Source organism: Pinus tabuliformis, chromosome 2_2, assembly GCF_031772625.1.
Source record: "Pinus tabuliformis cultivar Carrire ecotype Pingquan chromosome 2_2, CPIR1, whole genome shotgun sequence".
Lineage (NCBI taxonomy): Eukaryota > Viridiplantae > Streptophyta > Pinopsida > Pinales > Pinaceae > Pinus > Pinus tabuliformis.
The window spans coordinates 659,496,340-659,568,428 of NC_142300.1; positions in this window are offsets into that span (position 1 = coordinate 659,496,340).

The following is a 72,089-nucleotide window of genomic DNA, read 5'->3' on the forward strand; positions in this document are numbered from 1 at the left end:
TCTGGGAATCACCCCACCACCCCCGCAGGCCATTCAGCCATTGGGGTGGGACGGAGGGCGGGGTGATTCCCAGAATCACCCCGCCACCCCTGCGAGGCATTGGGCCGCCGGGTGGGGTTGAGGGAGAGGTGATTCATGGAATCACCCTGTCACCCCCACGAGCTGTTGCGCTGCTGAGGTGGGGCAGAGGGCGGGGTGATTCCCAGAATCACACTGACACCCCGTGGGCTGTTGGGACGCTGAGGTGGGGCAGTGGGTTGTGGAAATCACCTCGCCACCCCCGCGGGCCGTTGGGCCACTGGGGTGGTTCTGAGGGCGGGGTGATTCCCAGAATCACCTCGCCACCCCTACGGGTCGTTGGGCTGTCAGGGTTGGGCAGACGGTGGGGTGATTCTCGAAATCACCCCGCCACCTTCGTGGGCCATTAAGCTGCCGAGGTGGGGCGGAGGGCAGGGTGATTCTTGGAATCACCCCGCCACCCCCATAGGCCGTTGGGGTGGGGCGGAGGACGGGGTGATTCCTGGAATCACCCTGCCACCCCTGTGGGCCGTTGGTCCGCCAGGGTGGGGTGAAGGGCAGTATGATTCCCGAAATCACCCCGCCACCCCCGCGAGCCATTGGGTCGCCAGGGTGGGGCAGAGGGCGGGGTGATTCCCAGAATCATCCTGCCACTCCCATGGCCTGTTAGGCCGCAGGGGTGGGGCAGAGGGATGGGTGATTCCTGGAATCACCCCGCCACCCTTGCGAGCTGTTGGGCCTCCGGGGTGGGCACCCTCTAGCGGAGGGTGGTGTGATTCTCGAAATCACCTTACCACCCCCACAAGCCGTTGGGCCACCAAGGTGGGGCGAAGGGATGGGTGATTCACAGAATCACCCCGCCACCCTTGCGGGGCATTGGGCCGCTGGGCTGGGCAGCCTCTGCCCCACCCCGATGGCCCAATGGCTCGCGAGGGTGGTGGGGTGATTTCGGGAATCACCCCGCCACCCCTAGCCTCTGCCCCACCTTGGCGGCCCAACAGCCCGCGGGGGTGGCAGGGTGATTCCTGGAATCAACCCGCCACCCCCACAAGCCGTTGGGCTACCAGGGTGGGGCGAAGGGTTGCAGACAGTCTCTACCCCACCCTCGGCAGCTCAATGGCCCACGGGGGTGGCGTGGTGATTCCGGGAATCACCCCACCACCTCCTGGGCTGTTGGGCCACTAGGGTGGGGCGGAGGGTTGCAGACAGCCTCCGCCCCATCCCGACGCCCCAACAGCCTGTGGGGGTGGTGGGGGCACCCCGCCACCCATGCTGGCTATTGGGTCACGGGGGTGGGGTGGAGGGCTGGATGATTCCCGTAATCACTCCACCACCCCGGCAAGCCGTTGGGTTGCTGGGGTGGGGCAGAGGCTGTCCGCAGCCCTCTGCCACACCCCGGTGACCCAAAGGCCCGCGGGGTTGGCAGGGTGATTTTGGAAATCACCCCACCACCCCCACGAGCCATTGGGTCATCGGGGTGGGGCAGAGGGTTACAGACAGTCTCTACCCCACCCTGGAAGCTCAACAGCTTGCGGGGGGTGCGTGACGATTTTGGGAATCACCCCGCCACCCCACAGGCCGTTGGGCCACCGAGGTGGGGCAGAGGGCTGGTGATAGCCTCGGGCCCACCCAAACGGCCCAACAGCTAGTGGGGGTGGCGGGGTCACCCCGCTACCCCCGCTGGCCGTTGGGCTGCCAGGGTGGGGCGGAGGGCGAGATGATTCCTGAATCACTCCATCATCTCCGCGGGTCGTTGGGCCGCTGGTCGTTGTGCATGATTTTACAAGCGGTGCTATGAGCATGTGGTGCCATGTACATGCTGTACATGTGGTGTTGTGTAAATTTTGTGCATGTGTTTTTGTGTACATTTGATATTGTGCACATGTCATCCACGTGGTACTATGTACATGTGGTATTGTGTACACATTGTATATATGGTGTAGTGTACATGTCACATTGTATACACGTTGTGCAGGTGGTGTCGTGTACATGTGATGTGCTGCACATGTTGCGTAGGTGGTTTTGTGTATAGATGGTACTGGTATATGTGTGGTATTTTGTGCATGTTATACATGCTATGTTGAGGGCATGTGTTACTATGTATGCACATTGTGTAGCTAGGGTATCATGACATGCGTATTCATTATGTTGTAATCTGTGTGGGTACATGTATTTTGTGGCATTGTACATTGGGTGTAGATGTATGTATTGTGTTGTACATCGGGTGTAGGTGTATGTATTGTGTGGTGGTGTACACCAGACATAGGAGTATGTATTGTGTTGTATTATACATTGGGTTCAAGTGTATGTGTTGTGTGTGTCAGGTGTAGATTCATGTATTAAATAGTGTTTTATGTCATGTGTGGTTGTATGTGCGTGATACACACTATGGATATGTGCACATGGTTGAGGAGAAGGCATTGGTTATTTGTCGGGTGTGGCAACCAATCCAGAGTGCGTACGAAATAAGGACAAAGGTAGAATCTAAGGATTGATTAAAGGATAAGTATTGGTATTTTATTTTAGATTTATTATGCATGTGATTTAAACAATGTAAACTTTGAAACGGGAACTATAAACTCAAAACAGGAACTATGGCAAAAAAACCCCAAAAAACATCAAAAATAGTGCTAAAAATGAAAAGTGTGTGTATTGGAACAAAGGTTTTTTTTTAGGGCCAATTTTGAACATGTTTTAAAAATGGCAGTGACAACGAAATTTTTGTGCAAAAAACACCATGAAAACAAAAAGTGTTGATACTGGAACGATTGTTTTTTTTAGGGTCAATTTTAAACATTTTTAAAAAATGTTAGTAAAACTGAATTTTATGTGCAAAAAACAGTTGTTTTTGAGGAAAAAAACAAACTAATGTTTTTGGTAGAATAATGTTTTTCTTTCCTACGTATAAATTCAACATGTTTTAGTAATAACCATAAAGATAAAACAATGGGATCTGAAATACATTAAAATTATATTACCTCGGAATCACTCCGCCACCCCTGCAGGCTATTGAGCCGCTAGAGTTGGGTGGATGGTTGTCCGGAATCGCCCCGCCACACGTGTGGGCCATTGGGACACCGGGGTGGGGCGAAGAGCTACGGATAGCCTCCGCCCCACCCTAGTGGCCAACATCCTGCGAGGGTGGGTCGGAGGGCAGCGGACAGCCTTCGCCCCACCCCGGCAGCCCAACGACCTACGGGGGTGGTAGCGTGATTCTGGGAATCAACCTGCCCTCTGCCACACCCCGGCGGCCCAACAACCCGCCGGGGTGGCGAGGTGATTCCAGGAATCACCTCGCCAACCATGCGAGCCATTGGGCCGCCGGGTGGGGCAGAGGGCTATGGACAGCCTTCACCCCACCTCGGCGGCCCAAGGGCCCAAGGGGGTGGCAAGGTGATTCCGAGAATCACCCCGCCCTTCGCCTCACACCAGCGGCCCAATGGCCCATGGGGGTGGCAGGGCGATTCCAGGAATCACCCCGACACCCCGCTGGCTTTTGGGTCGTTGGGGTGGAGCAGAGGGTTGGGGATAGCCTCTGCCCCACCCCGGCAGTGCAACGACCCGCAAGGGTAGTGGGGTGATTCCGGGAATCACCCTACCACCCCCGTCAGCCATTCGACCGCCTGGGTGGGGAGGAGGGCTGCAGATAGCCTCTGCCCCACTCGGGTGGCCCAACGACCCACGGAGGTGGCGGGGAGATTCTAGGAATTACCTCACCCTCCGCCCCACCCCGGTGGCCTAAAGGCTTGCGGGGGTGGCCGAGTGATTACGGGAATCACCCCATCACTCCTGCGAGTAGTTGTGTCGCTGAGGTGCGCGGAGGGCTGCGGATAGCCTTTGCCCCATCCCGGCGGCCAAACGGCCCGTGCGGGTGGCGGGGCGATTCCTGGAATCGCCCCGCCACCCTTAAGGTCCATTGGGTCGCCGGGGTGGGGCAGAGGGCTGTCGACAGTCTCCACCCCACCCCGACGGCCCAACGACCCGCGGAGATGGTGGAGTGATTCAGGAATCATCTCACCCTCCGCCCACCCCGGCAGCCCAACGGCCAGCGGGGGTAGCGAGGTGACCCCGCCACCCCCACTAGCTGTTGGTCCGTTGGGGTGGGCCCGAGGCTATCAGCAGCCCTCTGCCCCACCTCAATGGCCCAACGACCTTCGGGTGGCAGGGTGATTCCCGAAATCGTCACGCAACCCCTGCAAGCTGTTGAGCTGCCAGGGTGGGGTAGATACTGTCCGCAACCCTCCGTCCCACCCCGATGACCCAACGACTCATGGGGGTGGTGGGGTGATTTCCAGAATCACCTCGCCACCCCCACGGGCCTTTGGGTCACCGGGGTGTGGCAGAGGGCTGCGGACAGCCTCCACCCCACCCCGACGGCCCAACGGCCTGCGGGGGTGGTGGAGTGATTATGGGAATCATCCTGCCCTCCACCCCACCCCCGCGACCCAACAGCCAGCGTGGGTGGTGGGTGACCCCACCACCCCCACTGACCCCACCACTCCACTGGCTGTTGGGCCGCCGGGGTGGGGCGGAGGCTGTCCGCAGCCCTCTGCCACATCCTGGCGACCCAAAGGCCCGCGGGGGTGGCGGGGTGATTCTGGAAATCACCCCACCACCCCCACGAGCCGTTGGGTCGTCGGGGTGGGGCAGAGGGTTGCGGACAGTCTCTACCCCACCCTGGCAGCTCAACAACTTGCGGGGGTGGCGTGATGATTCCGGGAATCACCCCACCACTCCGTGGGCCGTTGGGCCACCGAGGTGGGGCGGAGGGTTGTTGATAGCCTCGGGCCCACCCCAACGGCCCAACAGCTAGTGGGGGTGGCGGGGTCACCCCACTACCCCCGCTGGTCGTTGGGCTACTGGGGTGGGGCGGAGGGCGAGATGATTCCTGAATCACTCCACCATCTCCGCGGGTTGTTGGGCCGCCATGGTGGGGCAGAGACTATCGACAGCCCTCTATCCCACCCCTGCGGCCCAACGGCCCTTGAGGGTGGCGGGGTGATTCCTGGAATCGCCTCGCCACTCGCACAGGCTGTTTGGACACCGGGGTGGGGCGGAGGCTATCCGAAGCCCTCCGCCCACCTCGGCGGCACAACTACTTTCAGGAGTGGCGGGGTGATTCCCGGAATCACTCGGCCACCACTGCAGGCCTTTGGGCCACTAGGGTGGGGCGGAGGGTGAGGTAATTCCTGGAATCTCCCCACCACCCCCGCGGGTCGTTGGGCCGCCTGGGTGGGGCGGAGGCTGTCTGTAGCCCTCCTCCCCACCCAGGCGGCCCAATGGTTCACGGGGGTGGTAGGGTGATTCCCGGAATCACCCCGCTACCCCCATGGGTTGTTGCACAGTTGGGGTGGGGCGGAGGCTATCCCCAACCCTCCGCTCCACCCCAATAACCAAAAAGCCAGCGGGGGTGTCGGGGTGATTCCAAGAATCACCCCGCCACCCCCATGGGCCATTGGGCCGCTGGTGTTTGGCGGAGGGTGGGGTGATTCTCGGAATCACCTTGCCACCCCCTTGGGCCCTTGGGCCGCCGAGGTGGGGTGGAGGTTGTCCGCAGCCCTCCACCCCACCCGACGGCCCAACGACTCGCAGGGTTGGTGAGGTGATTCCTGGAATCACCTCGCCACCCACGCGGGCCATTGGACCACCGGCGTGTGGCAGAGGGCAGGTTGATTCCTGGAATCACCCTGCCACCCCCACAGGCCATTGAGCCGCCGGGGTGGGGCAGAGGCTGTCTGCAGCCCTCTGACCTACCCTCACAGGATGTTGGCCACTAGGGTGGGGCAGAGGCTGTCTGTAGCTCTTCGCCCCACCCCGGCATCCCATCAGCCCATGCGTGTGGCGGGGCGATTCCGGACAGCCATCCGCCCCACTCTAGCGGCTCAACAACCTGCAGGGGTGGCGCGGTGATTCTGGGGTAATAGAATTTTAATGTATTTCAGATCCCATTGTTTTATCTTTATGGTTATTACTAAAACATGTTGAATTTATACGTAGGAAAGAAAAACGTTATTCTACCAAAAACATTAGTTTGTTTTTTTCCTCAAAAACAACTGTTTTTTGCACATAAAATTCAGTTTTACTAACATTTTTTAAAAATGTTTAAAATTGACCCTTAAAAAAAAATCGTTCCAGTATCAACACTTTTTGTTTTCAGGGTGTTTTTTGCACAAAAAATTCATTTTCACTGCCATTTTTAAAACATGTTCAAAATTGACCCTAAAAAAAAACCATCGTTCCAGTATACACACTTTTCATTTTTAGCACTGTTTTTGATGTTTTTTGGGGTTTTTTTGCCATAGTTCCTATTTTGAGTTTATAGTTCCCGTTTCAAAGTTTACATTGTTTAAATCACATGCATAATAAATCTGAAATAATATACCAATACTTATCCTTTAATCAATCCTTAGATTCTACCTTTGTCCTTATTTCGTACGCACTCTGGATTGGTTGCCACACCCGACAAATAACCAATGCCTTCTCCTCAACCATGTGCACATATCCATAGTGTGTATCACGCACATACAACCACACATGACATACAACACTATGTAATACATGAATCTACACCTGACACACACAACACATACACCTGAACCTAATGTATAATACAACACAATACATACTCCTACATCTGGTGTACACCACCACACAATACATACACCTACACTCGATGTACAACACAATACATACATCTACACCCAATGTACAATGCCACAAAATACATGTACCCACACAGAGTACAACATAATGAATACGCATGTCATGATACCCTAGCGACACAATGTGCATACATAGTAACACATGCCTCAACATAGCATGTATAACATACACACAATACCACACGTATACCAGTACCATCTATACACATCACCACCTACGCAACATGTGCAGCACATCACATGTACACGACACCACCTGCACAACGTGTATACAATGTGACATGTACACTACACCATATATACAATGTGTACACAATACTACACGTACATAGTACCACGTGGATGACATGTGCACAATATCAAATGTACACAACATCACATGCACAAAATTTACACAACACCACATGCACACAACACCACATGTACAACATGTACATGGCACCACATGCTCACAACACCACTTGTACAATCATGCACACAACATCATATTAGCACCATATGTACAACATGCACATAGCACCATATGCCTGTAGCACTGCATATACAACATGTACATAGCACCCTATGTACACAACATTGCATATCCAACATGTGCACAACACTATAATATATCTGATCTGAAAATATATTAATAAACCTAGAAATAACAAGATCTGAATATAGAAATGCTTCACTTTATTAATCAAACCCTTAAGGTAGGGCAACACCATACAACTACTCCCTAAGGAAGGAGAACACTCTACAAGCCATATGCTTGTTCATACAATATTCCTTGACCTCTCTCAATGGGGAGTTTCTAGCCTCTATATAGGCCTCATACGTACAATCCCATGGGTCATTACCATGGTTCGCTCAATACCATCTATCTAATACAATGGGCTTATTACATTATTGCTAACTACTTATGGTCCCTTACATGATATGGGTTAACCACTTTATTTATTACTATGGCCCATACCATTATTACATTATTCCCTTGAGTACCTCCCTCTGTACCCCATACTATCCCCCCAGGTATACTACATTCCACCCACCTTAAACATGTTTCACCCTCAAAACATAAGAAGAACACAAATAATAAGATCTACTCAAAAGTGTAGTCCACTGGTACCATGCACATGCATCTAGCCATCCCAGAGAAAGGTGAACCCTTGATATTGTTGGTGCCTCACTCGCTTGAGATGGAAGTTGACCCTGGTGGCTCTTCTGTGTTGATGTGTAGTAGGTGAACCCTTGATATAGTTGGTACCTCGCTCGCTTGAGATAGAAGTTGACCCTCATGGCTCTTCTGTGTTGATGTGTAGTAGGTGGATCGTCGCCCCTCTCTATCTATCATGCAGGGGTTTTTGTCTATGTGGTTAATTCGTTGCCATCTTGTAGGTTGTTTTCTTGCGGGGTGATGTGGGTGGTGATATGTTGAAGTTTTAACCAACAATGTATTTTTCTTTAATTCACTACCTAATGGAGCCTGATTGGTATTTGTTACATGTTGTGGCGTCTATTGTTGTTGCTTATCTTCTAATATTACTTCAACCACGGATTCCGTACCTGTAACATTTTCTACTTCAGCCTCCTTGGACTCTAGCTATTTTTCTCGTACCCGGTTTGATGTTTGTGTTTGGTTGTCGACCATCAAGGGCTCATCATATGATGTGTCAGTCCCTAGAACATCTTTTGCTTCAGCCTCCTTGGACTCTACCTGTTTATTGATGGAAATAGCTTGTAATGTAATTTTCTTCTTTTTATACCAGAGCTTCAGGAATTTCTTTTGCACATTAATATTGATAGTACCCACAGATTCCATCCAAGGGTATCTCAAACAACATCCACATTAGCCATATATAAAGCATAAAAATTAGGATGCAATACATACTTGTCCATAAAAATATTCAAATATTTATAAACTTGCACCTCCTCATTATTAACCTGTGTGTTCCATTTGTTTTGCTGGAACTTGCAATTTTTTGCCAAATTGACATTTGTAAGGCTTTGCTTGGAACTCGAATTTATAGACACAATGATCTTCTCCTTTTGAATACATCCATGAACCTGCAATAAGGAGATACCAGTAGAAAATAACCCCTTACATGTCTCATTCCCCTGTTTTCTAGCATGAGACCATTTGTCTAAAAGGACTTTTTCAAATTCTTCATCTAAAAGTTTGTACAACTTCTTTCCGTCAAGGGAGCTCCACCATATGGCAGCTTCATTTTTCAAACCAGGCCATACAAAAAAATTTCACTATTTTTCCCATAATGACTTTCGCTTTTCTATGAATTCTTCAAGAGTAGGACCATTATCTTTTCCTGTAAAATATAGAACCGCCATGAAGAGGATTTTGAAAAAAAATCACTTACTTGGAGAAAATTTGAAATGGTCACAATTTAGTCAATATTGCTCAGAATCCCTATTATGACCTGTTTTCATAAATGGAAGAACCATTGTACATCTTCCCATCTGATAGAAATTCTGATCTAGGCACTGGATTTTCAGATTCGTGCTGTAGTTGTCTCGCCGTCACAACAATTTCTGAAAAAGAAGTTGATTTTAAATCAGCGCTATCTCCCTCATTCAGACTTCGATTCAACCGATTTTTTTTTTTGAAATTGAGTATTTTTTCACAAACAACCCAAATCTGCAATTAGATTCTTCAAATATTTCCCAATAACTTACATATATGTTCTACAAACTCACCGCCTTGAAAAATGTCTGCAACATAGCTGATTTTTAAATCAACAATATCTCCCTCATCCGGACTCCGATTCAGATGATTTTATTTTTCAAATTTTAACAAAAAACCCATATCTACAATTATATTATACAAATATTTCCCCAAAATATATAGATCTAATTTGCAAACTCATCGCCCTGAAAAATGTCTGCAACACAACTGATTTATAAATCAGCGATATCTTCCTCATCCGGACTCCGATTCGGCCGATTTTTTTTTCAAATAGGGTATTTTTTTTTGCAAAAAACCCAAATTTGCAATTAGATTCTACAAATTTTTCACCACAAAGTACAAATCTGATATGCAAACTCGCCGCCAAAAATATCCTGCAAAAAATAAAAAATTTCTCCGCTTTGCCCAAGAAAGTGCTCTGATACCAGTTGTTATAGATCTGACCTGCAAATATATGAAATGATACCAATATACCCAATAACCGTAAATAATCACCAAAAATAACAAGATCTGAATATAGAAATACTTCAGTTTATTAATCAAACCTTAAGGTAAGGCAACACCATACATTCACTCCTTAAGGAAGGAGAACACTCCACAAGCCATATGCATGTTCATACAATATTCCTTCACCTCTCTCAATGGGGATTTTCTAGCCTCTATATAGGTCTCATACATACAATACCATGGGTCATTACCATGGTCCCCTCAATACCATCTATCTAATACAATGGGCTTATTACATTATTTCTAACTACTTGTGGTCCCTTACATCATATGGATTAACCACTTTATTTATTACTATGGCCCATACCATTATTACATTATTCCCTTGGGTACCTCCCTCTGTACCCCATACTATCCCCCCTAGGTATACATACATCTACACCCGATGTACAATGCCACAAAATACATGTACCCACACAAAGTACAACATAATGAATACACATGTCACGATACCACGACTACACAATGTGCAAACATAGTACTGCATGCCCACAACACAACATGTATAACATGCACACAATACCACATGTACACCAGTACCATATGTACATAAAACAACCTACGCAACATGTGCACCACATCACATATACACAACACCACCTACACAATGTGTATACAATGTGACATGTACACTACACCATCTATACAACATGTACACAATACCACATGTACATAATACCACATGGATGACATGTGCACAATATGACATGTACACAACATCACATGCACAAAATTTACATAGCACCACATGCACACAACACCACATGTACAACATGTATATGGCACCACATGCTCACAACACCACCTGTACAATCATGCGCACAACATCATATATACATAGCACCATATGTACAACATGCACATAGCACCATATGTATGTAGCGCTGCATATACAACATGTACATAGCACCTTATGTACACAACACTTCATATCCAACATGTGCACAACACCATATGCACATGACACTGCATGTCCATCATGCACAAAGTACAATCTGTGCACAACACCGCATATTGATGAGCCTCATCATTGGGTAACTATATGGGCCTTAATTCACCTCCTAGCTTAGTCAAACCAACTTTTCTCACAACTTATTACATGTTTTTTTTTTTTTTTTTTATGAGATGAGTTAGAGTTGGATATTATTCCTAGTGGACTAATATGCATTGAATTCGGGATTGAAGGAGAAAATCAAGGAATTTTGGCAAAGACTAAGGTTAAAACTTGAATGAGACAAGGGAGAGGGATTGTAGGAGGTAAATCCTCCTCATTTACTTCTCCCCCATTTGAATATTCCTCCATTTATCACACCAGCTCGGAGTGCAAGCAACCAAGTCATGAGGATTAGAAGGCAGCCGAGCAAGTGAGAGACAAAGAGCTAGTTTATCTCGAGTTTGGGAGCTGAGCCTCCCTAATTTTAAGGAAGTCGTTGGGGACTTCAGTTGTATAAGTAGAGAGGCCTAGAGCCTCATTAGGATTCACATTTTTGTTGCAAAACTAAATTATTTTCAAGATCCAAACTTGTGGAAGTTTTATTGATGTAATTTTATGTTTTGGTAATAAGAATGAGTTTTGTTTTGAGCCAGCGCTGAGTTAACTCAAAGGGCTGAAACTTTTGGGTTAGGGCCCAACCCTAGCAGCCAAGGCTCCTCTTTCGTCTATCTATATGTTTAGATTAGTCTCATAGCTTCATTGTTAATTTTCCTTTAGATGTATTTTCATTGCAAGTAGTGTAGATTGGATTGGTTGTTTATTAGTTTGCTTCCATTTATGCCCTACTTTAGTAGCAAGTTGGCAGGGATAAAAGGAGCACCACAAGGTTGTCAATAGGTGTCTTGGCCTCATTTCCTCCCTTTGGGATCATGATTTGAGGAAGGGACCCTTATGCAGCCCCAAAAACATAGATTTCTATTTCTTGTATGAGATTTAGAGTTTATTGTATTTAAGTTAGCATTTGTTCAATTTTGCAAAGTAGGATTTCATTGCAATCTCTTCTATCTTCACTCTTGCAGTAGATCTCATCCATGCTTTGATTCCTTTCAACAACTTTGCTCATGCATAATGTAGGCAGCTAGTTCATTAATTATGCTTTTCTAGCTTATGAGAATGCTTCTCGTTAACATAGCTTTTTGGAAACTATACATGTTTTATGCAGAGTAGGTGCTTCAAGAGTAGAAAAAGACTTCATAGCCAGCAACCACCTTCCACTTCATCCACCATAGTCATTCCTTGTTTTCACCATTGCCTTCACTAGTTTTCATCATTTTACATAGAAGTTATTCCAATCACATTGAGCGAATCCAACCATATTCTATCCTTGTTGTTGACTTCTGAGCGATCATAAACCTTTTCTCACTCCATTCCACCCATCAACTACCTTCCCTAAGCCTTCCATCACCTCCAACACCTCCCATTTTTCTCTCGGCAGTATCCTGTAGGTTTACAAGGAATCCTATAGGTTTCTAGTACATCTTGTATGTTTTCCTGAAATGGCCTGTTTTGAGGTCGAATTGAGGGAAAACCTCTAGGAAGCCACCAAAGGTCACCCAAGGGTATCCCACACCATCCAAACATCTCCTAACCCTTCCATCCATCCTCCAACATCCTTAATTCCCCTGCCACATCACCAAAAGAAATTAGTTTGCATACTTGATTTTGCATGAAAAGACAAAAACAGATTTATTTCAGTCCCTTTATTTGCACATTAGTGATGTTTGATGTTGTTTACTTCCATGCTTAGATAGTAGCATTTGGTTCATGTTCATTTAGCTTTATTGAAAAGCATAGTTTCTTGGCAATTAATTAGGAAATGGTGTGATTTAGCATTGAATTTCAGTCTTTTTCATTATTGCAGTAGAGTAGCTCTCCCTTAGAGAAGACTTCCCTTTCTTCCATAAAAAAAACCAAGCTTCTTCCATAGAATTTCGTCTTGAAAACCCTAGTGATCTCTCGTCAGATGAACAATGACAAAAGACAGAACCATCACTTTTACTTGTGTATACAACACTGTCACCTCCAAGTTTGTACGAACCCCGGGTTGATAAAGTAAAGTTGGTAGCCCAGGAGTTGCAGTATTATTGCTGCAATATTAGTGCTCATCACTTTTTGGCACCGTTTCCAGGGAGGTGTCTAAGTAATATGTGATTGCTTATTCTTTCTTCTATTTCTTGTCTCTAATATTTTACCATTAGTTTATTTCTGCAAAAGTAATTTAGTTGCTTCCTTTCTTATTTTACCTTTTTTTTCTTTCCTTTCCATTTTGCAAGCAAGATTTCAATTTAGCAGGTAGTTTTTTCATTCAGTCAGTAGTTTTCATTTAGTCAGGAATTTCAATTTTGCAAAGTACTTTCAAAGTTTGAAAAAAACACAAAACCAAACCAAAAACATTTCCTTTCATGCCTCATAGGAATAGGGATAACTTAGGGAATTTTTTGCCAAATACCCCCACTGCATTAAACAACCAACGTTCCCTCTTCTTCGGCGACTATGAATTGGAGGAACCCTTAGGTGAGAAACTTGGCATATTTGAAGGACCTACAGGGGAAGAAGAAGAAGAAGAACCCATTCCTATTGAACCAATGGCTGAAAACAGAAATGACAAAGGGAATAGAGAGAGAGAGTCGAGGGTGCCTTCCCTATCTGGGAAACCAATGGGGACACTAAGATGAAAAATGTAAGCCCCTCTGCCCTACCTCATTTCCATGGCTTGACCACAGAAGATCCCGACACTTTCATATTTGAGTTTGTTGTTATATGCCAAACTTGTGACTATACAAATGATGAGAAGAAGTTAAAACTATTTACATCTACCCTCAAGGATGCAACATTGTGCTGGTTCATGGGTTTACCTGGAGATAGCATCACAACTTGGGCTCAGATGCATCAAGCCCTTAACAACAAGTATCGAGACTACTGTAGTTAAAAGGATACTAAAGAGGAAATTTTTAGGATGACCATAGGTAATGATGAATCCCTAGAGGATTATGAAGAAAGATTCCATCTTAGTTACAAAAGGGCTAGGTGCACACTTGACCCTGAGTCATTAAAGTTGGTCCTGCTTAGGGGATTAAGGGAAGATTTTCTAGATACCCTACACTTGTTAGCAAGAGGAGATATCTACCAATTACCCTATGAGGATATCAAGACTGTCTTTAGAAACCATTCTAGGGCAGCTAGGAAAAAGGGTAGGGGTAGTCAACCTATGGTCAGTACATCCTCTTCCAACTCATCCATCAAGGGTGAAATTTGAAACATGCTGGAAGATTTCAAGAGTAAGATGTTGCAAACCATTGCCTTACAAATGGACATTATACACATTAAGAGAAAGTAGGAGGAAGAAGAGAGAGCCTTGGCCATTTTTTGTCCTAGATGCACCAAGAGGAACCCTAGGAATGAATTTCCATTGAATTCTATTGAAATTTGCTCAGTATGTGAAGAACACCACTCAACAAACAAGTGCCCTTCTTTGCCTGGACTCAAAGTTGTATATCAAGGAGCTGAAGGGGTCAATGAACAACTCTGCTACATAAACCGAAGGAGACCTCATGGGCCTAGACCATACCAGCATGGCATGCAAGGGTCATCCCATGCATATTACAACCCCAATTAGACCATATCCATACCTTCTTGGGGACCTCGTGCTCATCCTTCCTAGTCTACACCTCCTCCTTGGTCCTTTGCATCTTAGTATCACTCCCAGCTATCCAGCCAATCATTTCAACCATATGCTCCACCACAACCTCAGTGGAATGCACCACCCCAAGGGTGGAGGCCCCAATACAACAATGTTCCAGCTTTATTACCTCCACCACCTACCCAACCATAGTTGTTACACTCTGCTCCACCCAAGAAACCTCATATGCCTGCCCAACCAAATCCGAACCTGAACAACAGACATGTTCAACAAGTATACAATGGAGAGACATCATATCTAGCTTATGCTGTGGAAATCCAGGAGATTAACCTGAGATCTAGGAGAGTTCTCCTGGATAACCAACCTCCACCTCCACCTAGGGAGGTTGAGGAAGAAAGAGAGGAAATAATTCTTAAAGTAAATCCACCCTTTCCTGAAATATTAACCCAACCAATCCAGCCTACCCCAGAAGAGACTGAACTTCTGGGAGAATTGAAAAATTTAAGTGTAAATATTCCACTTCTCCAAGCAATAAAAGATGTGCTTATTTACAATAATATGATTAAGGAGAAGTGCTTCAAGAATCCAGGGAGGCAAAGAAGAGATGCCCCTATCATTAATGTCATTGGATAGTTGTCCGACTTAATGATGGGGCAGGTAATCTATCCAAAGTATTTGGACCCTAGAAGCCCTGTAGTAGATATGCACATCAATGGTATCATTGTCACACACACTTTGATCGATCTTGGGGCTGCCATTAATGTGATGACCAAGGACACCATGCTCAAGCTCAACCTCTAAGGTTCATTGAGGAAGACCACAATAATTCTGCAACTTTCAGATCACTCCACAATGACCCCTGAGGGGATTGTGGAGGATGTGATGGTCTCCATTTACTCTTGGGAGTACCTTGTAGATTTCCTAGTTCTCCAGCCTAAGGATAAGCTTACTAGTTACCCTCTCATCCTTGGGAGACCCTGGTTGGCCACCGACGATGCTTACATCAAGTGCAGAGCTGGGAATATGACCATCAAGAATGGGCATATGTCCAAGTAGTTAGTCTTATACCCTCATGCTCAGCCATCTGTAGAGCATGATTTACCTTTATGGCTGGAGGAGGAACAAGATGAAGTTTATTCCACCCAACTTTATACTTTAGGAATAACCATGGGAGGAGGACAGTAGGATGAAGATGATTTGATTGAACACCTACTCTAAATTCCAAGTCTCAGTACATTGTACTTAGAATATGTAGTAAAGGAAACCCAGAAAAATCATCCAATTGACCTATGCTTGACCAATTCGAACCCTCTCTGTGTCAAAACCATAGAATTCGGCCCTGAGAGAACCTTGAAAATTAATCCATATCTTTTTGATCTCCAAGAAGAGAAGTTATGCAACATGCTAAAGGAACATCCAGATGCCTTCGCTTGGAGTTACAAAGAAATGAAGGGAGTGCACCCCTTAGTGTGTACTCACCACATATACATCAAAGAAGGTTGCAAGCCAGTTTGGCAACCGCAAAGGAGGATGAATCCAACTCTTAAAGATATAGTCAAAGAAGAACTGCAAAAACTGTTAGATGCAAGATTCATTTACCCTATCTCTGATAGTGAGTGGGTCTCTCCTTTTGTGTTAGTTCCAAAGAAAAATGGTAAGTGGAGGATTTGTGTCGATTACAGGGAGTTGAACAAAGCCACAAAGAAGGACCATTTTCCTCTACCTTTCATTAACCAAGTGCTAGATGGCCTGGTAGGGAAATTTTTTTTCCCTTTCCTAGATGGATTCAGCGGGTACAAACAAATCCAGATCAGCCCAGAAGACTAGGATAAAACCACCTTCACGTGTCCTTTGGGTAATTTTTCCTATAGGGTCCTTCCTTTTGGCCTATGCAATGCTCCTGCCACCTTCCAGAGAGCAGTCCTGAGTATTTTTCCCGAGTTAGTCCATGATGCGGTAGAAATTTAGATTGATGATTTTACACCTTATGGCTATGATTTTCAAGAGGCTCTGTCCAGCCTAGGCAAAGTACTGCACAAATGAATTGAAATGAACCTATCTCTTAGTCCCGAAAAATGTGAATTCTTGATGACTGCAGGGACTATGCTAGGTCAATCAATATCTTAGTAAGGACTACCAATGGACCTAAACAAAGTAACTATCATCCAAAGGGTCCCACCTCCTCAAAAGAAGAGAGATGTTAGAAGTTTCCTAGGGTTAGCTGGATACTATTGAAGGTTCATAAAGGACTTCAACAAGTTTGCCTCTCCTTTATTTGGTTTGTTGGCTAAGGACTCTGAGTTTATATGGTCAAAACGCTGTCAAGAGGCCTTAGATACCCTAAAGAACAAGTTAAGCACTGCACTGATTTCCGACATTGGGCCCTTCCTTTTCATATTCATGTTGATGCCTCACACAAAGCCATAAGAGCAGACCTAGGTCAGATAGATGAAAAATTGCCTTATGCTATCTACTTTATCAGTAAGAATTTGTCAATGGCTGAACTGAACAACACAGTGACCAAACAGGAACTCCTCGTTGTTGTGCATTCATTAAACAAATTTAGGCATTATCTTACAGGCTATCAAACATTTGTACATACTGACCATGATTCAATCAAATATTTAATGAATAAACCAAATGTGAATGCTCAGATTATAAGATGGTTACTTTTATTACAACAGTTTGATCTAACTATTGTTGATAAGCTTGGTAAGGAAAATGTTGTTGCAGACTTTTTGTCTAGATTAAATTTGCCTGCAGGTGAAGAAGGAATGGTTGATGACCAGTTATTGGATGAGCACTTATTTGCTATTTCAGTTCTCTCACCATGGTTTGATGATACATCAAACTATTTGGTATCTTCATAGTTCCCACTGAACTTGTCCTCCAAAGAGAAAATCAAGATAGTAAGGAAGAGCGCCCCCTTCACTTGGATTGGGGGCAATCTCTTCAAAATTGGCCTAGATAAAATCTTGAGAAGGTGTATCATGGAGGAGGAAGTCTTTGACATCCTTCTGACCTGTCATAATGGGCCTTGTGGAGGTCACTTTGCAACAAAGAGGACAACATTCAAAGTGTTACAAGTAGGCTAATATTGGCCCACTCTTCATCAGGATGTGAAAAGATATACTAGTCAGTGTGATTAGTGCCAAAGGATGGGAAGGTATACTCCAAGAGATGAAATGCCTTTATAGCCTCAAGTGACTTTCGAGCCATTTGACAAGTGGGGCATGGACCTCATTGGACCTATTGACCCTCCTTCCAAACAAAAACAGTATATCATTGTGTGCACTCACTATCTGAATAAGTGGGCTGAAACCGAGGAAATTAAAGCACCAACAGAGGAGAAGGTAGCTGAGTTCCTAACGGAGAATGTATTCTACAAATTTGGGTACCCTAGAGAGCTGGTCATAGACCAAGGCAACCAGTTTACCTCCAACATGATTGAATACTTGCTCAACTAGCACAAGATCAAGCATAGAACCTCCACTCCATATCATCCACAAGCTAATGGACAAGTGGAGGTGACCAATAGAGCATTGGAGGGAAGCTTGACCAAAGTGGTAAGCAGAAATAAGAAGGATTGAGCAGATAGACTAGCTGAGGCCACCTGGGCCTATAATACCACCTGGAAGACCACCACTGGATTCAAATCCTATGAGTTGGTCTATGGGAAAAAGGCTCTATTGTCCAGTGAATTTGAGTATAACACATTAAGGATGGAAGCCCAACTAAATCTAGATCTCAGCAGTGCATAAGAAGAGATATTGCCCCAGTTGAATCATTTAGATGAGTTCAGAATGCAAGACCTTCTACATACAAAGATAATTCAACTTTGGAGGAAGATAAAGAAATTTCAAGAAGGTGATTGGGATTTTTTATATGATTCCAGGTATAAGGACTTCAAGGGAAAGTTAAGGACAAGATGGCTAGGACCTTATGTTGTAGAAAGATGGCATGATAATGGTTCAGTACAGATCAAAACCATAGATGAAGAGGTCATTCCTTTACTTTTTAATCGACACCGATTGAAAATTTATAAGAGACCATTGTCAAAACAAGAGTTCATTGATGGTATCAATAAAATAGTGATGGTAGTGGAGCAAGTTTCAGCTCCTACCTCATCAAATCGCTGAAAGAAAAAATAATAATAAGGACTCAGGTGAAAACCTCCATGTGGTGCCTGAGACCCACTATTGGGTTGAAAACCTCTTGGGGTGGCCCAATGGTGTCAATAAAAAATTTTAAAAAAAAAGAAAAAGAAAAAATGAGAATAAAAAGATCCCTTTGTGAAAACCTCTCTTGAGGCGCCTAGGGAAAACAAATAGGATGAAAACCTCTCAAAGGCAACCTAGTTGTTTTCAAAAAAAGAAAAAGGGAAAAAAGGAGAAAAATCATGAAAATTTCTATTTTGTAGGTCAACAAGAAGGACGATCAGAGAGAAAAGGTGGATCACAAAGCGACTTATTTCACTCACATTTTTATTTTTCCACTCATTGTCATTCATCACTCTACAATTTCTTTCATTTTTCCACTCCTTTTCTTCAGTTTACAAGGGGACTATGCTTTCTACAGGATCCCCTAAAAACCTACAGGATGATCCTGTAGGAATCACAGTGACCCAGAAATCCTACTGGAAGTGACCCTAGGGAAAAAAATGACCTGCTATGTCAATAAAATAGCTTCCCTGCATTCACCCTTAAAAAAAAAAAATCAGTTTCAAATTTTTTTTCATAGTCTTCAAAAAAAGAAGGAAACAAAGAGCATAAGGGAGCATCACCTGAGAATTCTTTACACTCCTAGTCTCCCTCTCCATCCATGTCACCATCCTCAAAATCCCAGAAAAGTGTATGATTAAGAGTTCTGAAGGAGAAGCAGCTACAAGACATCCTATAGGAAATCCTGTAGCAGCCTATCCCACATAATACAAATCATAAGAATATTAAGCTTCCGACATGATGATCCAAGAGCAAAAGGAACTCCAAAGCAGCAACAACACCATCATATTCAACACCATGTACCTACACAATACAATAATCATCAGAGAACAACAAAGAAAATAAAGAAGAATAGCATACAACCAATACATGGAGCAAGCATCTCTGGTCTTCAACAATTGCAGCAAGGTATTAGCACCACAAGTAAGTATCCTACTCACTCTCTCATGTGCATAATGTAGTCAAAAGATGTAAAGGTTATGAGTAAGTTGGTTTATAAGCGAAAGGTGGCCAGTTAACTTGGTCACCTTCAATCATTCAACCAAGACAAAACAATTTGTCCTCTCACACGTGGTAGCAGTCAAGTCAAAAATAGAAAGGAGAAGGGAAAAAGAAGTTAAGGCTATAAAATCATGAAGTGGGAGTTGATTACAAGGAGTGGGGAATGATGAGGTGGTAGTGGGGACCAACGGTCCAAAAATGGAAACCGTACCTCGGTTGCTAGCACACCACCTCACCCCAAATGACCATAAGAGGAAATAATCGTCATCCCATGCATTCATGCATTCATTTCCTCAAGGCTCACTCTCACAAGTCACTCTCATAACTAGGCAACCTACAGAAAGAAAAACTCCATCGTTTTTCTTCACAGGATTTCACAGGAAATCCTAGAGGATTGCACATAGGATTCCTACAGGATACACAGAGATAGTCTATAAGATAGGCCAAGTGGAATTTCAGAGGGGAAAACATGGGGGTTGGCCACAAAAAATATTTTGAATAGGTAGGCTCTATAATTAAATCCCTATTTATAAGTAAATCAAACAAAAAATCCTCTAGTTTGAGTGAATTTGGCAGCTGTGCAAGAGAATTGTCAACATAGTCATTTGAGTTTTTTACTTTTGCATTTGAAAATTGTATCAACCATCTCATATCCTCAAACTTAACCAACCAAGATGACAGGAGGGTTTAATATAAGGGAGCCCATTAACATTGTGAGAATCCAACAACACCCTCAGGTGCTAGAAATATTCACAAGGCATAATTGGATGGGGTATTTAGAAAACTTAAGGGGGTATGATGATGATGTGGCTCGATATTTTTATCTCTCCCTCGTTCCACTTACCAGATTCCATGCCATTGTTGTGGTAAGAGGCCTCTCCATAGAGCTCACCCCTGAACTCATCAACAGAGTTACCACACTTCCCCTAGGAGTACCATGGAGGAAAGAAGACAAAGGAGATAACTAGATTGCCAAAAGGAAATTCTTTTTAAAAGGTGAGGAACCCATCGAGGAAAAGAATGGAGTAAGGAGAGCATGTCTATCATATCCTTGGAATGAGGTGAGATACCAACTTATCAAATACATATCATGTGAGGGTAGGTATAGTGTGTCCTATGGCTATCATTTTAGGCTTCTTGAAGAGTTGAGATTTGGAGCAGAAACACCCCCTCGCCACAGGTTCAACATACCATATTTCCTACTGTAATCATTGATAGACACAAGCATCAAGGTGCAAGGGAAATTCCCAACAGTTATCTCACCATGGGTTAATTAGAATCCTTATAGAAGATGCCCTCCAAAACCTCAAAATTCCTATACAATGGTCTGATTTCGGAGACATGCAGGCAGAGGAGGACATCAAATCTCTCACATATGATGTTAGTCCTACTGTCAGTGGAAAGGATGAGGAAGAGACTGAAGTAGAGGAAGAAGAAGTAGAGCAGGAAGAAGAACAAGCAGAAGGAGATGAAGATGAGATGGATGAAGAAGAAGATGAAACAAATGAAGGTGAGATGGATGAAGAAGAAGATGCAACAGAAGAAAATGAGGAAGATGAAGAAGAAGAGGAGAAAGAGAAGGAGGATGGTGAAGAAACATAGGAGGATGCTAAGGAGGAAAATGATAAAGAAGATGAGGATCTACACGAGGAAGAAGAAAGTAAAGACATAGGTGAAGAAAGCAATGGGAAAGAGGGGGAAGAAGACAAGGAGGAGTCACGTAGGGTGTCTCTAGAACCCACTGAGAGATAGGTAGTAGTTGTCCTCACTTCTCTTAGCACCCCCATCAATAAAAAAGGCAAAAGACAGAGGCAGGCCTCCTTATATTTCAGGACAAGGAAAAGCACAAGAATAAGGCAAGGGAAACCCCAAACACCAACCAAAATTCCCATTGTGATTGAGGAATCACCTAAACAAAAGGATAAAATGGCTTCTCCTAAGTATCCTATCACCAATGTGAGAAGGCCTATGACTAGATCCACCTCCTCCAAGGGAAAATAAATCCTACAAGATACGCAGCAGAATCTACAGGAAGTTGAAGCAGTCCTGTAGGATACTTTGTTGAACGTACATGAGACACAAAAATTGGAAAATGAGGGAGGCCAACAACAAGAAACTAAATAAGAGGACCCAAAGTTAAAAGAACCTAGCCCCCAACCTAACCTTGACTCCTACTACAGGTTTATTGAAGGAGGCAGGGTCATTCCTCAAAAATTTTCTATTCCACTATTCTTCGAGCTTGAGAAGGAGAGAGCCAGAACTCATCGATGGATGCAGATTGCCAAATCCAAGGGGGTGGAAGACATTGGGCACATGGAGGAGAAGCTCAAGGAGATGGGAAGAGAGCTAAGTAGCTTGAGAGACAGAGAGGCCATAATGAAAAATAAACTAGAAACAGAAAATGCATGGTTGAGAGGACAACTGCAAGAAAGAGAGAATCAATTGGCATGTATGGCCAGTCTCTCTTTGGAAGTAAGGATGCAAGCTAAATATATGCCATATACCTCAAGGGGTAGTGGCTGCAGTTCTAGATCAATACCCTAGCACAGAGAGGCACCATGCCATTTCAAGACTACACGCAGTTCATTGATCTTTGTGATCAGAGCACACTAGAAGATAGGGCCAAGATGTCTGAAGTTTTATTTGCATAACATGGCCTTAACATACATGAATGTATGGGACCCTAATGCCAAGCTGGGAGATTTACAGTTGTTGGCTTTGGCATCATGGATGAACCGTGAGGAATCAAGCGCTACAGAGATGAAGAAGGTATTGGAAAGAGAACAAACTAAACCTCTTATGATCAGAGATGAACCATTAGATCCCATGGCCCTCATCAGTACCCATAATTTGATTTCAAATGATCCTCGTCTTGCACCCAGGTATCTTGGTACCCAAGAGCAAGCAATTTCACATTTTGAGGACATGTTCATGTTGTTAGGGGATGATATCATACATACTTGCCTGAGGAGATGGGACACATTTCCATACAGATTAAAGACAAGAGAGTACCACTCTCCTCAAATATTGAGAGAAGAACTGAACAGGACACCCATGTACAAGCAATATATGCAAAGGATGAAATTCAATTGGATTGGCCTGAATCTCAGTCCACCACTACTCATAGGAATTCTAGAAGGAAGGAAGGAAGAAGAAGAAAAGAGGTAGTGGGAGGAGGTAGAAAAGAAAGCAGGCTTCTATGAAAAATAAGAAGAAACCACAATAGAGGCATGGGATGTCAGGGAGGACACAAGAGCTATGAAGGATATGGATATTGATTGAGTTGCTCAGAGGATGAGCAACAATTTCAGTAAGGGGTGATGATGAGCCTCATCATTGGGTAATTATATGGGCCTTAATTCACCTCCTAGCTTAGTCAAACCAAATTTTCTCACAACTTATTACATGTTTTTTATTATATTTTGTTTATGAGATGAGTTAGAGTTGGATATTATGCCTAGTGGACTAATATGCATTGAATGTAGGATTGAAGGAGAAAATCAAGGAATTTTGGAAAAGACTAAGGTTAAAACTTGAATGGGACAAGGGAGAGGGATTGTAGGAGGTAAATCCTCCTCATTTACTTCTCCCCCATTCGAATATTCCTCCATTTATCACACCAGCTCGGAGTGCAAGCAGCCAAGTCATGAGGATTAGAAGGCAGCTGAGCAAGTGAGAGACAAAAAGATAGTTTATCTCAATTTTGGGAGCCAAGCCTCCCTAATTTTAAGGAAATCATTGGGGAATTTAGTTTTATAAGTAGAGAGGCATAGAGCCTCATTAGGATTCAAATTTTTGTTGTAAAACGCTAAGTTATTTTTGAGCTCCAGACTTGTGGCAGTTTTATTGATGTAATTTTCTGTTTTGGTAATAAGAATGAGTTTTGTTTTCAGCCAGCACTGAGTTAACTCAGAGGGTTGAAGCTCTTGGGTTAGGGGCCAACCCTAGTAGTCAAGGCTCCTCTTTCTTGTATCTGCATGTTCTTATTAGTCCCATAGCTTCATTGTTAATTTTCCTTTAGATGCATTTTCATTGCAAGTAATGTAGATTGGATTGGTTGTTTATTAATTTGCTTCCATTTGTGCTTTACTTCAGTAGCAGGTTAGCAGGGATACAAGGATCACTACAAGGTTGTCAGTAGGTGTCTTGGACTCATTTCCTCCCTTTGGGATCATGATTGAGGAAGGGACCCTTATGCAACCCCAAAAACACAGATTTCTATTTCTTGTATGAGCTTTAGAGTTTACTGTATTTAAGTTAGCATTTGATCAATTTTGAAAAGTAGGATTTCATTGTCATCTCTTCTATCTTCATTCTTACAGTCGATCTCATCCATGCTTCCATTCCTTTCAACAACTTTCCTCATGCATAATGTAGGTAGTTAGTTCATTAATTATGCTTTTATAACTTATGAGAATGCTTCTTGTTTACATAGATTTTTGGAAATTATACATGTTTTATGTAGAGCAAGTGCTTCAAGAGTAGACAAAGACTTCATAGCCAACAACCACTTTCCACTTCATTGACCATAGTCATTTCTTGTTTCCACCATTGCCTTCACTAGTTTTCATCATTTTACATAGAAATTCTTCCAAGCACATTAAGCGAATCCAACCATCTTCTATCATTTTTGTTGACTTTTTAGTGATCCTAGACCTTTTTTCACTCCATTACACCGATCAACCACCTTCCCTAATCTTTCTATCACCTCCAACACCTCCCATTTTTCTCTCGGTTGTATCCTATAGGTTTCTAGTACATCTTGTAGGTTTTCTTGAAATGGCTTGTTTTGAGGCTGAATTGAGGGAAAACCACTAGGAAGCCACCAAATTTCACCCAAGGGTTTCCCACACCATCCAACCATCTCCTAACCCTTCCATCCATCCTCCAACATCCTTAATTCACTTGCCACATCACCAAAAGAAATTAGTTTTCATACTTGATTTTGCATGAAAAGACAAAAAGACAAAAATAGATTTATTTCAATCCCTTTACTTACACATTAGTGATGTTTGATGTTGTTTAATTCCATGCTTAGATAATAGCATTTGGTTCATTTTAATTTATCATTATTGCAAAGCATAATTTCTTGGTAGTTAATTAGGAAATGGTGTGATTTAGCATTGAATTTCAGTATTTTCATTATTGCAATAGAGTAGCTCTCCCTTAGAGTAGACTTCCCTTTCTTCCATGAAGAAACAAAGCTTCTTTTGACTCCATAGAATTCTGGCTTGAAAGCACCAATGGTCTCTCGCCAGTTGAACAGTGACAAAAGGCATAACCATCACTTTTATTTGTGTATACACCACTGTCACCTCTAAGTTTGTACGAACCCTAGGTTGATAGAGTAAAGCTGGTAGCCCAGGAGTTGCAGCATTCTTGCTGCAGTACTGGTGCTTGTCACATATTGAACATGTACATTGCACCATATATACCCAACACTGTATATGCAACATTCACACACTACTATTTACACCACCTTGTACATAATGATTACATAAAAAATTGTACACACACTATATATACACAACATTGAATATGCACACCATCACAGATGCAACATGTACTACATATAAAACATATGCACAATAGTGGTACCACACATCCAAAACCACATTGTCTTTACCAACGACCTTACTTCCAATGTCATATCCATTCTTGTCCTAGCATGTCGCAGCGCATTGTTTTCATTTCAATGATATATCCTTTAGCATCACCTATGATAACATAAACATGGGCATAATACAAGCATACAATATCAATTCATATCCACATCATACTGACCTCATATATTTGTCATGACTATTCTTCCCACTTGATTCCTCATAAACTAGGAACCTCTTCACGCCATTCACCTGCATAAGAAGTCATTCCTCCACAAGTATGATTCTTGATAACTTGTCAGACAGTGACATAGATACATGGATACATACATACATAAACATTAGCATAAAAAAATCATGATCGCATGCATACACACATACATACGTATATAAACATCAAAATGATCATGATCACAACATAATTACTAGATATCATAAGCTCAACGTTAGTGGAACTCCCTTTATCTGTGCACACCATGCACAACATTGAGAACAATTGTTCCCAACATAGTCAAGTCATCGGATGCATCAAATCCATTTCCTTCACCTTTTGTCTTACCTTTCTCATCACTATACTACCACTATCCATTTACACCAATGGAACGAACCCATCTAACTGATTATCATAGTCTTATGTTTCACTACGCTTATTCATGCACTGAGCTTCATCCAAGCCTTACATTACCTATCGGGTACAACACATATCTCCCCGAAATCCATTAAATTTCCTATTTCCCAAACCAACTCCCAATATTCAAAACAAAAAAGGCATGAACAAGAAGAAAACTAGAAGAAAACCATGAAAACCAACAACAATACAACACCACAAACAAAGTGCCATGGCCATGCACAAGATGCAAAAAAAATGCAATCAAGCACATTAAATCACCAAAAGTCCAAAAGCACAATACTGACAAAAAAAACCATGACTTAATCCCCATGGTTCCCAAGGAAAGCTCAACCTGAGCCTTCTTCAAGATTTCATGGCAACGTCTCTTCCCATGCAACTCCCTGCATCGTACTACCATAAACACGTAATTGTTAGTGCATAAGTAAACATTACAACACACTAGTTACCTTACCTTGTTGTTCCAAGCACATTTCCTTGTAACTGAACACGTCCATTCCATCTATCAAGGGAATCCAATTCCCTTGACAAATCCACTTGTAACTAAAGATGATTTGATGTATGTGTCAAATAAATGTTCATGCATCTAGCACATATCCACATAATGTCAAATAATATTAAGGTTAAGAAAGCTTCCTATGTGCAAGGAACTCAGTCATTTGGAATTCGGGTTTCCAAACATAGCCAAAATAATTGTTGCCCAGTCCCTTTCTTTGATTGTTTTCTTTCTTCAATTGAGTGTTACTATGCATTTTCACGCCACCCAGCTGTTAGTTATATAAACACTTCAACTATTACCTTGTCATGCTAATACCAATCATGTTTCATGCACTCTTTACACATGTCAAACACATGTTCCAAATATCAAGACGACATGTATATTAATTTGAAATCAACCTTTACCAAGACTAACAATCATGTCATAATCCATAGTCAACTCATAGTCATTAGATATAGTGCTACAATTGTCACCTATTACCCTCAAGTACATATGAACTATCTCAACAAATATGTGTTAGTACAATCATCTTAAACAAGATCATTTAAACACATACTCATATTATGCAATTCATCAAACATTCAACTACATATATATGACATAATAGACACCAACACTCAGACACCAAATAGATGACATAATCAAACATCCAAGTACAAAGTAGATGACATAAGGAAGCTCATACCTTAATGTATCTCAAGGGAGGCTACCATGTCTATGTAATCAAGCTAGGTTAGCGAGATATAACTTCACAACATATCAACTCAACCATAAATAAGATCATGATATCCATAGTAGTCACTAGCTAACATGTTCACATCATAAGCTCATAAACATTGGTCGTTCATGCATAACAATCACATATTAAAAGTTAGTCTAGATTAGTACGACATAACATTGCAAATAAGTCGGCTCATACCTAAATTTCATAACCCTAACCATCTACTTATGCCAATCCAATTTATTATGATGCATATAACATAAATATCTTAATGTAATAACCCTAATCATCAAGTTACTAGCATAAAACCACAACAAGTTATATATTGTTCTCATTAACAACATATAACCTAATCATCAAGCTAACTATCATAAACAAAAAAAACTCAACCTATAACATACTTCAACAAAACATATAACATATAACATAATCATAAAAATGTAACCTATGCATTTTCATCAACAATATATAACATATAACATAATCATCAAGTTATATAACATAAAACAACAATAGCAATGCATACAACCACATGTTACTATCATGCGTGATCTATCCAACATATGTGAAAATGACTACACTAAACAAATAGCATCTATCATGTATGTAACATCAATAGACATGTACCTAAACCTAATGCATATACCAATCATTAACCTTCATAACTGAATGCCCAACATACACACCTGTATGACGACATTCTCTTGCCCCGAGGTCCAATGTTGCAACTTCACTTTGATGATCTGCATCTCATTCTCTATCTCAGCCAACACACTAGCATCATAACGTACCAATAGCATCATGATAACCTAATTGCATGGAATGACCTCATGTACAACAACCTTCACCATGACAATGATGCCTAAAAATGTGTAGACACTAACATGCGTAGTAAATGCATATACAACCATACACTCATGACCACATGTTATGAAACCAACTCAAGAAAAGATAGAAAAGATAGATCAACGCCTTAGAATTCAGCCTCTTCGAGGGGGCAACCTCCTTTACATTACATAATGAACAATTCTTGGATGATACAAATGACAAAACCTCCTTTCTATATATAGGAGTCTAAGGAGTCACAATATAATCCAGCCGACCTAACAATAATAATATAAAGCCACAAAAATAACAATAGAGGGATTCTATGGGGCACAGAAATAACAATATGGGGGTAATAGGGGCACAACAATATAAATAAGGGGTATAACTACAATAGTAATGGGGTAATCACTAGTATTATAGGGACCCAACATGCCCCTCTCCTTCAAAAAAGTGTTGTCCTCAACGCTTGAGTAGTTCTGGATACTTTTGCATAAAATTCTCATCCTCCCATGTGGAATCTTCAGCGGATAAGTTCTTCCACTTGATAAGATACTCTGAAATTGATCGATTTCGTAGCTGTCGAGTTCTTGTTTCTGTGACTGCTTCCGGTTCCAATATAATTTTTCCTTCCTCGTCAAGTTCTGGCAATATTGTTTGAATCGGGAGCTTGTCACCTATAACCTTCTTTAAACATGAAACATGGAAAACTGGGTGCAATCGAGAAGCTGCAGGAAGCTCCAATTTGTATGCCATAGTACCAATCTTTTGCAACACCTTGTACGGACCATAATACTTTGGTGATAATTTATTATCCTTCTTAGCTTGCTTTAGGGACATTTGTTTATATGGTTGTAGCCGTAGGAATACCCAATCACCTACATCAAAACTTCTTTCACTGCGATGTTGATCTGCCTGTTGTTTCATTCTATTTTGTGCCAACACGAGGTTATCCTTTAAGAGTTGGAGGACTTGTTGTTGATGTTCGATGTGATGTTCCACTGCCTGAACCTTAGAATTTTCTCTTAAATATGATGTGATGGATGGTGGTTGATACCCATAAAGTGCCATAAATGGGGTCATTTTTGTTGCTGTATGGAAGGAAGTGTTATACCACCATTCAGCCAGAGGCAACCATTTGACCCATTGTGTCTGTTTATCAGATACAAAGCAACGAAGATATCCTTCCAAACATTTGTTTACTATCTCAGTTTGCCCATCAGATTGAGGATGATAAGATGAGCTATGAGCTAACTGAGTACCAAGACAAGAAAATAATTATGTCCAAAAATTTCCAGTGAAAATGGGATCTCTGTCACTTACAATAATCTTTGGGTTTCCATGTAGCTTTTGAACTGTTTCCATAAATGCAGTAGAAACTGTACTGGCTTTAAATGGATGTGATAATGCACAAAAGTGTGCATACTTGGTAAGTCTGTCAACTACCACCATGATGACACTCTTTCCCTCAGACTTGGGTAAACCTGTGATAAAATCCATTGAAACCTCCTCCCAACGTTGGCTTGGAATGGATAAAGGTTGTAATAGACCCGGTGTCTTAATTGTTTCAACTTTATTTTGCTGGAAAACCAAACATTCCGCCACAAACTTTTGAATATCTGATTTAAGGCCATCCCAAAAAAATTCCTTCTTAACCCTGTGGTAAGTTTTTAAAAATCCTGAGTGCCCTCCTAAGGGAGAAGTGTGCAATTCCATAAGAATCTTTTGTTTTAGCTGGGAATTCTTACAGAGGTATAAGCGATCTTTGTACCATAACGAATCATTTTGCCAGCTAAATGTATCAGAAGTACTGGAATCTTGTTGTAGCTTTTGAATAAGTGCCCACACTTCTTCGTCATTCTTCCATTCCTCCCTTGCTTCGTTTATCCAATCTGGTTGGATAATAGAAATGGCACACAACAATGCTTCCACATCCTCATCCTTTCTTGAGAGTGCATCTGCCACCACATTTTGCTTCCCTTTTTTGTAGATGATTTCAAAGTCATAACCCAACATCTTTGTGACCCACTTTTGTTGCTCTTCAGAGGATAATCTTTGTTCTAAAAAGTATTTAAGGCTATCATGATCCGTTTTTACCTTGAAGTGTCTTCCCATTAGGTAGGGTCGCCATTTCTTAAGTGCATGGAGTATTGCCAACATTTCCTTCTCATAAATAGCTTTTCTTAAAAACTTTCCCTTGATTGGACGACTTTCAAAAGCAATGGGTCTTTCATCTTGCATTAGAACAACACCAATTCCATTTCCTGAAGCATCACATTCCACAATAAAGGTTTTTGTGAAGTCCGGTGTAGCTAAGACCGGTGCTTGGCACATTGCCTCTTTAAGATGTTCAAAGGCCTTTGTTGCTTCTGGAGTCCATGAAAATGAATCTTTCTTCAATAATGTTGTTAGAGGTGCTGCTATTCTCCCATAATTCTTAACAAACTTGCGATAATACCCTGTCAACCCAAGAAATCCTCGCAGATGCTTTATGGATGTGGGGATTTTCCATTCCTTAATGGCTTTAATTTTGCTAGGGTCTACCTTAACTCCTTCATGAGATACAATATGACCCAAATATTCCACCTCCTGGACTCCAAAGAAACATTTGGATCTTTTTGCATATAATTGTTTCTCCTCCAATAGTTGTAGCACCCTGTCAACATGTTCAACATGATCCTTCCAAGACTTGCTGTAGATTAGTATATCATCAAAAAATACTAACACAAATTTTCTAAGGAATGGTTTGAAAATTGAATTCATCAAACCTTGAAATGTTGAAGGTGCATTGGTAAGGCCAAAAGGCATGACCAAAAATTCATAATGACCCTCATGAGTTCTAAATGCCGTTTTCGGAATGTCTTCAATCTTCATTCTGATTTGATGATATCCCGAACGAAGATCCAACTTGGTGAAGTAAATTGATCCATGCAATTCATCCAGTAATTCATCAATAACAGGAATGGGGAACTTATCTTTAATAGTGAGCTTGTTGAGCTCCCTATAATCTGGACACATGCGCCATGATCCATCCTTCTTGTGCACCAATACTACTGGAGCTGAGAAAGAACTTTGACTCGGTTGAATTATACCAGCCTCTAGCATTTCTGCAACCATACGTTCAATTTCACTTTTTTGGACATAGGGATATCTGTACGGCCTGATGTTTGGAGGAACACTTCCTGGAATCAGATGAATAGCATGATCATGATCACGCATAGGTGGGAGACCCTTGGGAGTCTCAAATACCTTGGAATGATTGTCCAAGACTTTTTGGAGATCTGGAGAAATAGATGATTCCAATGTGGAAACATCTAGCGAACATAATTGTGCAATTACACCTCTTTGCTCCTTTTTTAGAAGCTTTGTCATACCATTAGAGCTGATTATCTTTCCTGGTTTCCCTGCAATACCCCTTAATTCAACTTCCTTTCCTTCTGTAGAAAATTTGATGAAAAGTTCTTGAAAATTAAAAGCTATTGTACCCAAGGATTGTAGCCATTGGACTCCTAGTACAACATCAGCACCTCCCATTGGAATGGAAAGCATTGGGCTAGTCAATACATATTCTCCCATGGATAGCTTGATATTATGGCACTTTCCAGAGCAATTTATTGTTCCTCCATTTGCAATCATCACTTGACACTCTGGTGCTGGATATAGGAAGCAATTCAATTCTTTTGCTACCCTACAATGAATAAAATTGTGGGTGCTTCCTGAATCAATCAACACTATTACCTTTTTCTTCTTGATTTGTCCTTCTATCTTGATGGTTTGAGGAGTGGTAATTCCCGCCAATGCATTACAAGATATGGTCGGATTTATTTGTTCTTCATCTAGGCTTTGTTCCTGGAGTATATCTTCTTCTTTTGACCTTTCTTGCTCCTTTTCTTCTTCCTCTTCACAATCTATGTAGAATAATTTCTTCTCAGCACACTTATGACCTTTAGTGTATTTGCTATCACAACTGTAACAAAGCCCTTTTGCTCTTTTTTCTTCCAATTGTTGTGGTGTCAACCTTATAGGTTGTGGAAGACTAGGGGCAACAACACTTCCGTCTTTATAGTTGTGAGTGGTATGCTTCCTGGTTGCCATAATTTTGCTTTCCATTTTTCTTGCTAACCTGAATGCCTTCTCTAATGAATCAGGTTCCCAAAGGCGAACATCATGTTGGATATTATCCTTTAAAGACCCTATGAACACATCAATCCTATGCTCCTCTGGAATATCTTTTACCCTTATGTTCAATTTTTGGAACTCCTCAATGTGCTCCATTACTGAACCCTTTTGTTTGAGACTTATCAATTGGCTAAAAAAAGTGTTGCTTTTTGTATCTTCATAATGTGCTATCAATTCTTCCGTAAAAATTGCCCAAGTGATAAATTGTTTACGAGAGCAAAGCCATTGATACCATACAAACTGATTTGGTTCCAAATATACAGTTGCCATACGTACCTTTTGTGCGTTTTGCACATTATTGAGATCGAAGAATTGCTCCATCTGTAATATCCATGTAGCGGGATCCTTGCCATCAAACTTCCTCATATCGATTTTTGGAATATGGTGATTCTTCGATCCAACATTAGCGTCTATGGAATCATGATTAACATTTCTTTTGTTCTCATCATGAGTTTCCTTTACTACCTTTTCACCATTAGTGACCCTTTCTTGTAGCAACTTCTTCAATTCTTCCATATCTGTCTTCAAATCTATCTTCAAATCTGCCATGTATCTCTTCAAATATGTCTTCAAATCATCCATCTTAGCTTCCATGCCCTTTATCTTAGATTCCACGCCACTTATCTTAGCTTCTGTTAGCTTTTGTGAGCGTGACATTTGTTGCACTTGTTCTTGTAATTTTGATATATCATGTAGCATTTCTTCTTCTTCTTCATGAGTCATGCTAGAGCTTTCAGGTTCCTTACTAGGTGTTTGCATTTTCTTTCCTCGGGGCATCAGTTACCGATAATAATGCTTTACTATGCCCTTTGAATTCCGTTAAACCAAGCTTACACAAAAATTTAAAAAAAAACTACACACCTTTTTTCACTTTATAGAAGCCTGATATTGAATCTGATGTATCTCTGTAATTTCGGATCATCCAGTTCTAAAATTGCTGCTTGTAGTAGCCTTCTGCGTCCTCTTTCCAATGCCACAAGTCTGAGCCAAATTGGATTCTCCAAGGAAGAGTTATGTGAAATCTCCCACAGTGACTTGCTTTTAGACTGGTTCAGTAGAGCGAACTTGTACAACGTGCCACGAGTCACTGTTTCAAACTTTGAATCTGAAACACACACATAAGAAACTACAGTCCGTCCTATTTCTACACCTTTTTACGAAATTTCAATCCGATCCTCAGAGAGAAAGTTATGACGATTTTCCCCAGGTCACCTGTTTTGAATGTAATTCAGGAGTCTGCAAAAAGACCAACTTCCTCAGATCATATCTCCGAAAATATCGCGAGAAAATCTCTGAAATTCGAGCCCAAGGTTCAGCGCCAATTCTTCTCAAATCGGTTTTTTTTGCGACTTCTGAAACGTCACAGAAAAAATTTATAGTGAAAATGACACGATGACCTGTTTGGAGCAGCGAAACCCTAGAATCCAAAGCTCTGATACCAAATGTTATGAAACCAGCTCAAGAAAAGATAGAAAAGATAGATCAACGCCTTAGAATTCAGCCTCTTCGAGGGGGAAACCTCCTTTACATTACATAAATGAACAATTCTTGGATGATACAAATGACAAAACCTCCTTTCTATATATAGGAGTCTAAGGAGTCACAATATAATCCAACCGACCTAACAATAATAATATAAAGCCACAAAAATAACAATAGAGGGATTCTATGGGGCACGGAAATAACAATATGGGGGTAATAGGGGCACAACAATATAAATAAGGGGTATAACTACAATAGTAATGGGGTAATCACTAGTATTATAGGGACCCAACACCACACATCCCACAATATAACCATCAACCTTCACATGGCCACATCACTATAACCATGATCAACACCATGAAAATGTAACAAGAACATGGTCTACAAACATAAGAAACACATATGCAACCGACATGAATGCATGAAAAACACATTCACCCAAGGAGAGTGCAACCAGAATCTGATACACCCCCTCTTCCCACATCTACCCATGTAACCAGCCAACCGGGGCAAACATGTGATGAGAGAAGCCACTATAAGGGATTCAACCTCCCTGGTGACCTTAAGGAAATGGAATCGACGGAACACATCAACCAAACCTCCCACATCAACAACAACACCCTCAAGAGACATGTCATCCACTCAGACATCATGTCCTTGGGTCCCACTAATGTTTTATGGCTCTTAACCTCTGGTCTCTCTCATGCTATATGCATGCCAATGTCAAGAGACCTCCAATATCTCTCACAGGCCTGTGTGCCAACGTCCAAGAACTTTTCCCAGTAGATCTGTGCCAGCATCTGCAGAATTCAAGGCACTTTTTTAGTCCATAATTCTGGCCACTGTCCAGAACTTGTTACAACTTCTAGAATCCATCAAAGACATGATGACAAGACTAAAAAATCAAAAATCAACCTCAGAACTAGGCCTGAGCATCCCCAACCAGGACTAACATTCTGTCAAATACTTGGCATCAATGCAACCTATAGGTCTAAGATACAAGATAGAGCATGAATGACTGAAAGCACTTATTAAACGTAACAAGAAGGATCACCACCTTCTCCATTTAATTTTTATAACATCAATTAGGTCTTTCATCCACGATCTTAACATTCACAAGTAAATACATTAAATAACCATGACATGAACCAATCAATTAGCCATGCTTATAACTAGCATAAAACCATGTAAATATCAGAGATATGACAACCATCAAATCCACATATAAACAAGTGAAAAAGGAAGATAACTTAGCTTTCATTAATCATAGGCAAATCCGACTAGATTTGAGACTTCCACGTACCGCCCAACCGTAGACATGGCTGAACCAAATCTTTCTTTTAGCCAGTCACCCTCATGCCATATTCCAAGTGTGAATGTGGGATCTCATAGAACAAATAATCCAAAAATAGCCAAGGGAATCCATATTTTAAACCACCTCCACCTTCATCAAAATTTGATCACACCAAAACGGGTGCTCTGATCACAACTGAACTAAACTTGGAATGCCATCTGGAATCCATCACTATCCTTGAGGAATTTTTTGTCTCCTTGTCTCTCCTAATTTCCTTTATTTTCATAAATAAATGTGTCAAAAATGTCTTTTTTCCTTTTTAATGCCTTTGTGTTAGCCTTTGCTAATTTCCTTAGCCATAATAAACCGAAGTGACACCCCACACCAGGATGTTCTGCCCAACATTCAGCTTGGAATACATGTCCCTTATCCATGGTCTTATTTTTCCTTTATTTACTTTATTACATGGAATTTTCACTAAGGTTGTTACAAAGATAATTATATGGCACAATTCACAATATCTCTTCGGAAGAGAGCTCCCACATGGTTTATGAACTTCATATAGAACCAAGCTAGAAATAAGATCGATATCAAGAATAGTTTCTTCTCCTTATCTAAAGCTCAAGATGTTAAACAAAAAGTGGATGAAATAGTCATGGAGTATGATAAAAGGTTTAAATATTTGTTAATTCAAATAAATTACAATATCTATGAAGCCCTACTAGTTCACTACTACATTACTGGGTTATTACAAAATATCACAGGGCCATTGAGAATGCATGAATTTTCATCATGTGAAGAAGCTCTGAATATGGCCCAATGAATTGATACAGATGAAAACTGATAGTCAAATTCCTCAATGGTTAATAAAAGTTTAGAATAAAAAATTGGATCACTACAATAGTCATTGCTAACTTTATCCTTATATAAAAACAAATTATGGTGCACCAATTGTAGGAATTATAGGCACACCAAATACAACTACAAATTTGTAAATTATTTTGATCGTGATGTCTGATGCATCTAACAATGCATATTGTGACATTTATCAGGCTTCATCAAGTAATAACACTAGAAAACTATCGAAATAGGAAATTGTGCTGAAAAACAAGAAATTGATAGAAAACAGTGTTGGGGGTCCAAGTGGAATAGGTGGTGGCCACTAATATCCACCTATATCAGTCATTATCAAGGAAGGATCCATTTCTTCATGAGATTTGTGGAAGGCCACACTGTGCCTAGTTTCCCTCTAAAAGATAAAATCAACTTAAGATTCTACAGCGTGTACGAATTAGGAAATCACTCTTTATAATATTTCCTCAGAATACTAGAAAAAGATTGAAAAAAAGAGCTATAAATTTTCTTCAGGCTATCCCAAAGCAAGAGGTTTTGAACTAAAAATTCCTCCATGTTATTACCATATCTGGATATGGAAAAGATAATATTTTATGAAATCGACAAGTTCCTCAACCTTCTAAAAACATTGCCCAATATCTTGACATGAAACAACATAGTGATACAATGGAAAAGGTAGTATAATTTTTTCAAAATGAAACTGGAAAATAGAAACGGGTGAAGAATAATATATTAGAGGAATTTTTGGAATTATTGAAAGAAGAGTAGTCAATTGGTAATTTGATTGAAGTTATCCATATATTGAAATATTACAATGAGGAGAGGAATGAATGTAGAAACTTGCGCGCCAACTATTTCAAGGTAAGAAATTTGATGATTAAGATCCTCAAGTAGGCATTTGGATAGATGGATATGATCAAACACATTCTGTTAGACTTAAAATCACAAGCGAACATTCTTTCATGAGAAACACAGATAAAGCTAGGAAGGCCAACTCACCAATGAATGACTAACTACCTCAAACTAGCAGATCAAATATTCATCAAACCCATCAAAATGATGAAGCAATTAAAAACATCATTTATTGGGATTCTGACTTTTGTTTACTTTGAGGTAATTGACTTACTCAATGGAATACTAATATATACATCTTTGGTCAAAAGACCATGGAGTCGAAGAATAAAGGAAACAATTTCTCTAGAATAAAGTTGAAGGGAACCTAGAAAAATATTATAATCGCTTTTGAGCTCTGAGAAGGAAATACCTAGGTTGAAGTGTGAGAGGATGATGTAGAATTAAGGAGGTTATATCAAACACTACTTGAGGATATAGATAATGTGCATCGCAATGTGTTTGGATAAATTTTTTTAGGCTCCCCTCTCTCCATAGGACAAAATTTAGAAATTAAGCTATATGAATGGAAAATTGAGAATCAAAAATCTAAAGTGAAGAAATGTTGGTTGATCAAAGTTTTGGAAAATAAGAATGTTAAACAGTTCTTCACTATAAAATCAATACCCATAATTCAAGAAATAAAACTAAAATAAACTCCTACACTAATTCCATTCGAGTCGAGCAAGGATTCTAGTGCTCCATTAAGGTTTAAAGAACAATCTTCCCTTTTAAATCATATCAAACAAGTGACTAAAGAAGTAGGGGAACGTGGAAGAATGCAAAGCTTAGTTCAAACTTTTATTGGACAAGCCTCTTGATGGCAGGACACCCATGCTTCTAAACTCTAGACCTAGACAAAAACAATGACATGTTTTGTCGAAATATTTGGAGGGTGGAAGGTGTCGACCCAAGTGAAAATTCCAATTTTCAAGCTAGGAAAAGACCCTATACAACATATTAAAATATGTGATACAAAATGGAAAAGAATTATTCACAGGGATGAGAGAGTATGGCCGCACATGTTTCCTAATACTCTCAATGATTTTTTAAACAAATAGTATAAGCTCAAATAATCCCAAGGGTACTCATTCCAATGGAGCAAGCTAAATAATAAGTTTATTAAAGATTTTGAATCCTAACTAGAGGAGAAAGATTTGGTTGAGATAACTCAACAAATAAGATAATTTTTGAAATAGAGTCTCCTCCCAAATAAAAAAAAAAAAAGAAGAGGAGGAACAACATTCTACTCCTTGTTGACTTCTACATGTAATTATGTATCATGCTTGTCATATCAAAACATATCCAAATACTTGGAAATGGATAATATCCATATTTTAGGACAAATATTTTGCTGGAAGAAAAGGACCATTTGAAGAATCTTAAAAAGTCCAAACACTACTTATAGCCACTAAGGAGGAGAGGAAGAAACCCAACAAACTAGACTTTCCACTCATTTATTAGGAAATAAAAACTAGAGACCAAAAGCTCGATGAGTCAAAGGATCCCAACTAAATGGATGTGGAAATCAAAATTAAAGAACTCGGTATTTCAAACGATGACCAATCATAAAAGAATGAATTGGAAAGTATTGGTCAAATAGACAAGAAAACAAATTTATTAGCTTAATTAAATAATATAAAGGTTTATTTTCTTGTGACTACAAAAATTTGAAGGGAATTGTAAAAGAAATGGAGGATATGAAAATCAACCTCATTTCAGGAACTAACCGCATAAAGAAGAGACCATATAAATTATCTCACAAATGAAGCTGAACAAAATAAGAATTTGTGTTGATTTCCACAGCCTAAATAAATTGACAATAACTGATCCATTTCCAAATCCATTAGCAAACGAGATTAAATGAGGTAGCAGGGCATGAATTTTATTCATTCAGAAACTATTTCTTAGGGTACAATCAAGTACCCATTGTAAAAGAAGACTAGGAAAAAAATACGTTTGTTACATAATTTGGCTCTTTTGCATATAGGGTAATTCCTTTTGGTTTAAAAAATGCACCAACAATTTTTTCTATAATAATAGTCAAAACATTTCAAGAATATATTTACAAAACTATGGAAATCTATTTTTATGATTAGACTATGTATGCACTACTAAAGGATCATGTCCAATGGTTAAGGCTCTTGCTAGAAATATGTAGACAAATTCAATCATCTCTTAGTATTAAGAAATGTATATTTGCTACTCCAATAGGAATATTTTTGGGCATGCAGTATCTAAGGATGGGATCAAAGTCAGTATGGAAAAAATTAAAGTGATCCTCAACTTAAAACCCCCCGTCAACCAAAAACAGACAAAAGTATTTCTAGGGAATACGAGATACAACAGGAATTTTACTCAACATTACTTTTATATAACCTTTTCAATCGATAAATTATTAAAGAAGGATATTCTATAGATTTGGACTAAAGAATGTGATAGGATTTTTTAACTACTCAAAAGGAATTTAGGCGAAGCACCTTTATTAAAATTCCCCAACTGGTTGAAGAAGTTCCATGTACATGTTGACACATCTAATGTGGTAGTCAGGGTTGTACTAACACAACTTGATAATGATTTCATAGACCATCCAAATTCTTATGATAGTAAAAAATTGAATAACGTTAAAATGAATTACTTGACAATGAAAAGAGAAGCACTGGCCTTGATATTTTCCCTCCATAAGTTTCACCATTACCTTCTAGCCAATTTTTTTTATATTTTCACATATCATAAGGCTTTAAAGTATATCATTAATAAACAAGTACATCGAGGTCAAATTTGTCAATGATTACTATTATTCTAGCAGTTTGAATTCGAAGTAATATCCTGATTGGGAAAAAAAATAATGTCATGCGTGACCATCCATGTCAATTAGAGAAGGGGGAATCGACAGAACTCAATGACAACTTGCTTGATGCACACCTATTAAAAGTTCAAGGAATTCTTGCAATTTTTTTAGATTTTCTTAGTTCATTGAAATAAATCACTTGATGGATTATCTCAAAAGAAAAAATAAAACCATAGTTATAAAATTAGCCCCATTTTCACTGATCAAGGATCATGTATAAAAAATGGGAACCGGTGAGATAATTTGAAGTTGTATTTTAGAACATGAAAGGAAGGTTATTTTAGATGCAACTCAGAAAGGAGGTGCTAATGGACATTATCTAGGAGATATGACATCAAGGAATAACTTACATGTTGGATTATGGTGGTGAACCTTATTTTGAGATTGTCAAACAAAAGTCCATAAATGTGATATTTGTTAAAGGCTAGGCCGACCATTGTCGAGAAGCATTATTCCACTCCAATCCATAAACTTGACCTTACCATTTTAGATTTTGGAAATCGACTATATTATTCCATTTCCCAAAAGGGTTAAGAGGACGGTTGAAAAGTATATCATTACAATAGTGGAGTACTTAAAAAACTGGGCAACATCTAGTCCAGTTGAATCTTGTACAAAGGAAATAATTGCTAAATTTATCTACAAAAACATATTTACTATTTGGCTTTTCCCTTACTCTAATTAGTAATTTTTTTCGAAGGAAAAATTCAGCGACTTTCTATTAATAAAAATGAAAAGTTACATAAAGTAGAAATTGTCTGAGGGGATCATTGTATGTGCTTGACACACACATAGTAGCAGAGTTACAAAAATAAAAAATAAAAAATAAAATTATAAATTGCCAAATAAACCACACTTTTCTTTTTTTCCTTTTTTCTTTTGGACTTTCTTCCAAACCCCAACTGATGGAGTAGTAGTAACAATTTCCAACTCATTATTTCTTATAGTGTTTGGAGCTTCCTTATCTGAGTATGAGCTCCACTCTAATACTACAATCAAAACAATGTTAGAAAAAATATGTGATTGAGTATAGGAAAACGACAATATATCACACACAAGCCAAGGATGCAGTTGAATCATTTAAAAAGACATTATATTCAACATGGATGATTGGGATGAAAAAATATCAACAGTTCTATGGGCATACCAAATGACATACAAACAATTGACTGCATATACACCATTAAAATCAGTTTATGGGAAAGAAGCAGTAATACCATTACACTATACGAAAAAGGATACAATCATATCGACTGTGCTGAAGTATGACATTAAGAAATTTGAAGAGGAATGACTTCACCAACTATAATTATCATAGGAAGACAAATAACATGCATTACATGAGCAATAAACAAGAAAAAATAAAAAATAAATAGTGGCATGATATAAATTTACAAAAAAGGAACCTGAAAGTGGAAGACTCAACACTACTATATGATAATTGAATAAAGGGGAACCGAAGAAATTGGAAATTGCATGGCTTGGCCCCTTTGTGATTGAGGATATACATTATTTAGGAGTAATACAAATAAGAACACTTCAAGGACAATTATTTGAATAACTTGTAAATGGTGTATGACTCAAAAAGTATATCACTTAACAACGTCAACATGAGACTGGTGAAAACCTCTCTAAGGCACTAGAAACATGGACTAATCTGAATACAACATTGTGGAACTATAACTAACCAGCTAATTGTGAAATACCTTTTTTTAAAAATTAATCTCATTCATTAAAGATACTAAATAGAATTATCATCAAAAACTAGAAAAGTTAGTACAATAACAACCACGCCAACAAATTAGTACTATTAACCAGAAAGAACTTACAATCATATCAAGAAGTAACTCAATGCAACAAATCGAGGAGAAGACTTGAGAAATTTCTTAAATAATAAATAATATGAAAATTCAAGTCGACATTGACAGTACAACATCATGAAAGGAGGAATGATCAATGACATAGATTTGGAGAATACTTTAAAAAAAGAATTTGACTCAACCAAAAGGAGAGAAGAAAAAACAAAAGTTGAAATGCAATCTGACCAAATGGCTACAACCAACAAGGACACCATGGTCGACGGAGACACCAAATCACATTTAATAAATATTAATGAATTGCTATTTTAAAAAAAGCGAACCAATTATAAGAAAATATAATGACAACTCAACCACACGCTTTGTGTGAATTTAGAGTAATGGAAAAAGTGCTTTGTGTGAATTTAGAGTAATGGAAAAAGTTGTATTAATGTGATGAGACAAATTCGAAGGCAAGCCATGGATGAAATTATTGGTGCAGTTTATTCTTTGGCTATAAAACCAAGTGAGGAACTAGACCCACCCACTATTGTTTTCAAATTTTTAGTGACTGCAATTTTGAGGTCATTGAACAATCCATGGATGAAATTAATGGTGCGGTTTATTATTTGGATATAAATCCAAGTGAGGAACTAGACCCACCCACTATTGTTTTCAAATTTTTAATGACTGCAATTTTGAGGTCATTGAACTTCTAGAAATTCCAAGTTTGATGATTTCATATTTAGAGCTTCTTGAGTGCCTACGAGGACAACAATTCCAAGAGGGCTTCAAGATGATAAGAAAATGAGTCCAATTCCAGGTCGAAGAGATCCCAATGGAGCCAAGAACCAAAGCATTATTTGATAAGAGAATCACGAAGGTATTGTAGGTTTGGATCCATAATATAAAGAAAGCTAAAATGGATGAACCCTTTTGGGAGAAACATTTCAAAGTCTTTAAGAAATGGGGCATACTCGACAAGAAGTAGACTATGAATTTCCGTATCTCCATCAAGTCGGAATCAAGGATTATTTGGGTGCTCTCATGGTCGTAGACTTCTAGGGCTTAAAATAAAAAGTCAAAAAAATCATTATCAGTGGATATCATGATGGCACCTTGTGATTGGAGAGGGAACTGCACATTTCGGTAAATGTTATTTATAATATCATTGGTCTACTTCATACAAGGGACAAAATCTCGAAGACTGTCAACTATACCACATGGATTAAAGAGCTCATTGGTGGAACACCAATGAAGAATTTGAAAGGTATAATTATTAATCAATTCCATGACCCCCATGTAAAATAGGCTTGCATTATTGTTTCTTTATGCTTCACTCCAGTTGGTCGAGTGTTCGACGTAAAACTAGACATGTTAGAAGCCATTGGCTAAATACCAAGGTCGAGTAAATAATACAATTGGGTGAACCATGTCTTTGACATGTTGAAAACCAACTTCAACGAATGCTACAACTCTGGTAAGGTCATTCGTTTCTCGTCCCTTTTGATATGGCTCACTATGATGCATGTATCACTAATCAGTGAAGCAAAATTTACAAGAAAAAATGTCCCATTGATGAATAATTATAAGGTATTTTCACATGGGTGGTTGGGCACCCCTGATTTAGTCTAGCTAGTCTCACTATAGGAAATTTTTAGGAATTGTACGATCAATTTGAAACTTGTGTCAAATAGATGGAGGTTATCCCAACAAATTTGACAAACATTACCTAGTACTTCACATATACAACTGGGCCTCGACATGATGAAGGTCTGGTATGTTGACTCTAATGAAATTCAACCCAATAAGCTTTGATACCAACCTTTGACTCAACAAATTTTTGATGGACTAAGTCGACAAACAAATAAAATCTTCCCCATTCTAGCGGTTGCTTGGGAAACTATTGTAGCGGCTAGAACCACCCTCCAAATTTTTTCCTTAGCTTCGTTTTGGAGCCTCCTTACCAACCATCCGTTGCAGCATATCTTACATTGAGTAAGTATATAGGTTTCAACTAAGTTTAAGTGGCATGTCAGCATGTGCATGTCAACTTGTTTGTCTCCACCGCAGGTTGTCATTCCAAACTTAGTTAATTTTCTAGTTGAGGTGCTCACCTAAAAAAATTCACAATTTTGGAGGGGAACTAGCCTTCTCTCAATAAATTGTGCAATCCAGCTGGGTTGCCTACTAGGCTCCAGAAATGTGCAATCCATCCAGGCAACCTTCCCTCCGGAGAATGCACAATTCAGCCTGGCATTGGGCTTCAACTCAGAAATTGCACAATTTTGACTGACAGCCAAGGCTTCGGTGCAAAAATTGTGCAATGTATGAGGGACAACCAATCTTGCTCAACCCAGAAACTGTGCAAATTTCATCCCCAGATTTGCAAACTGCTGCATGTGCTTTCAAGTTTATCGGTTCCCTCCAGGACTGAGCAATCATGATTTGCATGCATGGGTTGCTTTCCCCAAAAAGAAAAAAAAAAGCAAAAAGCATCCCTAGATTCTAGGGATCTATTTTTAACAACTGGAGGTTACATGCAAATATCGTTTTAGAGACCCCCCTCCAAGTGTCGCTTTTTCCTAGATTTGTGGCATGCACGTCATAAGCCTCATCCTTATCAAAACTTATTTATTCGATGTTGCAAAGCTCATTCCTCACATCAACCTTGGAGCTCTGACATCCCACATCGCATCAAGGATTCTTTGGCACATCTAGCTCAGCTTTTTCTAGGTAAGTCCACTTTTCATGTCTTTTGCTGCTTTTCTATTGTTTTTTGTATTTCACCCTGTGTGAGTGTGTTTTCTTGGTTTTGTTGAATGCCTTCTGTTGTTTTAATGCATGTTAGCTTGTGAAAGAATTGTTTCAGTTTTTCATTGTATCTCATTGTTGTCACATGCATGACACTGTTTCTGCACTGACGGTCACCGTTGCAGCGACTCGCTTCACACACATCCTAATCAGAAAATGATCCTAAATGACTTTTTACTCAAAAATGAAAGTCAAAGGATGCTTCTGAAAATAGTCCCATTACATAGATCTTTTCAATCTAAATCTAATGCAATTTGAATGGGCTAAAATGGACTTCAGATGAAGAAGTTATTGTAATAAGAAGTTTTCCCATTGTCCTTTGAAAAGGAGGCAAATTCTTATAAAAATGGGCTTAAGGCCTTATACAGGAAAATCGCATCAGAAGGGTTAAAAGGAGGACTTAGACCAAAGGCAGAAGGACTCCACCGATAGTGATCTCCGACATATCGCATCGGAGGTAGGCCTTAGTGCGATATTGGGACCTAGGCGAAGCCGATTGCGATATGCGATGATCGGCGTCGACGATTGGCGATCGACACAGTCAAAGGGAAGACCCCCGTGGCTGTTGCGACAAAGATATTGTGATATGTCGATATAGTGATGGGGCCGATAGCGATACGTCGATATTGGCGAGCAGAGATTGATGATTGGTGATCCCTGATACAATGGGCCAATGCACATCACGATTACAACTTGCAATAAATATTGTAGACGCAGTTTCATACCATTTGAGATCCGACTTGGCGCTCGATAGCGGATTTCCTTTTGATTTCCGTGTATTTGTCAAATTCATGGGTTTTAAGCATTTCGCCTTGCGACATGTGATATGCGATAAAGAGCCTGGACCCAATAGAATTATGGACGTGATTTCATAACTTTTGAAATCCGGATTTACAGGATTTCTATGTATTTCCCGTGTATTGGGTTTTTTTGGCCATAAGAGTATGCGATTGTGATTTGCGATAGAATGGCGGACCCGATGGGTTTATAGATGCGATTGCATATATTTGAAGTCCGATTGAATGATCTATGATGTGTTTTCCAGTGTATTTCTGTTATTTGGCTATTTCGGCCAGAGGAAGGCAAAATGATCGAGTGGCCATGCTCGCCAGTTCCTTTCCATGTGTAAATGGATTCTTGTAAAGAAACCGTTGGGTTCTTCAATGATGGAGGACTGTAACCAATGGGTTACAAATACACAGAGATCTCAATTAACAAGGCTATTGAAGGTTGCTGAGATTCGCTTGGAGGTAGAGCGAACCACTGATAACACAGAGCTAGAGCCAAAGCAAGAGCCGAGAGTCAGAGCCAGAGCCAAAGCCAAAGCTGTGAGCCGAGAGCCAGAGCACAGAGCTAGAGTCGAGTACAGAGGCATAACCACCAAAGATTGGAGGCAAATCTGCAGAGCCAAAGAGCTCAAATGGACTTCTAAAGATCCATGAAGCTGCAATGAAGTTCAAAACAGCAAAGAGGTCGAAATGATAAAGCTGTTGCTGGTCACTATTGTACTAAAGACAAAATAAGGATTTCAGAGACAATACAAAATTTTGAGGGAGTCAGAGAGGCCAGAAGCTCAAGAAGCTTAAAGCACTGACTAAAGGAGTCAAGTCCAGAGAAGCCTAGATCTGTCTGCAGCTAAAGGACAACTAGCGGGATAAGATGGTATTCTAAACCCATAGGTTTAGTTGTAAACCAATGGATTTGAGTGTGGAACTTGTAAAAGAAAGATTACCATAATCCCAAAGAGCCTAATCGAGTTGATTAGAGCTCAAGGAGACATAGCCCAAGACATCCGACTGAACTCCATATTAAGCTTGTTGTCTTATGGTTTGTTTACTTGTTGCTATGTGTATGATGTTTATTTGTTGCACTATTTCATTATATATGCTACATATCATTTTTAAGCAAATAAACTTAAAGCTCATAAACAGCTAAGGACAATCAAAAGCATACACCTATTTCAAGTCTTTTAATTCCACAGATTGTCAACCATAAGCTAGATCTTGGAAATTGTTTAAGCTTTGGAGTGGGAGAGGTTCTTGTAAGCTTGACAAGAAGCCTTTAGTGCCCCATTTCACACACATCCTTTTTCCCATTTTTTGAATCCTGCACTCATTGTTTGCATGCATGATCATTCACTCTTGTTTACACGCAACTTCACCATGCATTCAAACTTTTTCATGTTTTCAGTCACCCATCAGCAGGTTTGGGCTGCCTTAGCCCAGACTTTGCCTTGCCCAGCTAGTAATGTGCATTTCTGAGAGTGAAGGCTCTACCTTCCTCCTAGAAAATGCATAAATCTATCCAGCACTAGCCTCCAGGATTTCTTTTCGTAATATTGGAAGGCAGTGCCCTGCTCGCCCCAGAAATTGTGCAATGCAGTTTGCTGGGTTTGCATGTCATTGCTGACTGAAACTATGCATTGCACAGTTTAAGTCCTTAGCAGACCAGGCTGGACTATGCATTGCACAAGTTCAACATTCAGTCAGCCTCCTAACATCCCAGACTCTACCTTGCATAGTTTTAGTAGTCAATCTCCCAGCCTCCCGATGAAAATTATGCAATCTTCCCAGCTAGTCACCCGGGTATGTTGCATGTCAGTCTTCAAATTGCTTTTGGTTTTCAACTGACATATTTCTTGCCATGAGTGTTGCCATGTCTCTGGGTATCACAGGTGTTCGTCTATCTCTCAGTAATACAAGTTCAATGGCCTCCAAGAGAGCACGTTCAATGGACACTGTTGGAAGTGCAACTGGAGATACAGTTGAGCAAGTGCCTATGAGCTTACTTATCTATGAAGAAACCAAGTTTTTCATAGACAAATATATCAAGATTAAATAGAAAGATATCAATGACACCTTCTCAAGCACATTTAAGGAAGATCTAGAAGACCGCAAGGTCTATGTCAACATTCACAAGTCTGGCTTATACCAGATTGCATGCAAATATCTCACATTTCTATGTGTGGACATGATCCACTGGATTGTCTCGTACACTGATCCTAAGAAAATGGCATTGAGAAGTGCCAATGGAACACAACTTGCTACCTTTAGGGTGAAGGGATTTCAGGATATCTATCACTTGTTACAATCAATGATTACAATGGAGAAATCCTTTAGTAGACCTAGCAGCGATGCAAACTCAAGAGATATCTTAAAGAGCTAGGTGAAAGAGCTAGCCAAGTTCAGGAAAACACCCAACCTGGTTTACAAGATGAATATACTGCAAAAGGCATATCATTACTTGGTCATATTTTCATGCCACTTATACGGCCAAGAGAGCACAAAGACCTTCCTACAGAGTTGGGTGATTGCATTGAACCAACTGGCTAGTGAAGGAAGACCTTGCAATTGGTCTGACATGTTGGCTCTCAAGTCGAAGGAACAGGTGACAGAATCCCAACGTCCGCTCAAGGGTCAACAAGCAGAGATATACATGTTCGCTTACATTCTGGATGTAATATGTTCTCGTCATTAGTTCCCAGGCTTGATTTGGGCATGGACACCTTTGGAAACCTCTATGCAAACTTATTGTAGATTGTTCTCTGAATGTAGCTTCCGCAGAGTTATCACACAGTTGTCAGACCAGTTTTTCACCCCAGTGTATAAAATGATATTTGAGCGGGATCCACCCTACATGTCACAGGCAGTGATGGAGGCATTGACTAACATAGTAGATTGGTATGCCTCACCCCTTAGCACCCTCATACGGATGCAAAACGTGGAGAATGCTCCACATGTTTTACTGAAGTTTTCCATGGAAAAGATCGTCATGCAAGAGGTGTCATATCACATCTTGAGAGGGTTGTCAGCAAGACTATAGAGGAAAAAGAAGGCATCTTGACCCACTCTTCCTTTTCAAATCGGGTTGTATGAGATACAGAATCTCAAGCATGTTGAGGCCGAGACAGAGGAATTCAATATATTCACCTTTGGTACCAGAAGTTTCAATCCATATGACCCGCATTGCTTGGTGAATGATCATTGTATGAGAGTGCAGTTTCCTTAGATCCATGGGGCATTTCATTGGCCTAAGGAAGACCCATGGAGTTATTGCTATCACTTCTCCAAGCTCAATGAACCAGTCGGCATAGCTGTAGAGTGGTTAGCAAAGAAGAGGGAAGAAACATCTCAAAGAGAACCATCATCAGCAGTGGCATAGGGTAGTAGACCTGTGTGTGACAAGGAAAAGAGAAATGTTGTTGATACATAGAGGCAGAAAAAAGCTACAAGTTCAAAGTAGATCCACTTGTGTTAAAAGAAGCTTTGGAGATTGATGCTAAGAGGTGAAAGTGTGACAACAGGATAGCACAAAGGCTAAGAGAGAAACAAAGGATGGAGGAAATAGAAAACGAGTTATAGGAGTTGAAGCAGCAACTCCAAGAAGAATAGCAACTATGTAGAAGAGACAAGGAAGCGCATAATAGACAAGTATAGCAAGAGGTGCAACATGCATAGATTGATGAAACTATGCCCATACAACTTATAGACTCATCTAAGTAGCTGGCACAGAGAAGATAGGGTGAGAAGTTGTAGGAGCAGGACTTCACTTAAGAGATTGAACAGATGCTAGAGCAGATGAACACAAATATGGTCAATCCAGAGTCATATTAGGATATTGACCTCATGCCTTAGAACCAAGAGGTCACCCCACCGGCTTCACCACATTCAGAAGTAGTGCAAGTCCCAAGTGATAAGGAGACATAGAGATCTTTGAAGACAATACAGAGGCAGAGATGCACAACATATCTTTCGATGAGTCACAACATAGAGTTGTGCAGTCGCGTAGAGTGCCCACTTTGAATGTTCACATGTCTCCTACGTAGTTTGAAGAACAAGTTATCATATCTGATTTCCGCAAAAATCCAGTAGCATTGACCAATGTTACCAGAGCATATGTTGAAGCCACTAGCTCGAGTCTTCGATTCTTGATAACTGAGAATGAGTGCATGGCTAAGGAGTTACAAGTAGCTAAGCAAGGAGGAGAATAGGTTACATCATCTGCCAAAGTAGAGTTGAAGAGAGCGATACTGGATGAAGTATCATCCCTCGAGGTAGTCATGCAGATGTTGTATTCTAGATTCGTCACCATGCATAAGTCAATTGTCCATCTCAACCAAGTTCGACTAGAGATTGACATGTACTTTGATGAGTTGATGCACGTAGACAGCAGCACAGACTTGGAGATCAGCATAGACACTATGCATCAATATGTTGTTGGTCTGGCTGCACTCAAGATTATGATGCACATGTTATCATACAAGTTGGACAGAGGTGCCAAATTAGTGTACCCGGATGCAACGGAGGTAAGAGTTCTCTTTCAATAGGATGTCACCATTGAGCATGCAGACACCATCACAGACTACCAAACTTGGCATTATTTTTCCACCATCATCATCGTGAGGATGTCGAAAATTTGGTCTCCCCACAGCGGTCAGAGTCTTAGTGATAGCTTGCATGGCTTTCTCAAGCCTATTTTGTCTGACATGGGTACATGTGCAAATTGTAATGTAACATCTTGTAAAAGTGAGAGACGAAGTGTTGATAGTAGAGTGTAACATTCATGTAGTAGTTGAAGAGTCATGAGGGTAGGTGAAGAGTCACAAAGGGGAATGTCAAGGGTCACTACACCCTTTTCTATTTATAGAACCTCATAGCTCATTATACAAGATTTTTGGATCCAAGCTTCCGATAGGTGTATATTAGAGAAAGCTTGGAGTGTGTTGTAATGAGCCTTGGCTTCTCCACAGTGCAAAGCTAGTATATCTCTTTGGAGGAGCAGGCGAAAGTGACTGTAATGTTCTGCTATTGGGACTAGTGGTTGATCATAGTTGTCTGTATGATTTGATCTTTCACTTTCTTAATATAATAGAGCCAACACATTTCATGCATATGTTGTTATTGTATTTCAACCACCTTGGTTACTCTAATCATATATGTAGTTGTTGTTTACACATGTATATATGGAATTTTCTATATATCTTTGTATGAATCTTATCAAGATGTGTTTTTGGTCTAACCATCACTTTGGATCGTTGGCTAACCTGCTTTCCAGTTTGTGATGTATCTCTACTCGTGTGTTCCCTTTCTAGCTGTGTGATATCATAGGTTTCTAAGGGGTGCACTCATACCCCATTCTGTGTTTTAGAGCCATTCATGAACCTTCCTTGAATTTCCGTGCATATCACACCCTTGCTACCAACAAGTAAATCTTACTCACCTTGGCGTGCAACCACGGTCAAGGTGATACCGTACTACCCCACTGCTGGGACTCCTACACCAAACGGTTTGAGGTCTAGTTCAGACTTCTTACTAGGGAGATCCCCTGACATGTTGGCGGGCCCATCATCATCAACTGAAACCAAAGATGAAGTTTTCCTACCACTTACAAATGGGGAACAGGAAGAAGAGAGGGAAGCTAAAAAATATACAACACCTTTCAAGTTCGACTTGTTGACCCCCTTTCTAGAGTTCTCCAAGAAGCCAACGAGCAAGGAGACTAACAAAAACAACCAAGGTAAATGAACAAGTAGTCATAATAAACTAATAATAAGTCTTAACAAACATCACCCTTGACAATCCAAAACTATATCACTGCATGGACACTATACAAAAAAAGGAGTTAGAAGAAAAAACAACCAATGGCACAAATCCATGAAATCCAAGGAAGACGCAAGAATTTTTGGAATTGTTAGTTGACCCAGACATCTTACAATCATTGGGCCATGCAAAAGAGATTTTTACTGAAACTATAAAATAGAAAATGCAGGTAGAAAAATATCGAGAAAATCATAAACAAACAATGACAACAAAAACGAGTGTCCAAAGGGGAAAAACACCATAAAAATTGACTCAAGGTTAGTCTAGTGGTGTGAGAAACATAAAGAATATATCCTTGATGTCGCCCATTCCTCGGATTCACCACCAATCACTCCAACACATGTTCTAGAGGAAAATGGTGGGAAACAAACACAAAATGAAATACATGTCAAGACCCAGGAAATCTCTTGAGAACATGTCGAACTAGTGGACCTAGGAGAGGAGACTCTAGTTAAAGTTGAATTAGAGTTAAGGGATACACACGACACACCATAGAATTAGGGGGAAACTATTCAGTTGACCTCAATCGCAAAATTTTCCTAGACAACATGGATAGGATCATTAAAAAGGATGCTTGAGTGGAAGATGTAAAGAATCCTAAAAATCCTAAAGTTCAAGATTAATCTAAATCGACTTCCCTTCCATATGATTTGATGTATGCATCTAAAATACTTATTTTATCTTGTTTAGCATATACAATAAATGAATATAGAGGAAGATGGAAAAAAAAAGTTGACTGATAGTGATAAGTTATGACAAAGGAAGCAACAAGAAGAGGAGATTTAATTGAAATGTATGTTTTTGTTGACGGTGCTGGATCTGCCAACATGTCAAGGGGATCTCGCCGGTAAGAAGTCCCAATTAGACCTCAGAACGTTTGGTATAGGAGTCCCAGCAGTGGGTTGTAAGGTAATTCCTTAACTGCGATTTCACACAAGGCAAGTAAGAGAACTCTACCAGTAGTAAGGGTGTGACCGCTACAGTGAGTCAAGGAAGGTGCATGAGAGGTTCTAACATAGGTGGGTTGAGATGACTGCACCCCTTAGCAACCTATAACAGTACTCAGCTGGGAAGGGAACACACGAGCAAAGATACATCACAAGTTGGAAAGAAAGTCAACAAGTAATCCAAAGTGATGGTTAAACCAACAACAAATCTGCAACAAGATTCATATACTTTCATACAAAACTATGTAAGTTAAAAAACATACATTGCTACAACAACTAGAATAGTCCAACAACAATAACAACATATGCATGAAAACGTGCTAGCTCTTATTATATAAATAAGTGCAAGTTCCAATCATACAATACATCCATTTAAACCCGCTAGCCCCAATAGTGGAACGTTACAGCCACATCTTCCTGCTCCTCCAAAGACATGTACTAGCTTTGTGCAGTGGAGAACCCAAGGCACGTTACAATATTATCCAAGCTCTCTCTCCAAGATAGTCTTATCGGAAGCTTGGCTGACGAAAATCCTCTACAATGAGTTATGAGGGACTATTTATAGCCAAGGGTGGGGTGACCCTTGACATTCCCCTTTATGACAGTTCAACTACCCTCATCTCTATGACTGTTACATCTGACTATTGACATTTGACTTACACTTGACATGACGTTACATTACAATGCACATGTACTCATGTGAGACAACATGGCTTGAGTAAGCTATGCAAGACATCATTGACACTTGGTCCATTGTGATGAGACCAACTCTTTGGCATGCTTGTGATGGTGAAGGTGGTGAGTTGATGCCAAGCTTGGTCGTCCGTGATGGTGTGCATGCACCTCATGGTGACATCTTCCTAAAGCAAACTCTTGCCTCTATTGCAACAGGTGCATTGGTTTGGCTCCTTCATCCAACTCGTCTGCTAACATGCACATGGTCTTCTTGGGTGTAGCTAAATCGGAAACACACTAATGCATAGTGTCCATGTTGATCTTCATGTGTGTGTTGGTGGTCATGCACATCAACTTTCCGGAGTACATGTTCAGCTCCAGTTGGACTTGCTTCTTGTCTTCGCCTTGGTGAGTGTGTTGAATGGGTTGAATTGCATGCGTGCGCATAATTACATGCATGCTGCTGAATCCTTTGCATGTGATCAACAACACTGCTCACCATGTCTGCTCCATGCCAACTGCTAGGATGGATCTTTAACTTGTACAGGCACAGTTTCGTCTGTGAGTGCATGTTGTGCCCACTGTTGTTCTTATTCCTGCTGCAACTCATTCACCTGTCTATGAAGCTGCATGTTCTTCCTTGATTTGTTGCTTCAACACATGAAACTCCTTCTTTGTTCCATTCTCTATCTTCGCACAACCATCATGTCACATTGTCACCTCATAGCCTGAGTCTCCAAAGTTTCTTTGATCATCAGTGGATCTGCTTGATCTTGCAACTTTTTTTTACCTCTACGTTGTCAGCAACCTTCCTCTTGCATTCATTCCATTCATTGCATTCGCTACATTTGTTGCGTTCATTGTATTTGTTGCATTCACTTCGTTTGGTGCATTCATTTTGTTCGTTGCATTCACTGCGTTTGCTGCATTTGTTGTGTTCGTTGCATTCGTTGCGTTCAGCATGCTACCTTTAGCTACTGTTCATGATGCTGCTCATTGTGATATCTTGATGTTCTTATCTACGAACAACTTGATATCTTTGTGAGTATGCAAGCTCATAGACATTTGATTGACTCCATCTCCAGGTGCGCTCTGAATGTTGTCTTCAACTCTACCCTCTTGGAAACCATTGTACCTGCACCGCTGAGACGCAGATGAACACCTACAATACCTGGAGACATGGAAACATTCACGACAAGAAATATCTTAGTCGAAAACCAAATTGAACTTGAGAACTGAATTGAAACATACCTGTGTGATTGATCATGAAGGTTGCACAATTTTGGCCAGGAGGTCAGGAGCCTCAGTGCCAAGACTGCACAAGGCACAATCTAGGCTGCTAGGAGACTAACTGACTGCTGGAACTGCACAATGCATAGTCCAGTCTAGCTGCTGACTGTTGGAATTATGTAATGCGTAATCTCAGCTGGAAATAGTTGCAGGCTAAGTGATTGCATTGCGCAATTTTTTGGGCCAACAGTCGCTCTCCCTCAAAAATGTGGAAAACCATCCTGGAGGATAGTCATTGGGAAAAAATGCACATTTCCTAAGAGGAAGAGTCATGATTGTAGAATGTTGTCTTGGTAAGGCTCTTGGTGAGGCAGAGTCTGGGCCAAGGCTACCCAGACTTGCCGATGGGCAATTGAAAGTGAATGTGAGTGTGAATGCATGGTGATATTGAGTTTAAGCGTAAGTCCCCATGCATGCAATCAATGAATGACAGACTCATAAAATGGATCAACATGTGTGTGGGTGAGGCGAGTCACCGAATTGGCGACTGTTCGTGAGAAACAATTTCATGCATGCGACAACAGTGAGATAGCAAAAAAAATTGAAACATTGCTAGGACAAGCTAATATACATGTAAACGATAGCAAGCGCTCAAAGAAAACAAGCAATAGTACTCATAGAAGCGAAAACACAAAAAGCGACAAAAATGCAGCACAATTCATGGAAAGTTGGCTTACCCCAAAGCAACTAAGCTGAATGTGCTGACAGCTCCTAGATGTGATGTGGGATGTAGGAGTTGCAAGGTTGATGTGAGGAATGAGCTCTACAACATTAGGTTGATGAGTTTTGATAATATCGAGGTTGTGACGCGCATGCCATAAATCTAGGGAATTGGTGGGAGGTTTCTGAAATGATCCTTACATGTAACCTCCAACTGCTAAACATAGATACTTGAAACAAGGGATGCCTTTGCATGCTTCCTTGGGAGAAGTAGCCCATGCATGCAAGTCAATTTTTCTAAGTCTTGGAGGGAACCAGTCAAATCAATTGCACATTCAAGAGACTGCTCAGCTGCTAGGAGAAAATGCGCATTTCTGAATGGGAGCTAGGCTAGCTGCCTAGGATATTTGCACAATTTCTGGGCAGAGCAGCTGACTGCTGCCTAGATTTGTGCAAATTTTGGGATGAGCAGCCCTACTGGGGAAAATTGTGCAATTTTCTCTATGAGGATTGACTGGCAAAATTGCGTAATTCTAGAGCCCAACAGGCTTCTAGACAGGATTGAACAATTTCTGGATGGAAGGTTGGTTTCCCTCTAGAATTGTGCAATTTCTTGGGGGAGCTTCTCAGCCTACAGTTGGACCAAGTCTCAGTGATCAGCTTGTGAGGGGAATGCATTGAGTTGTGATCAACAGGCTGCCTTTGTGCAAGAAAAAAACTGAAGCTTGCGAACTTGACGAAGCAAGGCAAGCTGCTGTGAAAAGTTGGAAGGGAGGTCCAAAACAAAGCTAAAGCAAAATTTTGGAGGGTGGTTGTAGCCGCTACAACACTTGGCGACACATTGGTAGAACTTCAGGTCTCTGAATGGAACTTGTTCGTGAAAAGCAAGTCTAACACCTCCAGAAGTATTGTTTAGTTCTCAGCTTGTCCTCGTTTCACATTTGCTTGATTGGAAGATGTAGCATCTACCAAGCTCTTGGTCGATTGACACACATTCAAGACAAGGAAACATAGTTTTTTTGATTGGGGTTGAAGGGCATATTGGTGCACAAGCAATATAGTCGTCAGAGTCTTAGTTTCATCTTTGGTGTTGCTTCGCTGCCAGTAGGCCTAGATAGTACCCCAGCAGAGTCACATAGGAACACAAGCATGGTTGTACTGCCAGTGATCCTGGTTAGTACCCTGGCAGAGTTACTTGCATCACCTCTCTACATAGGAAGCCTTTCTCTTCTTTCGCCTTATTGGTTTTCATTTTTTCAAACTTTTTCACTTTTTTTTCATTTTTTATTTTCGTAACTGTGCATAACACTTATTCATTTCAGAGGCGGAAGAGGGATCCCGACTTATTGAGAGCAGAAGAGGTTGTTCCAACAAGGAAGTAGTTTTTTATACCTCTGACATGCCTGTTAAGGTTTTCCCCCTCACCTTACTCTACTTGACTGAGCTAAAAAGGGTTAATCGAAAACAACTGACTAGAGTAGGTGACATTAGTTAGCATGCAAGCGTTGTGTTTTCACCAAGATTCACTTTGAACAATACATATTTTCCTTCGATGTATCATGGACTAAAAGTAACAAGTTCTTCATATAGAGGTAGGATGACAAATAACCAAGTAGTGATAGTTGCATAAGGCCTCTTTTACTTTACCCAGCTTTGTTCGAGAGTCATACATGGTTTCATGCAAAACTATCCTACGAAACAAAACAAGCAAGCTAACAAACAACAAATCAAAGCAAGATAAGAATAAAAAGCAAAAGAAAAGCAAGTAATCAAACAAGCAAGTAGACAAAAAAAAAGCAAGTAAGAAAACAAGCATGCAAGCAGAAAACTCAAAAGAAAACACTACTCCTACTCCTAAGCTAACAGTGCATGGGCCATCTCACATGAAGTGATACTTCCAATGAAGCCATTGACACATTGGTTGACCCATGTTGGTGAAGGCATGGTTCACAAACAAGGTATCTGTGCGAACCAGCAAACCAGAAAGATGTAATAGTGAAGACAAACACACTCTGAGCTTACAAGTGACCACAGAACAAAGATCAGTGAAAGTGCATGACATGCATTCTGTGGCGCCGTCATGATGTTGTGCTACACTGCGTGTAGATTTTGAGTGTGAATTATCTTAACTTTGAAATGAAAGCAAACGTGAGAAAGGTATACCACTTGTGTTGTGCATGTGCGATTGCTATGTAATATTCCTCCAACGCGTGAGTGATGGGATCATGTAGTTCGAGTGGAGGAAGTGAAATCTGGGTGTTTGGTTTATCTTCTATGCAAAACAGAGAGTGATTAGGAACCTTGAGTGTTTCAACAATTTCCTGACCAGAAGTGAAACTAACCTCAGGACAGCAAGGGCCTGACATAACCATCAGCTCGGGCTAAAGTTCCTCGACAGTCTAGGGGGTTTCGACTTCGTTGACAGATAGGTCATCGTAGACCAGTGTCTTGGACATATTAACAATGATTGAATCAACATCGTGATTAGATGAGGAAGTGAATAGATCATGACAACCAAGATCAAGAAATTCAAGATGCTTGTTGGCATCCTCATGATTTGGTGAATCGAGCAATGGGGTAGATGAGAGGCAAAGATGTTCACCCTCTATGTTTTCAAGAAAGATAAATGACAGATTGAACAGATGTTCTGATGTAGATGTGTCCTCTCTGCACTGTAATGAAAGACTAACATCCAATGTGTCCTGTGAATGATCAAAAATAGAAGCATCTGGAAATGAGTTTTCACAAGGGAAATCAATAGTGGCAGAATCACAATGGATGTCAGGATGAAGCAGATGAGGTGTGGCTAGAAGGGAGTCATCCTTTAGCATGGACTCTTCTTTAGATTCCCACACACACTCATCATGAATGATGCACAAGTTGGCTGCATAACACCAACTCCATCAACAACTTGATGCTCGTTCACAACAAGTGAGGAGTCCAGAATGGGAGAACACAAGAGAGTGCAATCCAAAGGATCAACAGAATGCGAGTATGGAGGTCGAGGGAATGATTCCACGTGACAACCAACAGGATTGCAAGCCAAATATGTGCAAATCTCAAGAGTAAGTGGGGTGGGAGGATGTGACAGTTCAACAGAGGTGTGTGCATGATCTCCCACATCACTCCGCGGTGATGGAGTTGTTTGATGAGGTGAAGGCGGACAATCACTTGTTACAACAACTATTCCTGCCTGTGATTGCACAGCTCCATCACTGAAGTTTGCTGAGCGGGGTTCAGATACGTGAAGAAGATACTGAAATATTCCATCAAGAAATCCCTAATCAATATCATCTTCCAGGAATCAGTACGCAAGATTACAAAAGCTTGTGTGAAACTATTCAACAGATTCATCGGGTGCTTTTTGTAATTCCATAATTTCTTTGTTGAGTGCTTTATAGTTAAAACGATTGAAAGCATAGTCTGTCTCTACGACCAGATGAGCAAGAGAATGAATAGATTTTTTGGGCAGCGTGGCACACCAGTGCATTGGGTGCCCTCAAAGTGTGTATATGAACAATGTGCAACTCATGTATTCTTCAAAGAATCCATGTCTTTTGCATGAGCCTACAACATTGACTGCATGCCTAACCAAGGTTACATAGCCTCCACCATCAAATATTTTATGAGACAAGTTATATGAGAGCTTTTTCGGGATGATGAATTCATTTCCATAAGACATACATTCGGGAAGAGAAGCTTGATAGTGAGTCATTATAGACATGTAGAGATTCAAAACAGATATGAGGACTTAGCTTGTCATCTGGCCCTCCTTCTAGCACCAAAATTTTGAATGTTTTGGACATGCCAACATGTCAAGGGGATCTCCCCGTAAGAAGTACCAATTATACCTCAGACTGTTTGGTGTAGGAGTCCCAGCAGTGGGTCGTATGGTAATGCCTTGACCATGATTTCACACAAAGGCAAGTAAGATAACTCTGTCAGTAGCAAGGGTGTGACCGCTACAGTGAGTCAAGGAAGGTGCATGAGAGGTTCTAACATAGGTGGGTTGAGATGAGTGCACCCCTTGGAAACCTGTAATAGTACTCAGCTGGGAAGGGAACACACGAGCAAAGATACATCACAAGTTGGAAAGCAAGTCAGCTGGCAATCCAAAGTGATGGTTAAACCAACAGCACATCTGCAACAAGATTCATATAATTTCATACAAAACAGTTCATACACAACTACGTAAGTTAAACAACATACATTGCTACAGCAACCGGAATAGTCCAACTACAATAACAACATATGCATGAAAACGTGTTGGCTCTTATTATATAAAGAAGTGTAAGTTCCAATCATACAATACATCCATGTAAACCTGCTAGCCCCAACAGTGGAATGTTATAGCCACATTCACCTGCTCCTCCAAAGAGATGTACTAGCTCCATGCAGTGGAGAAGCCAAGGTGCATTACAATACTGTCCAAGCTCTCGCCAAGATAGTCTTATTGGAAGCTTGGATGATCAAAAGCCTCTAGAATGAGTTATGAGAGACTATTTATAGCAAAGGGTGGGGTGACCCTTGACATTCCCCTTTGTGACAATTCAACTACCCTCATGACTCTTCACCTACTCTATGACTATTACATCCGATTATTGACACTTTACTTACACTTGACGTGACGTTACATTACAATGCACATGTATTCATGTGAGACAACATCGCTTGAGTAATCTATGCAAAACATCACCGACAATTGGTTCGTTGTGATGAGACCAACTCTTTGGCATGCTTGTGATGGTGAAGGTGGTGAGTTGATGCCAAGCTTGGTCATCCATGATGGTGTGCATGCACCTCATGGTGACATCTTTCTCAAGCGAACTCTTTCCTCTGTTGCAATTGGTGCATTGGTTCAGCTCCTTCGTACAACTCGTCTGCTAACATGTGCATGGTCTTCTTGGGTGCAGCTAAACCGGAAACACATTGATGCATAGTGTTCGTGGTAATCTTCAAGTGTGTGCTGGTGGTCATGTGCATCAATTTTCCGAAGTACATGTTTAGCTTCAATTGGACTTGCTTCTTGTCTTCACCTTGGCGAGTGTGACAAATGGGTTGGATTGCATGTGTGCACATAATGACATGCATGTTGTTGAATCCCTTACATGCGATCAACAACACTATTCACCATGTCTACTCCATGCCAGCTACTGGGATGGATCTTTAACTTATATGGGTGCAGTTTCGTCCATGAGTGCATGTTGCACCCACTGTTGTTCCTGTTCCTACTACAACTCATTCGTTTGTCTATGCAGCTGTATGTTCTTCCTTGAGTTTCTTCTTCATCACATACAACTCCTTCTTTGTTCCATTCTATATCTTCGCATGATATTCATGTCAAACCATCTCCTCATATCCTTAGTCTCCAAAATTTCTTTCATCATCAGTGGATTTGCTTGATCTTGCAACTTTGTTCCACCTCTGTGTTATCAACAACCTTCCTCTTGCATTCATTGCATTCGTTGCATTTGATGCATTCGTTGTGTTCGTTGCATTCATTGCATTAGCTGCATTCGTTGTGTTCACTACATTCGTTGCGTTCGGTATATTGCCTTCAACTGTTGTTCATGATGTTGCTCATTGTGATATCTTGGTGTTCTTGTCTACGAACAACTTGATATCTTCGTGAGTAGGCAAGATCATAGTCATTTGATTGACTGCATCTCTAGGTGTGCTCTGAACGTTGTCTTTGACTCATCCCTCTTGGAAACCATTGTACCTGCACTACTGAGAGGTCGATGAACACCTGCAATACCTGGAGACATGGAAACACTCATGGCAAACAATCTATCAGTCAAAAACCAAACTAAACTTGAGAACCGACTTGCAACATACCTGTGTGACTGATCATGAAGGTTGCATAGTTTTAGTTGGGAGGTGGGAGATTGATTGCACAAGGCATAGTCTAGGTTGCTGGGAGACTGACTGATTGCTGGAACTATGAAATGCGCGGTCTAGTCTGGTTGTTGACTACTAGAATGGCATAATGTGCAATCTCAGCTAGCAATGGTTGCAGGCTCAGTGACTGCATTCCGCAATTTCTTGGACCAACAATCATTGTTCCTCAAAAATGCACAAAATAGTACTAGAGGATAGTCACTGGGTAAAAATGTGAATTTCCTGAGAGGAAAACAGAGCCTTCCCTCTTAGGATTGCACAATGCTGCCTTGGTGAGGCTCTTGGTGAGGCAGAGTTTGGGCCAAGGTTGCCCAGACATGCCAACAGGCAACTAAAAGTGAGCGTGAGTGAAAATGCATAGTGATAATGAGTGTAAGAATAAATGAATGATCATGCATGAAATCGGTGAATGATATATTCTAAAAATAGAGCAACATGCACTTGGGTGAGGCAAGTCACCGAATCGGCGACCGTTCATGAAAAACAGTTTCATGCATGTGACAACAGTGAGAAAGCAACGAAAATTGAAACAGTGCTAGGACAAGCTAATATACATGTAAACAAAAGCAAGCGCTCAAAGAAAACAAGAAAATGATACTCATACAAGCAAAAACACAAAAAGCGATAGAAATGCAACACAAGTCATTGAAAGCTATCTTACCCCAAAACAACTAAATTGAATGTGCTGACAACTCCTAGATGCGATGTGGGATGTCAGAGATGCAAGGTTTATGTGAGGAATGAGATTTATAGCATCCGGTTGATGAGTTTTGATAACATCGAGGTTGTGACGCGCATGCCGCAAATCTAGGGAAAGCGACACTTGGTGGGAGGTTTTTGAAATGATCCTTGCATGTAACCTCCAACTACTAAACATAGATCCCTAAAACATGGGATGCCTTTGCATGCTTCCTTGGGAGAAGCAGCCCATGCATGGAAGTTAGTTTTGCTTAGTCCTGGAGGGAACCAGTCAACTCAGGTGCACATGCAAGAGATTGCTAAACTGATGGGAGAAAATGCACATTTCTAGCTGGGAGCTGGGCTAGCTGCCCAAGAGATTTACACAATTTCTGGGCAGAGCATCTGACTACTGCCTAGATTTGTGCAAATTCTGGGCTGAGCAGCCCTACTAGGGAAAATTTTGCAATTTTCTCTGTGAGGGTTGACTGGAATAATTGCACAATTCTGAAGCCCAGTAGGCTGCTAGACAGGATTGCACAATTTATGGAGGGAAGGCTAGTTTCCCTCCAAAATTGCGCAAATTATTGGGGGAGTTTCTTAGCCTGTAACTGGACCAAGTCCGGGTGATCAACCTATTATGGGAATGCATCAAGTTGTGATTGACAGGCTACCTTTGTGCAAGCAAAACACTGAAGCTTGCGAACTTGATGAAGCAAGGCAAGTTGTTGTGAAAAGTTGGAAGGGAAGCTCCAAAACGAAGCTAAGGAAAAATTTTGGAGTGTGGTTGTAGCCGCTACAACACTTTTTGATAACATAAAAAAGTCATCTTGACATTTTGATGCAAATTGATGATCCGCTTACTTCTATTCAACAATTGGTCTACCAATTGGTAGATTGTAGTGTGAAAGAAAATGAATAGGTTGTCCATTTACAATAGGATAGAGAAAAAGGGGACCAAGAATTGTCAATTATGATTTAGTAGGAATATAAAGCATTCATGAAAGCCAAACAAAATTTTGGAAAGAACCTTAGACAACGTAGCCACACTCAACACCATTCTGAACAATTTTTTGACCTATTTGTCGAACAAATGTAGTTATTTGTGCTCACAACAAATGTTAATTCAAGAATTATCATCACGAAAACACAACATATTTAAAATTCAAGCCAAAATTGCATTAGAGAATCAAATACTACAAGAAACGAAGGTAGAAACCAAGCTAATGTAGGAAGAAAGGCAGTGGATTAGAGATGGAAAGAAAGAAGAAATTGAAGCCTCCAATTTCGTGGAGTACCTATAGAATATTAATGCAAAAATCTGATAATTAGAGAAACAAGGTACCCCTGACATGCATATGACTCAAGAAAGATTCGTATTAGATAAAGTTTAATATTAGGTATTAATATGACTCAAGAAAGATTCGTATCAAAATGTGGATCATCAATTCCCTAGTAGTAGTCTGACATTCTGTTGTCACTGCTACAACACCATCTAAAAATTCACTACATCCTAATTTGGAGCCTACTTCATGGTTGTATCAAGTGTTGTTTCATATATCTTAAGTGTTCTTGAGTGTTCTCAAGTGTGTCACATCCATTAGAACATCTCTATATGAATTTTATGTTAATAACACCTTTTTTGTTGTGAAATGACACTTTCGGGTCGCAATTGCACACACTTGACCATTTATACTTGCGGAATGTGCATAAAGTGACGTTTTGATGTATATTAATCATTGATCAAGTTTGTCTAAGTTTTCTTGATGATTTAGTAGGTATCACATATGGTTTTATGTTCATAACTCATCCTCATCATCCCATGACCAATCATCTAGACTTAGACAAAATTTGGTTGTAAAGCAAGACCATTAAGGCTAAGGATGCACTTGCGCACTCTGAAGCTTTGATGGTAGAACCTTCATTCTTTATAATTTCACCCTGCAACCTCCTAGAGAGTTGGGTACACTTCAAAGCATGAATCCCTTTCCCTGTTCCAAACTGCTTCCTCCAAATTGACTAAGTCTTCCTTGAGCACACTCCTTCGACTCAAGGAAGTGTTGCCTCCTTGAATACACTGGCACACTTCGAAGACCTGAATCTCAATCCTTCAACCTCCCCTATGCACCTTGTTCCCTCCTCAATTACTCGATCGCATTGGCACACCTCAAAGGCATGAAGCCTCATCCTTCATGAGTGCACCCTGCACCCTCCCTCACTCTCCTGAGCCCATAGCGCACTTGAGAAGCTTGAAGCTTTCCCCTTTGTCCTTCAGACTTACGACATGCACCCTGCCTTGATTTATTTCTTCCTTAGGGTGAATGAGTGCATGTTGAAGCATCGAAGCTCCTCCTCCTCAATCCTTCATCCTTTCAAAGTGCACCATTGAACCTTGAAGATCCTTTGACCATTTTAAGTGCATCAATAAAATCTTCATAAAAAAATGGTAAAGTAGGATATTTTTAGACTAATAGTTGATTTTCATTAGTGATTGCAAAAACATGTATTCCAAGTACCTCATGGCAAGCACACATGAAGAATATCAGGAAAAGAGGATAAAAAATAAAGCACAAAAGAACCACGAACACAACTGAAACTTGATGATCGAAGCACCCCAGAGACTCCAGTATTGAAAACCTGTTGGAGAGTGTAAACCCTATGATCAGAAGATGAACAAAGAACAAACAAAGTGGCAGCCATGTTACCACTAAAGTGGATCCATGTCATTAGTCACTATCAATCCCAGTAATCCAAGATAGTGACATGTCAAATCTCATCATATGATGATATGGAAGTCATGATGTGGTATTGTAATCATTGTAAAATACAAAATGTAATGTTTGGAATTCCAAGATTCATATGTGGAATGTGGAAATTCACTTAGTCATATATGGACAAAATGTATTTAGGAGAAGTCCAAAAGACATTGGATGTTTAAGAGTTGTTTAGAAGTCCACATGACACAATAGAAGTCCAAGAGTCATGAGTTTAATTCAAGAGTCATGGGATATTAAAGGTCATTCCCAATATTATAAAAGCAACATCATAACTCAAGAAAGGGAATTTTGGAGGCTTAAGCTTTGGAGAACTATTCTTGGCTTCTTTGCTTGGCATAGGAGAGAAAAACTATTCTTTGGAGAAGCACGAAGTGACTTAATGTTCCACTATTGGAACTAGTGTTCACAATTGTAATCAATGTACTTGTATCTTTTACCTTATAATTGGAGCTCTATCAGCCAACACATTTTCATGCATGTATCACAATTGTTTTAGGACTATTCTTGGGATTTTTATATTATATGTTGTGTTAATATGTACTAGATAAATTGAATTGTTTCAGTGGCTTTGGTACTCATATTTTTTAATATGTGTTCTATTCGCTTTAATATCATTGTGTTAACTATTTTGATAACAATTTTTTCCATGATCTCATTGCCTCTTTTAAGATAGTACTATTAATTTCCTCTTAGAGACTCACTTCCTGTCTCCCCTCGTGAAGCTTTCCTTTTATATCTTACAATTGGTGCTTCACAATGTTAACTTACTTTCTTATTGAAGGTTTACATATATAATCACTTATGTTATCCATTGAAACCAAGATGAAACTTTGTGTTATGGTGGCCGGGCTTCTACTCCAGTCGATGAGAGGTCTAATTTGGACTTCATATCGGGGAGAACCCCTTGAATGTCGGTAGGTCCAACATTGTCAACACATTCCAAAATCAAAGGTTGATGGTTCCAACTAGTTTCCGGGGGGGAAACAAAGAATAGGCATTTATATCTTAAGTCCCCGAGGAGAAGCTCAAGGATAAAAGGATGATTATTTGATAGGTTTAGAGACACAACTATATCCATACACTGCAAAATGATTTTTCAACGTTCAACCAATATGATATTTTCTTCTTTTCTCTTTATTTCTTTAGTCCTCTTACACTATATTTTTATAAATTTTGTAATTCTCCAAGTCTCCCCCTTATTCGGGATAAAGAAGGCATTGAAAGTGAGGAAGATGTTTGAGGGGTTAGTTGACTCAGTCGACTAGCTCACTTGAGTTGAAATATCAAAGAATGTATTGTAAGTCAATAAAATCCCTAATCTAGTTGATTGGACAACTCATTTTGGTTAAGTCGTTTGAGATAATTAAATTTCTATAACTATGAATTCAAGATATAAATATTAATGTAGTCAAATCTATGTACTAGTCAGTTGGTTCTTGATGATATTTTAGTGTGTAATTGCTATCTCTCTACTACTTTTATGTCTCTTTACTCTTTCATGTATTACATATGATTATTTAGCTTATTTGATGTTCATTCCTACTGGTAACCAAATCATACTTTTCAATAGATGACAAAAGGCTCTCTAGTTCAACCACACATACACCCTTGCCTTAAATCATATCAATATATTGACTCACTAGCCTAACATATTGCTACATATAGGCACACAAACCTCAACAAAACCTACACTCACTAGCCTATATATCATGTATCGGCTCACCAACCTAACAATTATGTACATATACATTGTAATTAATCACCAGCCTAATAATTATATGTACATATACATTGTAATTACTCACCAACCTAACAATTATATGTACATATACACTATAATTTGGGGATTAATCTTGGGAATTACAAGTATGGATAGGATTTTATGGATTTCTTCTCACACTACTTCCTAGATCTCCTACAAGTTCCCATGACATTCCCCAAAGAAACTTTCTCGAATACTAATATGATCTATAATCCATTGTGGATATTCCATAGGAAAATTCATCAAAATAGATTTGATAAAATGAACTAAAATCTATACTATGAATGTTTAATTCCTTCATATTCGAAGTGTATTGATTATTGAATATTTTCTTATGCATGAAATAAATAAAATGTAGAAAATAGAGATCAAAATATACAATTAACACAAATATTTCTTTAGGAAACCCTTACAGGAGAAATCCCAACTAGAAAGTGAGGTTGATCTACTCTCTTTCCTTTGTGTAATAAAATTAATGCATTTACAAAGGAGAAGGCACTCTTTATGGAGTTAGTTAAGACTTGTCACATGTTAGGCTACTACAAAACACTATGTCCCTCTTTATACTCTCCCACAACCACTCCTACTTGTTATTCTCTATCATGGAATACGATTAAATTTAATAGAATGACATGGCTTCTCCTCATAGTGGGTAAATTATAACACAATATAATAACCAACTAGGGGTTAGTATTGACTCTTCGACTCCCAACTAGAGTTACCGTTTTTACCCTTCTGAAGTCTTTCTGATATTAAGCATGTGGCAAGTCCCTGTTGCGTAAGTAACATGGGTTTACATGTCATACACTTGTACAATGGTGGTTAAATAAAATAAGTCTACTGATTTGATATTCACCCTATGAGTGACATCAGTTAAAGATTTATTAAACAAAGGTATTACAAACTCATGTGCTGGTGTGTGTTATGTGTTATTGCAGCAACGAATCGATCAGATTTCCAATACACAGACAATAAAATGGAAATATAGTAGAGAAATACAGTAAGTAAACACAAAGACACAAGAAAATTAATAAGGAGTTCACCCTATTCTCCAGGGCTACATCTCTGGTCCAGCTTTCAGTGGTGGCCCTGTTTTATTGTGCCTGTAAGTAGAGAATTACAATACAGGGACTCAATGTGAGTTCTCCTGAAGCAGGTTTTTCTTGGCAAGGTGGTTCTTGGATTCCCCAAGCCACTGGAGTGCACAAAATCTTCTTCTTCTGCCAGCTATGTGACCTTCTGGTCTACAATGGCAAGAGCCCAATGTGGTGCTCAGCCTGGACATATCCTCTATGGGATGGCTTGAGTCTTTAAGCTCTCTGGTGCTCAATGCTGCCGTTGGTCAGCTCGGCCCTTTGTCTCTTCTACTTTGCTTTACTACTCTCTGTGTTCAGTCCTCCTCTCAGGGTTCACTATTCCACTTCTTCCATCTCTCGACTCTTTCTCTTTGTCTTCTGTCTCTGTTCATTGCTTTAGCCATTCGTTCCAATGCCTGTTGGGTTCCTCTTTTGCCTCTGTCAATTCTCCTTCTGCAGCCGCGCTTGGAGTTCCCTGTTCGGTGTCATCATCAACACTCAAGGAGTGGCCACTTGTCCTCCTCTAAACAGCACTAGCATGCTTCATTAGTTCGTTTCTTCAGTTACGTTATGGATGTGTTCTTCCTCCGCCTTGGTGGTCAAACAGATTTCAAATCCTTCTAAAATGTGGCATATTCCCTCGTCGATTCCGCTTCCTCCATTGGGCGCGATCTTAGCCATCCGATCTAGGGCCTCCAGATCCAACGCCATACGCACATTTCACGCTGTTGACTTGCTCGACCGATAGCATGTGATTAACGATGGTTTTCTCTCACCTCCGCCTGCCACATGTCGATCGATGTATGGAATCGCTCTGCTCTTGTCCAAAACCTCTTATCGTTTAAGGGCACCCCGATCAATACCGCCAGTTTTCCAGAGTGTAGGTCATGCCTTGTACTTTTAGTGCTTTTTCCTTTTCCGCCCGCGGTTCTCCGAGTCCCCCACCCGATTGAGTGCTCGGGGTTTTCCTTCGCAGCCTTGTTCGCCTAGCGATGCGCGATTAGCGCTAATCGCACATCAAAAACCACCTCTGTTTCTGGATCTAGGGCTCCCAGGGGCTACTTTGACCTCCTACGCGGTCTCCATGGGCCTCAATTAGTGCACTTTGACTGAGGTCCTCGTTGTTCCACGTTGGCTGCCATTGCCACTGGTTCAGGGTGTCTTTGATCACTATTTTGGATTTTTTTTAGAGATTTGTTCAACCTGATACAATCATGTTTCCTTGACCGTATTCTATGGATCCAATTCGAATCACGACCTTCCCACTGAAAAAGCTTTTGGACCACCAAAAGTTGGTTTTCAAGCATCGACTAAGAGAGGGTACTATTTTCTCACTTGTCCAATCTCAATCCACTTTGCACTGCTTGGCTTTGAACCTTTGAGCCCAATCCTGAGGTACTCTACATCTCCCCTACGTGTGGTCCTCACCTTCCTATCCAACACTATGTCTTCCTGCAACTCATTGAGGTATTCAGGTAGTAGGTCATCAATAGAAGGCAATTGACTTTGCTCTTCAGGGTCCTAAATCATTGAAGGTTCAAACAATCTCAAGCAATCTGAATTTACGATTGAGTAGATGTGCATGTAAGCTGGTAAATCAAGGCGAAAAGAATTTTCACCAATCTTCTCAAGTATCCTAAAAGGTCCATACCTAATAGGCTTTATCTTTTTACCTTCACCTTGCATCCTGTCCTTGTTGATATACAGCCAGACTTGGTCTCCAGCTTGAAAACTATGCTCCATCTGATGCTTATCATGCCTAGCCTTGTACTTGGCCTGGCTCTTTTCCAGTTGTTCTTGTAGTACCTGATGGATCTCCTGGATCTGTTCAATGAACCTAGTTGCCTTGTCCACATCACTGTATCCATCAACCATGGTATCTTTACCAAAGAAAAAATCCAAAGGGGACTTTGGTGTGAAACCAAAACAGGTCTCAAAAGGAGATCTTTGTGTAGAAGAGTGTTTGGCTCTATTGTAAGCATGTCACACATAACACAAATGTTCATCCCAAAGCTTAGGATGTTTGTTGCAATAACCTCTCAGTAACTGGATCATTGTCCTGTTTACTACTTCTGTCTAGCCATCTATTTTTGGATGAAAAGCTGTGCTTTTCTTCAGTTTGGTTTCCATCAGTTCCCACAGACTCGACCAAAACTTCCCCACAAATCGGGTTTCTCGATCCGATACAATGGAAGTGGGTAATCCAAAATGAACCCATACATGTTCAAAGAACAATTTTGCAGTCTATTCAGCTATGATCTGTTTACTACAAGGTATCAAAATACACATTTTTCTAAACCTATCCACAACAACATATAGATAATCATGACCTTTCCTAGATTTAGGCAGTCCTCCAACAAAATCCATGGAAACACTTTCCCAAGGGTGAGAAGAAACTGGCAATGGAGTGTACAAGCCTAGTTTTCTATTGTTGGGCTTGCTTTTAGTGCACATGGCACACCCTTTTACATATCTAGAAACTGTCTCATTCATTTTCGGCCAATAGCAGAATCTTTGCAGCTATGCAACTATTTTACTTACCCCAAAGTGACCTGATATCAGAGAATTGTGTGCTTCCCTAATTATCTTTATCCTCTGAATTTGTGGAATGCAAAGTTTCCCACAATGGTATAAGAGTTGGTCCTTCAAATGATAGTCCAATTCTTCTACTCTTTTGCCTTGACTCAAAGTTGCATATACATCTTTAAAGTCCATATCCTCAGCATATTGTTCTATGTAGCTTTCATGTAGCAAAGAATTATGCTTAAGTATGGTAGATGCATTTATAATGGGTCTAGATAACATGTCTGCAACCTTGTTATGTATGCCCTTTTTATATCTGATGACCAAATGAAACTGTTGTAGAAAACCCATCCATCTGTAATGCCTTGATTGCCTCAACTTAGTTTGGGAGTGTAGATATTGAAGTGGCCGATGATCAGTATGTATTATTATCTCTTTTCCCATTAAGTAATGTTTCCACTTTTTCACACTCTGAACTAATGCATACAATTCTTTATCATATGTAGGATAGTTAACTACTGCAGGATTAAAAGTCCCAGAATGATAACATATGGGTTTACCGTGCTGTGTCAACACTGCTCCCATGGCATAGTCACTGGCATCAGTTTGGATCTCAAATGGTATTTGCAGATCTGGCAGTGCTAGTACAGGTGTTGTACTAATTTTTTCTTTCAAGGTGTTAAAGGCTTTTTGATGTTTGCCTCCCCACTGAAACACCTTATTCAATCCTGTTAAAGCATGTAAGGGAGCTGCAATTGAGGAGAAGTTAGAAATGAACTTCTTCCAATATTGTGCTACTCCTAAGAAGCTTCTCACTTCTGTAGCAGATCTGGGTTTAGGCCAGTTCACAATGACTGCCACTTTAGAGGCATCTATTTTCAATTCACCTCCCCCTACTATATGACCCAAGTAGTTTAGAGATGTTTTTCCAAATTCACATTTTGAGAGTTTAACATAAAGTTTTTCTCTTTTCAAAACATCTAATGTCTACTTAACATGCTTTAAATGTTCTTCCCACATTTTACTAAAAATTAGAATGTCATCTAGATACACAATAACAAAATCATCAAGAAAAGGTCTGAGTACATCATTCATTAATCTCATGAAAGTAGCAGGAGCATTAGTTAAGCCAAAAGGCATAACCAGCCATTCATACAATCCTTGCTTTGTTTTGAAAGAAGTATTCCATGCATCTTGCTCTGCAACACTGACCTGATGGTATCCACTGTGCAAATCTAGCTTGGTGAAATAAACAACGTCCTTCAATTGATCTAAGAGATCATCTATGTGAGGAAGGGGATAATGATTTTTGATTGTTATCTTATTTAGTGCTCGGTAGTCAATGCACATTCTCCACGAGCCATCTTTCTTTCTCACCAAAACAATTGGTGACCCACATGGTGATGTGCTAGGTCTGATGAACCCTTTCTCGAGTAACTCCTGCACCTGCTTCTTGATTTCAACATTCTCTAAAGAAGACAACCTATACATCCCAATGTTAGGCAAAGGAACATCTTGCTGCAAAATAATATCATGTACTATTCCCTTTTTGGGTGGCAGACCTTTAGGTTCTTGAAACAAGACATCATACTCTGAAACAACCTTTTCTATATCAGCTTGTTGTTCAGCGTTACAACCCTCAAATACATTGGTTTTATCAGGTTTCTTTTCCTTTACAACCATTAGTAAGAATTGTTTGAATGAATTTATCATTCTTTTCATCTATCCTGAGTTTATGAGAGTATAATTATTCTTGAGCTTATGAGCTCTTACAAAGTATTCGATTCCATCTTTAACAAGTAGATACTTGTTCTCAGCTCTATAGAAAATAGCCTTTCTATCATACAAGTAAGGACTTCCTAAAACAATTCCACATATATCCAAAGGAATTATGTCTAACTCAACCTCATCTAAAAATGCTGACCCAAAAGAAAACTTGAGTTTGCACCATCTAGTCACTTGTAGTTGTGCTTTATCATTCAACCATCCTAATGGGTATGGTTTCTTGTGAGGTGTAGTTGCTAATCCCAATTTCTTTACAATTGCTTCAGAAATTAGATTTACTTGTGAGCCACTATCAAACAAAGTATCAATCTTTTGATTTTTGGAAATAAATCGAATATGGAAAAGCTCATGTCTTTTTCTCTCATTTTCTTCATCAATAACAGATTGAGCAGAATTACTAGTAGATGCTTTAGAATTCTTACCTTTTATACTTGTGGCTGCTATAGTTGTTTCATCTCCCAAGTCTGACCCCAAATCTTTCTGAATAGCTACAACTGTCTTCTTCTTGTCCTCGGACTTCTTAGGTCTCAGCTCTGGATGCAGAATCCAACAATGCTCATCATCATGCCCCTCCTTTTTATAGTGAGTGCATGAAGCTTTGGCTTTCTATGCAGTGTTAGCCTTCCTTGCTTTCCACTTCTGCTTTCTTTTCTCCTTGCTCTTGCTTATAGTGGGTTGGGATGGTCCCCCAACTTCTGGATTCCCATTCTTTTCTCTAGCTTCTAGATGAGTAGCTTCTATAGATACCTCATCTATACTAGTGGGATTAAACATGAGGATGGTATGCCTCATGTAGCTGTGTAGACCACCAATGTACTTCAAAAGAGTCTTTGGTGAGTCTAGTGAGACACCCAACATCAATGCTCTCTTTCTGAATTCTTGAGTATACCCTTGCACACTTTTCCCTTTCAACTATCAAAGAGTTTGCCAACTCATCATGGCTTGTTGCATGTAGGCCAATGGGTAGAACTACTTTTTTATTGCAGCAACAAATTCACTCTAGACAGAGATGGTCTTTCCATGCCTTTTCATATCAGCTTGGGTTCTACCTTCCCACCAAACGAAGGCAGTGCCTCCTAGGCGTAGGATTGCCAGCTGAATCTTACTCTTGTCTGATTCTATGTTCTGTACCCTACAATACACATCAACTTGTCTAATCCAGTTGTCCAACTTTTCAACATTTATCTCTCCATCATATATAGGCAAGTCAAATTTAACATCTAGCTTAATCAAAGATGTTTTCTTATTA